The sequence below is a fragment of the Clytia hemisphaerica genome, unplaced genomic scaffold, assembly GCF_902728285.1.
Source record: "Clytia hemisphaerica strain Z4C2 unplaced genomic scaffold, Clytia hemisphaerica genome assembly, whole genome shotgun sequence".
NCBI classification, from domain to species: domain Eukaryota; kingdom Metazoa; phylum Cnidaria; class Hydrozoa; order Leptothecata; family Clytiidae; genus Clytia; species Clytia hemisphaerica.
Window position 1 is genome coordinate 315,580 of NW_027103260.1, and position 70,001 is coordinate 385,580.

A 70,001-nucleotide genomic window follows, 5' to 3' on the forward strand; every position below is an offset into this window, starting at 1 on the left:
TCATTCTGAGCTGAAAGTTCTTCGAAAACAACACTGATAGTAAGAATACTTTAATGAGTAAACTACTTGGATGAAATACAAATGATTTTGTTTTCAGTAAATCGATTACAAGATAATATTTGCAAAACAACAAAAACTCGCCACGAAAAAAAACTTGATGCGTTAATTATTAATAAACGCGTCTTTGATGGTATCGCCCCTAATCCCAATAGTCTTATCACAAACTTGACAGACTTTGAGCTTAATGAAAAGGAAATCGAAGTTTTACGACTTGGTTTGAAACATGGCATTTTGTTGCGTCCAAATGAATCCGAGATGATCGTAATTGCAGAAGACATTTGGAACCAAATCAACAGTAAGAATGCTTTACAAGATAAACACTTTACTAAACATCGCGTGCAAACAGCCCTCAAATCGTTTACTTACAATTACCTTGATCTTGACACAAAACAGTTTCGATCCGATCAAAATCTTATCAAAGTTGTTCGCGAATTGAGAAAGAAATGTCTTATCCTGAAACCAGACAAAGGCCAAGGAATTGTGCTTATAAAGAACAGTGATTATTATAGCTCGTTAAATGGCATATTTAATGACACTTCAAAGTTCAAATCAATTGATAATGACCCTATCTTTAGTAATCTACAAACCGTTCAACGCTACTTAAATACCCTTCTCTCCAGAGGCGAAATCTATGAAGATGAAAAGACATTAATGAGACCGAAATCCGCTCGGCTTGGACGTGCACATGGGTTACCGAAAATACATAAACAATACCTCAACTTACCTAAGTTTCGACCGATTGTTGACACCACTGGGACACCTCATTATGGTATTGGTAAATATCTTTCTTCTATTCTTAACCCACTTACTCTAACCTGATAACAGATGTTCATAATTTTCTTACGCGCACGGTAAACCTCTAAAGGCGCTTGAAAATTATACATCTGAGGAAAATAGTCCTCCCGCGGAAAATTCTACAACAAGAATTGATGGTGTTTCTATGGGCTCGTCTCTTGGTCCTGTTCTAGCTAATATTATCATGACCGAATTCGAAAAAGATGTGATTGATGATCTTATCAAAAACGATTTTGTCAAACATTACATGAGATTTGTTGATGATACCTTGATGCTTATGAAGCCTGAAAACATACCTTTTGTTCTCAATAAATTCAATTCTTTCAATAACAACCTACAGTTTACAGTAGACACTTTTGATAATGAAGATGTCCACTTCCTAGACATAAAAATTGATGGTACAACAACTGATATATATTACAAACCTACTCACACAGGCCAATACAGTGATTTTTCTAGTCAAACCCCATGGAACTTCAAAATTTCTTGGGTTAAATCTTTGATTAATCGTGCTCATAAAATTTGTTCGAATCAATCACTCTTCAAACAACAAATCAAAATTGTTAGACAGTACCTTTCTTGGAATGGCTACCCATCACATATTACTGTATAATTAAACGTCAAACAGAGAAATTAAATCTCCCTCTCGTAACTGATGATGAGAATAGTGACGATGATATCACCAAAATCTTCGTTAACGTTCCTTATCTTGGTCTCGATGGTGAACGCTTAGTTAAATCACTTATTCGTAAATTGGGAAGATACGTTAAACCCGATGTAAAATTTATTACGCGCTATCAATCAAAAAAGTTAGCCATGTTCTGCCCAACTAAAGACAAAGTTTTAACAGAACACAAAGCTAAGATTATTTACGAAATTGTTTGCCCTGGTTGCGGTGAAAGGTATGTTGGAAAGACCGACCGTTGTTTCAAAACCCGCATGATTGAACATGGGAAACGAGTGGACCAACCCATGAGTCATCATTTAAATAACTGTAGTAGTTTTCACGATTTGACTGACATGTTTAATCTCGCACAATTGTTTGGAGAATCACAAGGGATTAACCATAAAGAACACATTTTGAACGCTGTTTTGAATAATTGTAAAATCTTAGATTCGAATGATAATTGATCGCCATTGGCCTTTTTAGAAGCATTTTACATTAAAAAACTAAGGCCAAAGATTAATGACGGGTTGAAAGCTTCAAAAGAACTTCAATTGTTTGGATAGGCCCCTGACAATTGACACTCTTTTGTTCTTTTCATTCAGTCATTTTTTAGCTTATATCAATTTTATTTCCCTTGTACATTTTATAACTCATTAACGTTTTTAATTATCATTTTACTGCTGTACAGATTTTTAGAATAAAAGTAGATTTTTGAAATGTATTTAGTTTATGGTTGAAAATGATGAGATAGAGTCATCGAAATATTCCGCATTATGAATACTTTCTTGTTGTTTTTTATTTAAAAACTAAGAAGGATGCTGATCTTCGGGTTATGTTTTTTCTTGTATTTTTTGAAATTGTCTGGTACTGTTGGATTTAAGACTTTGAATTCAAAACAATATGACAACAGGGCTTAAATTTCGGACCTACAATCATTGACAAAACCTAAAGGCACAAAGGCCGAAAATGGGGGCTAAAGACCGGCTAAGCAATATTTCTTTCCCAGCAACATTGTTCAGAGGGGAGGGGGAGGTTATTGCCCTGTATCTAAATTTGACCGCTGGAAATGTGCCATAATATATTGGCAACGATTGTACCTGATAGACAATGAAAGAGAAACGTTAATAGTTCGGTAACTCCGATTACTATTAACTCTAGCCCGAAAAATTGACTTAGTTCACTGACCTATATTTTAAACTCTGGACAAAATAATATTCATCATATTCATCATAAGAACCAGCAAGTTCTGTGTGAGGGTGGACTGTTCTTAATTTTTTACAATTTTCAGGCTTAAAGGTTCTTGGAATGTTCTTAAAAATGAGTTTAAAATCTACTAAAAGCTGTTAAAATCAGTATTGTCTTCTGAAAACTGAGGTTCAGATTGTTGTTAATTTGTTTTTAAGTTTCGGTTAATTTTCAGCCTCTAGTTCTTAAAAAAAAAGCATGTACCCCCGAGTCGAGAGCACTCGATTTACATATCGTTGGATATTTGTGATGTAGCACCGGTACAGGTAGCCTTTCTTCCAAAAGAGTTTCGGTAAGCTCAAAGTGAAAAAGAAACCGTCTTTAAGGTAAAATCAAAGTCAGTGGCCTAATTGACCTAATTGAAATAAACAAAACAATTGAAATCATTTCGAATATCAGAATTTTAATTGACGTCAAATATATAATAGTGAAAGATTTCAACAAATTTAAGCTTGAATGTTTACAAAGCAGAAGTAAGTGAAACAAGTCATCATGGCAGCACAGAATATCACATAGTCAAAAAATATAAAAAGCAAGGTGGTAGTGCTAGCGATTGATCTAGACTCTCAAACAGAAGTTCTATGATATCTGAAAGAACCAAACTTATCGTATTGAAACAAGAATAGGTAAACTTAAATTTTTATAATAGGTCGACAGAGAACCTACTGCCGTGGCTTGCTTTCCCGGGGGGGGGAGGGGGGCAGTCAGGCAAATTGACCGACGGGTATGTGCGGCGGTTAAGGGTATGTTTTTCAAAATATCAGAAATGCACTGTAAGGGTGGACTTTTGATAAATGCACTGTATGGGTGAAAATTTCAGCAAGTCTGGGAAAAATTGCTCGAAAATCTTGATTTTTTTTGCTCTGAAAGAGTTAAAATTTGAAAAAATGCACTGTAAGGGTACGAATTTCACCGATTTTTTTCTGCACTGTAAGGGTGCGATTCTAAAAGCCAATTATTTTGCCGCACATACCGTCAGCTGGTAAACCCACTTGCTTTGCTTGAACCATTCTAGAGTAAGGATTTTTTCCATTTTAGTAGATCTAATGGAAAGAATTAGATAAATGACCAATCAAAATTTACGTTTATTATTCCTCTTACTAATGAAAAGGTTTGATTCTTTAACAGACTTTTATGGGTAATATTACACATATGAGCTTTTGATAAGGGTTTTTTTTTGTTACAATTCTGCGAATGATCTATCGATCTACCGGTCATTGCTTTAAATAAGTTGGGAAAAGCCCATGTTTTGGACTCAATCGCTAGATTGTGATGATTGCCCTTCTCTTGTATTGATGATTGATCGTATCGAAACGCTGGCAGATTTGACGTTCTTTAATTCGACGTTATTTGTGATAACCTCCCGTTTTTGATCAAATTAAAAATCAATAAAAGGTAACTTTTTGCTAAGAGATTTAAGCCGAGATTTTCATAAACAAAGAGCCTGTAAATGTGTATATTGTATAGTCGTGAAAAAGGGTTTGACTGATGGTGATAGATTTTGTAGAAAGATCTTATTTGTGTTTGATTAAAAGGAAGCTTTTCTTACTTTCTTTACATATATCCAGGAGTTTTGATTTTTTTTTCGTGCCTTGGACCGGCAAAATTCGCCTTTCGCCTGGCCTAAATAAGAACCCTGCACATTACTTTGGTAGACAGCTAAAGAAAGGAGAGCCTCCTCCAGCCTATTGTCTCGGGTTTTCGGGGATAGGAAAATGACGTCCTTTAGACGACTTGTAGATATCGCTGATGACTTCAAATCGATCTATCCCAAGGGACCATCTCGAGGCATACTAGACATACTACTACTACTGGTTGTGTAAAAAGTATTTCTGAAATGTAAATTTACTCGTATAGTTCCCAAAAAAATTATAAAATGGTATTGAGATGATAATCGGTGAAAATAACTACACGTAAAAGCCCAAAATTTAGTTTATCAGCTGAATGGCAAGTTTCGTTTTAAAGTTGCAAGACAGCATCAGTAAAATTAAAGCTTCAAATTAAAGTGACGTCATTAGTTTAATTGACGTCAAATATTTTCTTAAAGAGTGCATGAAAGAAAATCAAACACTGAAATAAAACAAATGTAAAATAATGGATAACGGATTTCACACGGACATAAGGTTGTTCTTCTGAAAGAAAGGGGTGAGTGAATACAAAGGAATAGAATGAAACAAAAGAAAATTGAGGGAAGGTAACAATAAAAAAAGGTAACATACAAAGACAAGTAATTGATAAAAAAAACGTAATAGCAAGAATACAAACGAAAAGAAAAACGAAAATGGATGGTCTATGAAGTCGGTAGCTGATGGAGACTGGTCTATGAAGTCAGTAGCTGACGGAGACTGGTCTATGAAATCGGTAGCTGATGGAGACTGGATTATGAAGTCGGTAGCTGATGGAGACTGGATTATGAAGTCGGTAGCTGGTGGAGACTGGTTTATGAAGTCGGTAGCTGGTGGAGACTGGTCTATGAAGTCGGTAGCTGACGGAGACTGGATTATGAAGTCGGTAGCTGGTGGAGACTGGTTTATGAAGTCGGTAGCTGGTGGAGACTGGTTTATGAAGTCGGTAGCTGGTGGAGACTGGTCTATGAAGTCGGTAGCTGACGGAGACTGGTCTATGAAGTCGGTAGCTGACGGAGACTGGTCTATGAAGTCGGTAGCTGACAGAGACTGGTCTATGAAGTTGGTAGCTGACGGAGACTGGTCTATGAAGTCAGTGGCTGATGGAGACTGGTCTATGAAGTCAGTAGCTGACAGAGACTGGTCTATGAAGTTGGTAGCTGACGGAGACTGGTCTATGAAGTCGGTAGCTGACGGAGACTGGTCTATGAAGTCAGTAGCTGACGAAGACTGGTCTATGAAGTCGGTAGCTGACGGAGACTGGTCTATGAAGTCAGTAGCTGACAGAGACTGGTCTATGAAGTTGGTAGCTGACGGAGACTGGTCTATGAAGTCGGTAGCTGGTGGAGACTGGTCTATGAAGTCGGTAGCTGACGGAGACTGGTCTATGAAGTCGGTAGCTGACGGAGACTGGTCTATGAAGTCAGTAGCTGACAGAGACTGGTCTATGAAGTTGGTAGCTGACGGAGACTGGTCTATGAAGTCGGTAGCTGAAGGAGACTGGTCTATGAAGTCAGTAGCTGACGGAGACTGGTCTATGAAGTTGGTAGCTGACGGAGACTGGTCTATGAAGTCGGTAGCTGACGGAGACTGGTCTATGAAGTCGGTAGCTGACGAAGACTGGTCTATGAAGTCGGTAGCTGATGGAGACTGGTCTATGAAGTCGGTAGCTGACGAAGACTGGTCTATGAAGTCGGTAGCTGATGGAGACTGGTCTATGAAGTCGGTAGCTGACGGAGAATGGTCTGTAAAGTCAGTAGCTGGCGGAAACTTGTCTATGAAGTCGGTAACTGACGGAGACTAGTCTGTAAAGTCAGTAAATGGCGGAAACTTGTCTGTGAAGTCGGTAACTGACTGAGACTGGTATGTAAAGACAGTAGCTGGCGGAGACTTGTTTATGAAGTCGGTAGCTGACTGATAATTGGCCTGTGAAGTCGGTAACTGACTGAGACTGGTCTACGAGGTCGTTAGCTAACGAAGACTGGTCTACGAGGTCGGTAGCTGGCGAAGACGAAGGATAGGAGGAAACGGAAACAAAGGATAGAAGGAAACGAAAACGAAGGATAAAAGGAAACAGAACCGATGGATATGAGGGAACGAAAACGAAGGATAAGGGAAAGATAACAATAAAGGGAACAAAAACAATGGATAGGATAAAAAGCAAAAGTTGGATGAAAGCAAACGAAAACAAAGGATAGGAGGAAAAGAAAACAAAGGATAGGAGGAAACGAAAACGAAGGAAAAAAGGAAGCATAATCGATAGATAGGAAGAAGCAAAAACGATGGATAAGAGGGAACGAAAACGATGGATAGGAGGAAACGAAAACGGTGGATAAGAGGGAACAAAACGATGGATAGGAGGAAACGAAAACGGTGGATAAGAGGGAACAAAACGATGGATAGGTGGGAACGAAAACGAAGGATATGAGGAAACGAAAACGAAAGATAGGAGGAAACGGAAACAAAGGATAGGAGGGAACAAAACGAAGGATAGGAGGGAACGAAAAGGAAGGATAGGAGGTAACGAAAACGAAAAATAGGAGGAAACGGAAACGAAGGATAGGAGGGAACAAAACGAAGGATAGGAGGAAACGAAAACGATGGATAAGAGGGAACGAAAACGATGGATAGGAGGAAACGAAAACGGTGGATAAGAGGGAACGAAACGATAGATTGGAGGAAACGAAAACGATGGATAGGCGGAAACGAAAACGAGAGATGGGAGGAAACGGAAACAAAGGATAGGAGGGAACAAAACGATGGATAAGAGGGAACGAAAACGATGGATGAGAGGAAATGGAAACAAAGGATAGGAGGAAACGAAAACGGTGGATAAGAGGAAACGAAAACGATTGATAAGAGGGAACGAAAACGATGGATAAGAGGAAACGAAAACGAAGGATAGGAGGGAACGAAAACGATGGATAGGAGGAAACGAAAACGATGGATAGGAGGAAACGAAAACGATGGATAAGAGGGAACGAAAACGATGGATATGAGGGAATAAAACGAAGGATAAGGGAAAGAAAACAATAAAGGGAACAAAAACAATGGATAGGATATAAAGCAAAAGTTGGATGAAAGGAAACGAAAACAAAGGATAGGAGGAAAAGAAAACAAAGGATAGGAGGAAACGAAAACGAAGGATAAGAGGGAACAAAACGATCGATAGGAGGGAACAAAAACGAAGGACAGGAAGAAACGAAAACGATGGATAGGCGGAAACGAAAACGAAAGATAGGAGGAAACGGAAACAAAGGATAGGAGGGAACAAAACAATGGATAAAAGGGAACGAAAACGAAGGATAGGAGGAAACGAAAACGAAGGATAAGAGGGAACGAAAACGATGGATAGGAGGAAACGGAAACAAAGGATAGGAGGGAACGAAAACGATGGATAGGAGGGAACAAAAACAATGGATAGGAGGAAACGGAAACGAAGGATAGGAGGAAACGAAAACGAAGGATAGGAGGAAACGGAAACAAAGGATAAAAGGAAGCATAACCGATGGATATGAGGGAACGAAAACAAAGGATAAGGGAAAGAAAACAATAAAGGGAACGAAAAAAATGGATAGGATAAAAAGCAAAAGTTGGATGAAAGGAAACGAAAACAAAGGATAGGAGGAAAAGAAAACAAAGGATAGGAGGAAAAGAAAACAAAGGATAGGAGGAAAAGAAAACAAAGGATAGGAGGAAAAGAAAACAAAGGATAGGAGGAAACGGAAGCAAAAGATAGGAAGAAACAAAAACGATGGATAAGAGGGAACGAAAACGATGGATAGGAGGGAACGAAAACGAAGGATAAAAGGAAACAGAACCGATGGATATGAGGGAACAAAAACGAAGGATAAGGGAAAAAAAACGATGGATAGGAGGAAACGGAAACGAAAACGAAAGATAGGAGGGAACGAAAACGATGGATAGGAGGAAACGGAAACGAAGGATAGGAGGAAACGAAAACGAAGGATAGGAGGAAACGAAAACGAAGGATCAAAGGAAACAGAACAGATGGATATGAGGGAACGAAAACGAAGGATAAGGGAAAGAAAACAATAAAGAGAACAAAAACAATGGATAGGATAAAAAGCAAAAGTTGGATGAAAGCAAACGAAAACAAAGGATAGGAAGAAAAGAAAACAAAGGATAGGAGGAAACGAAAACGAAGGATAGGAGGAAACGAAAACGAAGGATCAAAGGAAACAGAACAGATGGATATGAGGGAACGAAAACGAAGGATAAGGGAAAGAAAACAATAAAGGGAACGAAAACAATGGATAGGATAAAAAGCAAAAGTTGGATGAAAGGAAACGAAAACAAAGGATAGGAGGAAACGAAAACGAAGGATAAAAGGAAGCATAACCGATAGATAAGAAGAAAAAAAAAACGATGGATAGGAGGAAACGAAAATGGTGGATAAAAGGGAACGAAAACGATGGATAAAAGGGAACAAAACGAATGATAGGAGGAAACGAAAACGATGGATAAGAGGGAACGAAAACTATGGATAGGAGGAAACGAAAACGATGGATAAGATGGAACGAAAACGATGGATAGGAGGAAACGAAAACGGTGGATAAAAGGGAACAAAAACGATGGATAAGATGGAACGAAAACGATGGATAGGAGGAAACGAAAACGGTGGACAGGAGGAAACGAAAACGATAGATAGGAGGAAGCTGAAAGGAAGGATAGGAAAAAACGAAAACGATGGATAGGAGGAAACGAAAACGATGGATAGGAGGAATCGAAAACGATGGATAAAAGGGAACGAAAACGATGGATAGGAGGAAACGAAAACGATGGATAAAAGGGAACGAAAACGATGGATAGGAGGAAACGAAAACGATGGATAAAAGGGAACGAAAACGATGGATAGGAGGAAACGAAAACGATGGATAGGAGGAAACGAAAACGGTGGATAAGATGGAACGAAAACGATGGATAGGAGGAAACAAAAACGGTGGATAAGATGGAACGAAAACGATGGATAGGAGGAAACGATAAAAGGGAACGAAAACGATGGATAGGAGGAAACGAAAACGGTGGATAAGATGGAACGCAAACGATGGATAGGAGGAAACGAAAACGGTGGATAGGAGGAAACGAAAACGATGGATAGGAGGAAGCTGAAAGGAAGGATAGGAAAAAATGAAAACGATGGATAGGAGGAAACGAAAATGATGGATATGAGGAAACGAAAACGATGGATAAAAGGGAACGAAAACGATGGATAGGAGGAAACGAAAACGTCGCATAGGAGGAAACGAAAACAATGGGTAGGAGGAAGCTGAAAGGAAGGATAGGAAAAAACGAAAACGATGGATAGGAGGAAACGAAAACGATGGATAAAAGGGAACGAAAACGATGGATAGGAGGAAACGAAAACGGTGGATAGGAAAAAACGAAAACGATGGATAGGAGGAAACGAAAACGATGGATAGGAGGAAGCTGATAGGAAGGATAGGAGGAAACGAAAACGATGGATAGGAGGAAAAGAAAACAAAGGATAAGAGGAAACGGAAACAAAGGATAAAAGGAAACAGAACCGATGGATACCAGGGAACAAAAACGAAGGATAAGGGAAAGAAAACGATGGATAGGAGGAAGCGGAAACGAAGGATAGGAGGAAACGAAAACGAAAGATAGGAGGGAACGAAAACGATGGATAGGAGGAAACGGAAACGAAGGATAGGAGGAAACGAAAACGAAGGATAGGAGGAAACGAAAATAAAGGATAAAAGGAAACAGAACCGATGGATATGAGGGAACGAAAACGAAGGATAAGGGAAAGAAAACAATAAAGGGAACGAAAACAATGGATAGGATAACAAGCAACATGCTGAATGGACCTACCTAATGATTAACATCAGATGAAAATAAGAAAAAAGTGACAATAATTGTACAAAAATTCAGAATGGAAAAATAAAGCTTGTGTGTTGAATAATGTAAAATGGTAAAAAGGAATTTCCCCAAATACGAAAATCACTTAAACCATTCAGGCCCAAAAAACCTTTTAAGCTGTTTTTGGCCCAAATTTGCCCAAATATACTTTTTTTCGAAAATCGGGCTCCGTCACATTTTAGGCATTGCCATTTGCATCATTGTGCAAAAAATCAGAAAAAAATAATGAGTCAACTTTGAGAAAAGCTATATTTTCTTATTTGGCTAAAGGGAATTTTCCCAAAATACGAAAATCCGTTTTTTAAGGCGAATAAGAATTTTCCGGGAAAAGCCACTTCAGCCATTCTTTAGAGAATCTTGCCCTCCATATTTGCACAAAAAGTCAGAAAAAAAGTAATGACAGGATTTTGCACAAAGTCCGAAAAACCCTATTTTTAGGTAGTTTTTGGCCCAAATTTGCCCAAATAAATTTTTTCTCAAAAATCGGGATCCGTCACGTTCTGGGCATTGCCATTTTGCATCATTGTGCAAAAAATCAGAAAAAACTAATGAGCCAATCCTGAGAAAAGCTGGTAACAGACGGACGGACGGACGGACGAACGAACGGACATGAGTTACTTTATAGAACCTCCACCGGGGTACCCGGAGGTAGGTCCAAAAAGCAAAAGTTGGATGAAAGGAAACGAAAACAAAGGATAGGAGGAAAAGAAAACAAAGGATAAGGAGGAAACGAAAACGAAGGATAAAAGGAAGCATAACCGATAGATAAGAAGAAACAAAAACGATGGATAGGAGGAAACGAAAACGGTGGATAAAAGGAAACGAAAACGATGGATAAAAGGGAACAAAACGATGGATAGGAGGAAACGAAAACGATGGATAGGAGGAAACGAAAACGATGGATAAGAGGGAACGAAAACGATGGATAGGAGGAAACGAAAACGGTGGATAAGATGGAACGAAAACGATGGATAGGAGGAAACGAAAACGGTGGACAGGAGGAAACGAAAACGATGGATAAGAGGGAACGAAAACGATGGATAGGAGGAAACGAAAACGATGGATAAAAGGGAACGAAAACGATGGATAAAAGGGAACGAAAACGATTCGTCACAAAATTTCAGTGTTTTATCACAAAATTTTTAGTTTCATCACAATATTTTTAGTTTCGTCACAAAATTTTCAGTTTTGTCACATCAAATTTTTAGTTTCGTCACAAAATTTTTAGTTTTGTCAAATGAAATTTTTAGTTTCATCACAGAATTTGAGTGTTTCGTCACAACTTTCCAGGACTTTTCAGTGTTATATCACGAAACTTTCGGTGTTTCATTATTAATATATTTCTTTATGAAACTAAAAATAAAATTTTCTTTCTTGCTTTTAAATACAGGCTTCATGCCTCATGATCCATATTTCAAAAGACGATATTTTTGCCACCAGTGATTAAGGGTGTTGATGAAAACGTGATTAGTATTTTCCCACTGCGATACTCTTCGATACTCATTTCCTGAGATATTGAAAAATATTTCAGGCCTCCTTTTCAAAACGTAGTTACCAAGATAAGTCAAAATTCCATGGTACATGGTTTTGAGCTTTTCGACTCGGTTTTCAAATTTATAATTCTCTTAATCTGATGCCTCTTAGGTGTAGTAGTGTCCACCACCCTTTACTTGTTTGAATTATATTTTATAGAGTGTTCACAATTAAAAAATTTACTTAAGAGAAAGATTTCATGCAGCTAATTTAGAAAGCCTCCTTGCTATAGCCTAATATTCCCTACTTAAATGTCAGAAAATTTTGCGTCTAGAAAATTTTGCGAATGACCCCTTAATTCGCGAAATTAAATGGCGAGAAAAAAATCTTTTGGTTGACAAGAGAGATGTGCTGATTCCTGAAAACTAATTTTTTTCGTATTTCTTTTTCGCAAAATAATATGAAAACAGGATCTTGCGCCTGATCCAGTTTTCGCCTGATCCTACCGCCACAAGAAAAAAAGTTTTTTTTAGTTTCATAAAAAAATATATTAATAATGAAACACTGAAAAGTCCTGTAAATTTGTGACGAAACACTAAAAATCTGTGACGAAACACTGAAAAATTGTGATGAAACTAAAAATTTTTGTGATGAAACTAAAAATTTTTGTTATGAAACTAAGAATTTTTGTGACGAAACTAAAAATTTTGTGATTAAACCAAGAATTTTTGTGATGAAACCAAAAAAATTTGTGATGAAACTAAGAATTTTTGTGACAAAACAGTGACATCTCCGGGCCATCGTAGGATAACAAGTGATACTTTTATGGACCTACCTAGTTATGCATTTAACACATATATAATTGATATCTACGTGACAATGAACGTTAAACAATCATTCAGAACACAAATAGTGACGATTTATTAAAATTAGTCGTTTGTTTCTTATAAAAAAAACGTTTAGAAACCAAAATTTCATACTCTTGAAATATCTTGAAAAAATCTGCTTGACCCATCTTATACCTACTTTCATGCAAAAAATCAGAAAAAAACAACGATCCAATATTTCACAAAGTCCAAAAAAACCTTTTTTTAGCCGTTTTTTGGCCCAAATTTGCCCATAAACATTTTTTTTCGAAAATTGGGCTCAGTCACATTCGAGGGTTTTTAGTTATGCATCTTTGTCTAAAAATCATAAAGAATGAAAGAGCCACTCTCGAGAAAAGCTAATACCTAGGTAATTGATAATGTGCTTATAAAAAAATATCGAATTTGGCCAGTTTTTCTATAAAAACACGCCAAGCAACCAAAATTTCATGTCTAAACACACATATGCCCTCGTGAGCAAAAAAACATCTATCTCATAAAAAAATTGAGTAATTTGACTAAGAACATTAATGTATGCTTATTAATAGTGATTCTTATAGATAAACATGCGTTTTTTGAGCCAACAAATCTTTTTGCAAAAATCTCCCTGAGCCATCTTTTACCTATGATGGTACCCCACTTCCATGCAAAAAATCAGAAAAAATCAATGATCCAATTTTTCACAAAGTCCAAAAAACCCACTTTTTAGCCGTTTTTTGGCTCAAATTTGCCCTAAAACATTTTTTTTTCTCGAAAATTGGGCTCCGTCACATTCGAGGGTTTATAGTTATGCATCTTTGTGCAAAAAGTCTTAAAGAATGAAAGAGCCAATCTTATAAAAAAATATTGAACTTGGCCAGTTTTTCTATAAAAACACGCCAAGCAACCAAAATTTCATGTCTAAACACACATATTCTTCAAAAGTAAGCCCTCATGAGCAAAAAAAACTTCTATCTCATAAAGAAATTGAGTAATTTGACTAAGAAAATTGATGTATGCTTATTAATAGTGATTCTTATAGATAAACATGCGTTTTTTGAGCCAACAAAATTTTTTTGCAAAAATCTGCTTTAGCCATCTTTTACCTATGATGGTACCCTACTTTCATGCAAAAAATCAAAAAAATTTAATGATCCAATTTTTCACAAAGTCCAAAAAACCCGTTTTTTAGCCGTTTTTTGGCCCAAATTTGCCCCAAAATTTTTTTTTTACAAAATCGGGCTCCGTCACATTTTGGCCACCACCGTTTTGCACCTTTGTACCAAAAATCAAATGATTCCTATGATTTAATCTCGAGAAAAGCTGGTAACGAACGAACGAGCGGACGGACGGACGGACGGACGGACAGAGGTGAATTTATAGGACCTTCACCCCACCGGGGTAGGTCCAATAACATGAAAATCCGTCTTATTCTCCACTGTTGTTTAGGCTCTGCTGTGTTGTTTAGGCTCTGCTGTGTTGTTTCGCATACAAAGAAAAAAATTACGATTTGCCCGTCATAACAGAAATCTTGACTATATAATCAATCTACCTGATAATCGGTCGAACTATAAAGATTTTAAAGAAAGAATGACAATTTAAAAGGGCTAGACAGCAAGAAAACATGAATGGCTTGAATTCAGAGCATAAAGTTTATTAAATCTTGAAAGAGAAAATATTTTATAAATCTTTTTTCTTATAAGAAAAAACTATATAAGAACATGAGAACAAGTCTTTGTGGACCTTGAAACAATGTTGCAGCCGACGCTAATAACCAAAATTCAATCCAATTTTCAATCCAATTTTAGTACGTTGCGTTTTTGAAAATCAAAATATAAAGTGATTCATTCAACCAGGTTCGTCTCTTATAGGAACTTCTTGTATTTGAGGGATCGGTACTCTCTGTTCAGCCTCGATCTGAGACCGATGTCTGAATATAAACGAGCTTAATCTTCTGTAATATTGTCTCAATAATCGCCGACATTGACGGTTTTTGGCTAGAAATGCCACCGCATTGAAAATACCGTTAATATTGAGGAGTAATAGGGACCCAAACATATGTATACTAGCAAACCATAGTTCATCCGATTTGAGTAGTACCATTTTCTTCAAAATATGAGACGCAACTAATAAGGGGATGTTGGTGAAAAGATAGATAGCGATGTAAATTGAAGCCATTCGAGTGAGTTTCCGTGTGCCCCTAAAGACATTATTGTTCCTTTGAGCCATTCGTAATTTGTAGATAGATATTAAGTAGAAGACTGTGGTTAAAACGTAAATGAAAGAATTGATTGGGTTGGTCATAGATAAAGCTTTGTCAGGGTATTTTACCGATAATCCAAAAATCCATATTATTGTTATGACTAAGACTATTGTTGATTGAATAACCAATGCTATTTTGAACCTGTTTGCGTTGAATTTTGTGGAATATTCTTGTATCCATAGAACGCGCATCAATCGGTCAAAAGCGATAACAGTGATTAAGGTAAACTGGCTTGAAACCAAAAATATATTCATTATTAATATAACTCCTTTTGCTATACACGGGAGATTCTCACTTTGTCCGATATATAAGGCATGTCCGGTATTTGCGATCACAGAATGAAACAAATCGTAAAAAGACAGGATAAAGATCAGTCTAGTGGATTGGTTTGAGAGTTGACGGGTTTTGGTGACCAACCAAATAACCAAGGTGTTTGAAAGAACACCGATCACACCAAGAAGGATGAAAGGAATGGTCAAAAAGATGCGAACTTTTCTCGGAGCTTCTTCAATATCATCCATAACTTGAACACAATACATTCGCTGTGTGATATTCATTGTCGTCGTTGAATTCGTTTCGGTTACGTTGGAAACCATGACAAAAAGTCAAATAGTTTGGAAAATCGAATGTTTTGGAAATTCAATTATGTTTTGGAGAATCGAATATTCTGGAAATCAAGTGATTTGGAAAACAATGGTTCCGCTATCCACGGTTAAACTCGGCTGGGTTGCTGGCGATCTCTCTAAGATTAGTTTCTTAGTAATAGGTCTTTTACATGCAACTACCTAAAGTTCAAGATCCCATTTCACTTAAGAAACAACTGTCCAAAAAAAAAAAACTTGTAAAGCATTGATGTTAGCGAATTCTCTTTGTCTAGTCTGTTCTTTAACATCTGTGTATGCAACCGTAAAAGTAGAAATTGATTATTCTTTTTATGAATATTTTCAATCTTTTTGGTTCACAATATAAAGAGGAGTACACGACTCCAGGAGGTCTAGGCGACAGAGGAAAAAGCTAGATGAGATAAAGCTTTACATGAAAAAATCGTTCTGTTTAGAAGCAATGAAATATAGGACAAAAGCACTTGTCGCGAACAAAAATATGAATTGAGATTTATTAACGCATCAAAAACTTGCAAAACAATAGATCCAATAATGCGAGCTTTTATTTTGTTTTATATGTTTGGATTCTGGAACCTGTTTTGATTGAATTGCCGCTCCATACTGCTTAGACAAGTACTTTTCGAGTTTACAATAGAAAAGAAGATCACCTTGAACACACAAATATAACACACGATGATTTTCCCAAATTAATAGGAAAATTCACGATGAAATGGGAAAAAAACCATTGCTATAGGTCAATGGAGATCATGAAGATAACGGAAGGGCAAGTTAAGGTTCTATCAGATAGTTCAACTATTTTAATTTACCTAGACCACAAACAAATCATTTTCTAAAGCGGCTGTCAAAATAAGTTGAAGATAATTAGAAATCATAGATACTGTATAGCAAACAGTGGTCAAAGCATAATTTTTTGTCTGTGACCGTAGCGCAGTGGTAGAGCATCCGGCTACGATGCGCAAGGTTGTGGGTTCAACCCCCAGCCGGGTCATACCAAAGATTTCCAAAATGGTACTTGATGCCTCTCTGCTTGATGCTCAGCAATTAAGAGAAGGATCAAAGGTAAGTGGAGCAATCAAGGGAGAAAGAGTGGCGCCCTCCCTTACCTTCCGGTAGATAGCTATCTAAAGAGGAGCCTTCGGGTCGCCTCCGACTGCGGTCGCAGACTTACTTACATTTCGTCTGGGTCGGAAAATGGATTTAAGACAGTAAATATTTAGCACATATTCTTTAAACTCTGGTGAACTATGCAAAACTTTGACACGGAAAATCCTTATATCACTTGGACGGAAATTCGTCTGAGAGGAAAGGACTTTTAAAATGGGGATTTACGAGGTACGTACAGTGTAGGAGACAAGAGAGTGTAAATTTTCACCCATACTTCCGAAGGAGCTATTTTCGATCTAAAGTTACGGGTGAGCAATTTCTGCAAAGAGTGAGTAAATTTCTACCCATACCGCAAGAAGATTCTTTGTTCGATCTAAAGTTCCTTTTCTTAGTCCGGCGGCGATCCAGGATCACCCTTACAATTAGTAAATATGGTTTTTTATTTTATTTTCCCATCATATGGTCCCTTGGGACCCCAAAACCAGTTTTTGCCAAGCTGGCAAAGCTGGGGAAAATTTTTTATGGGGGCTTGAAGGAGGTAGAGAAAAAAACTCAGCGTTTTTCAACGTTTTTTGCCCTTTTCTGCTGAGTCAGCAAAATTTCAAACTCTAATATCTCATGATCTAGCCTAGGAAACCCTATAAATGACCCCTCTAAACGATAGTACTCTTCGAGAAGCATCTGTTAAAACTGGTATCTTTCGCTGAAAATTTTCTCAAAAATGCTGACGTCAGCACAAAATATTGCAATTTTGAAGACGTATCGGCCAATTCCGAGGGACTAAGTCCACTAAATGAGACAAATGACCCCATTTTGGAGATCTACTCTTCAAGCTCTATCTGATGGTACAATCAGTTTTAGCTAAAATGAGAACTTCAAAAATCAACTTTCTAAGGACCGCCAGGCTAAAATGACCCTACCCCCTTCAAGCCCTCATAAAAAATTTTCCCCAGCTTTGCCAGCTTGGCAAAAACTGGTTTTGGGGTCCCGAGGGACCATATAATGAGAAAATAAAATAAAAACCCATATTTACTACTTGTAAGGGTTGATGCAAAAAAGCCCTTTTCGCCGCCGAACTATCTCAACGGTAACCCCCTAGATTCTAATATTCGAAAACTAAAACGCCCCATCCCTGTATTTTATCTCCTTATCATCATAGTAACCCTGTATAACACCTCCCCATCATGGGTACTGTACTGACCTTTATATATCCCTGGGCCAAGCTATATCTGCCATCTTTGATTGCCGAGATAAACTTGGTCCAGGGTATATAAAGGTCAGTGATCGTGGGGAGTGTGAAAAATTTCTGGTATAGCCTCTGGTTGTCAAATAATGTGACAGAACAGACAACAACTTTCTATAGAAATGAAAAAACAACTTCGGTTGTGAAAACTAGTCCAAATACCTTTTACCTTTTTACCTTTTTTAGTACTTTTTATCAATAAATGCATTCATCGAGTATATTGTATGGCTTTATACAAAATTCACAGTTGGAAAGGCGAAAGGTTCCCAATTGGCTATTGGACTTAAATTATTTTTGTTGTTCGAGAGTTCTTAAAATACTTCCTATTATTGTAAATTCAATGAAATTTATTGACATCAATTTCCAGATTTGAAGCTTTTCTTAAGGCAAAGAACATGAAGTTGATTTTGTGAAAAACAAACAGGCCCTCGATATAGATCGAAGCTGTATTTTCTTTTGGAATAATTTGAATTGATGGGGCTATCAGCTTTGAAATAAGTTTATGGGCATGTAATGTAGAAAGTGTTTATATATCGAGGATTTTCCATGGAACAATAGACCTGTGATAAACTTTTTTCAAAAAAAAATGAGACCTAAAACAAAAATATAAGACCAATATATAGACAAAGCAAAGCCATTTAAGGCAAATACTTGATCATAAGAGTACCTGTTTGGGAAAATTGTCCTAAAATATTCTTACGGTATTTTGATTGTAAACAAGTGATACTTTTATGGACCTACCTGGTTAAGCATTTAACACATATATACTTTGTATCTACTTGAGCGTGACCATTAAACAATCATTCAGAAAACAAATAGTGACGATCTATTAAAATTCGTCGTTGTTTCTTAAAAAAACTTTTAGAAACCAAAATTTCATGCTCTATAAATATTCTTTCATATTCGAGACTTCGTGAGCAAAAAAAACATCGATCTCATCAAAATATTGAGTAATTTGGCTAAGAACATTGATGTATGCTTATTAATAGTGATTCTTATAGATAAAGATGCGTTTTTTGAGCTGAAAAATTCGTTTTTTACAAAAATCTGCTTGAGCCATCTTTTACCTATTTTCATTCAAAAAAATTAGAAAAAATTAATGATCCAATTTTTTAAAGTCCAAAAAACCCGTTTTTAGCCGTTTTTTGGCCCAAATTTGCCCAAAAACATTTTTTTTCGAAAATTGGGCTCCGTCATATTCGAGGGTTTATAGTTACGCATCTTTGTGCAAAAAATAATAAAGAATGAAACAGGCAATCTCGAGAAAAGCTAATGCCTAAGTAATTGATAATGTGCTTATAAAAAAATATCGAATTTGGCCAGTTTTTCTACAAAAACACGCCAAGTAACCAAAGGTTCATGTCTAAACACATATATTCTTTAAAAGTAAGCCCTCGTGAGAAAAAAAACATCTAACTCATAAAAAAATGTAGTAATTTGACTAAGAACATTGATTTATGCTTATTAATATTGATTCTTATAGTTAAACATGCGTTTTTTAAGCCAACAACATTTTTTTTTTGCGAAAATTTGCTTGAGCCATCTTTTACCTATGTTGGTACCCTACTTTCATACAAAAAATCAGAAAAAATTAATGATCCAATCTTTCACAAAGTCCAAAAAACCCGTTTTTTAGCCGTTTTTTGGCCCAAATTTGCCTAAAAAATTTTTTTTTCGAAAATCGGGCTCCATCACATTCGAGGGTTTATACTTATGCATCTTTGTGCAAAAAATCAGAAAAAACTAATGAGCCAATCTCGAGAAAAGCTGGTAACGAACGAACGAACGAACGAACATACAACGGTTAATTCTCAAAAATCTATGAAATCTCAGTATTTTTTACTAAAATAAGCTCACCAAAACCAACTCAATCACACCATCAAAATAACCAAAATGGAAGAGGACACGCTGAGTGACATCTCCTCGATCGATTTATCAGAATCAGTCACCGTACCAAGCTGTTCACCGACAAACTGTCTCATCACCGAAGAAACCAATACTCTACAATGCTCCGTCGTAAAATGCTCTCGCCATGTGCACTTCAAGTGCTCGCAACTCCCTGCGTACCAAGTGCAAGCTCATCTAAATAGCCAGAGAAATAAAACAACTCGCTCCACAGCAAAGTCTACTTTCATCTGTTTCAACTGTGTGGAAGTATCCAAAGATATAGTCTTACTATGCCAGGGAAAAGAAGAAGAACTGAAGAAATCTATTGAACAGAAAGATAAAGAGTTAAATCATTGGAAAGTTAAATATAACACACAAAGAACAAACAAAGTCGAAGAACACACCGTCAAAGCTCTTGACAAGAAGATTCAAGAGCAATTTAAAAATTTTGGGGAGACAATTAAATCTTCAATTCTAGAAGAACTCCAGTCATCCTTGACCAAGGTTGAGGATCAAGTAACCAAAGCCAACACGTCCTACGCTGACGCAACTAAAATTACGTCTCAAGTAACAACAAGCGGTTTAAAGTCCATTATAAAAGAGGCTCGCTACGAAGAGATAAAAGAAAAAAAAGACCATGACCAGCGGCAAAGAAATGTCGTCATCCATGGAGTTGCTGAATGGACTGGTGAAGATAAAAACGACTGTGATAAAAGGTATATTGAAAGCCTCATCAAGACGGTAAAAATTCCACCTCCAACTATAAAGAACGTATCGAGAATCGGTACCGAGGAAACCAACAAAAAGAGACCAATAAAACTTGTCCTTGGTTCAGAAAAAGAAAAGTTGTCCCTCCTTCACAGCCTATCAGCCCTCAAAGGAAATGACGACTATAAAGGAATAAGCATTACGGAAGACCTAACTCGAACTGAAAGAGCAGTTCTAAAGGAATGGCTGGATAAAGCAAATAATCTGAACCTAGACGATACTGAATGGGTACATCGCGTTCGGGGAAACTCAAAAAACGGTTACGGCCTCAGGAAGTTTCGTCGAAGAGAAAACCAACATTAACACCCTACACAACGAACCTTAAAGAAATACCAAGAAAAAACACAAACATAAAAATCACCAGCAAAACCAATGAAAACGACAAAAACAGTACAGACAACGATGAATCCAACAACAAAGAAAAAGGTGACAGTGAAAGGTATGTAGATGGTCCCCCATTGCTTGACAAACCAACGGAAAAGTCTTATGAATTCGAAGAAAAGGCTCTGAGAAAAATCCGTATTAATAACGTCGCAAACGTCATCATAGGACATCTTAATATCAACTCGATAAGATACAAATTTGAAGGTCTCAAATTAGTTATCAAAGATAACGTAGACATTTTTTTGGTATCTGAAACTAAGATTGACGAATCATTCCCTGAAAATCATTTCATTATTGAAAACTACTCGCGTCCATATCGCTTGGACAGGGACAAACAGGGAGGAGGTCTTCTACTCTACGTACGTCAGGGCATTCCTTCTAAACTCGTATTAAAAGACAAGAATTATGAAGCTATATTCATCGAGGTCAATCTGAAGAAGCAAAAATGGCTACTGGGTTGCTCTTATAATCCGCATGTAGACAATATAAATTCACATTTAGAGCTTTTACAAAATAGCCTTGATTCTATAGGAGATCATGACCGACTTTTACTACTGGGGGATTTCAATTGTGAAATCGACAAACATAAAATGCCTGAGTTTCTTGCTAGCAGGGAGCTTTCTAGCTTGATAAATGAACCTACGTGCTTCAAAAACGCAGAAAATCCGAAATGCATTGATCTGATGCTAACAAATTACCAAAGAAGTTTTCAGGGCTCTTCCTCTGTATCTAATAGCCTATCGGACTTTCACAACATCACAATAAGCGTCTTAAAAACCACTTTTGAAAAGTGTCCACCTAAAGCCATTAAATATAGATGCTACAAAAATCTTAACGAAGATCTTTTCAAAAATCATTTAACACAAGTACTAGAGTCGAATCGCAACTTTGAACATAAAATGAAAAGTGTAGTAAATCTTCTAAACGCTGAAGCACCGATAAAAACTAAAATACTAAGAGGTAATGATAAACCTTTCATGACAAAATCACTACGAAAGGCCATGATGCATCGATCTCGACTTAATAACATTAAACGAAAAGACCCCTCTAACATCAACAAATATAATTACAACCAACAGCGAAACCGATGCTTATATCTCCTGAGAAACACTAAAAGAAGATTTTATGAATCTCTGGATGAAAAGCAAATCACTGACAATAAAAGATTTTGGAAAACTGTGCGCCCTTTTTTCTCTAATAAAGGACCAATAAGTGAGAAAATAACCTTAGTCGAAAATGATGAACTGATTAAAGATGATAAAGAAATTGGAAAAATGTTTAATGAGTTCTTCATAAATATCACTGAAAAATTAGATCTCAATCAACCACCAACAGAACCAGTGCCTCTCAATGAACTTTCTGATAATATTCTTCAAAATGAAATAATGCTTTTTAGAAACCACCCTAGTATACTCAAAATAAAAGAAAAGGTATCAAACAATGAAAACTCCTTCAAGTTTAGAAACACCACCGAAGACGAAGTAGAGAAGATAATTAGTAACCTTAAGACAAATAAGTCTCAAGCGGAAAATGATATACCAGCGAAAATAATTAAAAAATACTCTCACTTATTTGCAAGCTGCTTCTCTATAAGCATAAATGACTCCTTCAGCTCAGGTATTTTTCCCAACATTTCCAAGTTCGCGACAGTCACCCCAGTCTACAAGAAAAATTCTAAAAACGATAAAAGTAACTATAGACCAATAAGTATACTGCCGGTAATATCCAAAATTTACGAAAGAGTATATCACAATCAAATATCAGAATACTTTGAGCACTACTTTGATGAACAACAATGTGGTTTCAGGAAAGGATATTCCACTCAAACCTCTCTTCTCCCAATGGAAGAGCTCTGGAAGCTAGCCAATGACAAAAAAGATGTTTTTGGGGCACTGCTCATCGACCTTTCTAAGGCCTTTGACTGCATGTGCCACAAATTACTTGTAGCAAAGATCAGTGCATACGGGTTCGATGACCTTTCCACTGGGTTAGTCAAGAGTTATCTAGAAAATAGGCAACAAAGGACAAAAGTAGGCAACGAACTGAGTAACTGGATCAAGATCAAGGATGGTGTTCCCCAGGGATCAATCCTTGGCCCTCTGTTTTTCAATATTTATATCTGTGACCTCTTTTTCATCATTGAGGATACTAAGGTTGCGAATTATGCGGACGATACGACACCCTATGTTAGTGCTCCTACCTGGATTGAAGTAAGTGGTAAACTAAGCTCTGTAGCAGAAAAAATCTTCACATGGCTTTCGATTAATCAAATGGTTGGTAATGCTGACAAATGTCAGCTAATAGTTAACATCATTGACGACTCGCTCTATCTAAATATTAGAGAAGAAACTGTTTTCAATACCAAAACGTCAAAGATTCTTGGAGTAACCTTCGATAATCTTTTGACGTTTGAATCGCATATAGAAAATCTTTGCAAGAAAGCTAGTTTGAAAATAACCGCCTTAGCCAGAATGAGCACATATCTCACTTTAGAAAAAAAGAAACGCTTGATGAATGCTTTCATTAAATGCCACTTCAATTACTGTCCTCTCATATGGATGTTTCATAGCAGAGCTCTAGAGGATAAAATCAACAATCTACATAAAAGATGCTTGAGAATCGTTTACTCAGACTACAACTCATCATTCGATGATCTGTTGAAACTTGACAACGGTTCCACCTTCCATCAACGAGCAATTCAATCCTTATCCACAGAGCTATTTAAATCAAAACTCAATGAATCAGAAAGTAAAATATTTCTCAAAAACCAATGTAAGATCAAAACGAGAAAAAGGAATTCCTTTCGTAGTAGAGTAGTTGAAAGTGAAATGAATGGAAAATCGTCTTTAGCTTTCCTGGGACCTAAAATCTGGGCTACCCTTCCCGATGACTTTAAAAAACTTAAAAACCTAGATGAATTTAAAAAAGAAATCAAGCAATGGAGGCCCACTACTTGTCCTTGCCGAAACTGTCGCACTTTTATCCATGGCGTTGGTTTCATTGATTGAATTTAATTAATTTGTAAATAATAGTTGATCTTGAGTATCAACCTTCTAGATAGATTTGTAATTAATAGTTGATATTGATTAGCCTCGAGCTAAGTACACATTGTACTACTTTGCATCAACTTTAAAGAAAAGAAACATAAACATAAACATAAACATAATTTATAGGACCTCCACCGGGGTAGGTCCAAAAGGGAACGAAAACGATGGATAGGAGGAAACGAAAACGATGGATAAAAGGGAAAGAAAACGATGGATAGGAGGAAACGAAAACGATGGATAGGAGGAAACGAAAACGATGGATAAGAGGGAACGAAAACGATGGATAAGAGGAAACGAAAACGGTGGATAAGATGGAACGAAAACGATGGATAGGAGGAAACGAAAACGGTGGATAGGAGGAAACGAAAACGATGGATAGGAGGAAGCTGAAAGGAAGGATAGAAAAAACGAAAACGATGGATAGGAGGAAACGAAAACGATGGATAGGAGGAAACGAAAACGATGGATAAAAGGGAACGAAAACGATGGATAGGAGGAAACGAAAACGGTAGATAGGAGGAAACGAAAACGATGGATAGGAGGAAGCTGAAAGGAAGGATAGGAAAAAACGAAAACGATGGATAGGAGGAAACGAAAACGATGGATAGGAGGAAACAAAAACGATGGATAAAAGGGAACGAAAACGATGGATAGGAGGAAACGAAAACGGTGGATAGGAAAAACGGAAACGATTGATAGGAGGAAACGAAAACGATGGATAGGAGGAAACGAAAACGATGGATAAAAGGGAACGAAAACGATGGATAGGAAGAAGCTGAAAGGAAGGATAGGAAAAAACGAAAACGATGGATAGGAGGAAACGAAAACGATGGATAGGAGGAAACAAAAACGATGGATAAAAGGGAACGAAAACGATGGATAGGAGGAAACGAAAACGGTGGATAGGAGGAAACGAAAACGGTGGATAGGAAAAAACGGAAACGATTGATAGGAGGAAACGAAAACGATGGATAGGAGGAAACGAAAACGATGGATAAAAGGGAACGAAAACGATGGATAGGAAGAAGCTGAAAGGAAGGATAGGAAAAAACGGAAACGATTGATAGGAGGAAACGAAAACGATGGATAGGAGGAAACGAAAACGAAGGATAAAAGGGAACGAAAACGATGGATAGGAGGAAACGAAAACGGTGGATAGGAGGAAACGAAAACGATGGATAGGAGGAAGCGGAAAGGAAGGATAGGAGGAAAAGAAAACGATGGATAGGAGGAAACGAAAACGATGGATAAGAGGAAACAAAACGATGGATAGGCGGAAACGAAAACGATGGATAGGAGGAAACGAAAACGATGGATAAAAGGGAACGAAAACGATGGATAGGATGAAGCGGAAACGAAGGATAGGAGGAAACGAAAACGATGGATAGGAGGAAACGAAAACGATGGATAAGAGGGAACAAAACGATGGATAGGCGGAAACGAAGACGATGGATAGGAGGAAGCGGAAACGATGGATAGGAGGAAACGAAAACGATGGATAGGAGGAAACGAAAACGGTGGATAAGATGGAACGAAAACGATGGATAGGAGGGAACGAAAACGATGGATATGCGGAAACGAAAACGATGGATAGGAGGAAGCGGAAACGGTGGATAAGAGGGAACAAAACGATGGATAGTAGAGAACGAAAACGATGGATAGGAGGAAGCTGAAAGGAAGGATAGGAGTAAAAAGAATGAAATGATATTAAGACTAAAAAAAAACGAAAATGACAGGATAGAGTAAGTAAAAAAAAAGTGAAAGGGATCGAAAAGAAAAGGATACGAGGAAAGAAAGCAGCTGCTGGAAGATGCAATTTTGATTTTTAAAAGTCTTTTTATACGGTACATTTCCGAAAAAAATCCACCCCAGCTTTCTTTATTAAAAAAAGAAAGAAAAAGTATCCACAAAAATCACACGTGTAAACATACCTCAGAGTAATGTGGGATATACCAAAGATTCAATAAACGTTTCCCGTCTAATGAAAGAAATCTTTTTGGACGTTGTTTGAAGCGCCTAAAAATAATTATACCTTGTTGTAAAAAGTTTTCCTATAGTTCAACATTATCTCTGTTGAAGTTTTAAGCATCCAAACAGTGGAATGAAGGTTCCAAACTAAGTTTCGAATGTTGGTGAATGTGAAAACTCTTCATAGCTAAAGTATCAAAAGGTACAACGCTACACCTTTTCGACCATAGCTACCAATTGCCGCGCAGACATCTTTTTCGTCTGCTTTATCCCACTAAAACTCAGTCCTTTTTTCGCACATATAGACAATAGAAAAAGGTATCAAAAAGGATTGGATCGAGTTTAGGGGGATGATTAAATAATTAAGCTGCACGCATCTGACCGCGCGACTAAGGTCGAAAAGGTGTATCACTTTTAAGGAAAAACAAGTCAACCTTGAAAATAAACGTTGAAGGTTAATTAATTTTTATTAGCCTTCTTTGGAATTTTTAGAAGGGGTGAGACAGGGGGAGGGCTCGGTACTAAAATCCTGGACACATACGAGTACTAAAAGGATTTTCGAGAAATTCTTGCATACCACCACTCCATTTTAGAGAAGTGGTATTTTAGTACCCGTGCACTAAAATTTTAAGGGACATTTTGACACACAGACCACCCAAAAAAATTGATACTTTTAAACAATGCTTTATGAATAGCGCACAGCGCTGAATCTAAAAATAGATTTTATTTTTGACATAATCATTACTCTCGATGTGTTTGTACGAGTTCCAATTCCATCAAACTTTGCGTTAATGTCTTTTGTACGCCAATTGCATCATTTGACAAAAGATATAATAACAACTTGCGCGTATCTTTAATTGAGCCGCATTGAATTGTGGGATTGCAACTCGTACAAATGTCAAAAAAGTGAAAAGTAATAATTATGACGTAAGCGTTGCGGAGCGCTAATTGAGCAAACATTAAAGACATTTGACTGGATGCAAAAATAATTGAACTTGGGAAATTTTCTTTAAATGAGAAAATTCTGAATTATGAAAAATTACTAATTTTAGTACCAATTTACAAAAAAAATTCTCAAATTTTAGTCTGGATACCACTTTTTCCTTATGGTACTAAAAGGATTTTTAAGCTTTTTGGGTATACCACCAACAACAACATGATGTCTAAGATTTTAGTATCGCCCCCCCCCCCCGCCCGGGTAAAATTGTCAGTTAAAAGTTTCCAGCCCACGGTAAATAAAAACATACGTTGGATCTTTGACAATTTCGTCCTCGATGACCTCCTTTTTCTTTTCTTCGTCATCTTTTCCCGTTTCTTCTTCTTGGTCGTGGCCACACATGAAATGTACGTCACGTGTCACAGGGAAACTCTTCAAAAGTGTTTTCATACTGTAGAAATATGAGATGAGCTGACCACGACATAAGTGTTGTGAGAAGCGTGTTTGTAATGATGCACAATATTCTTGGATGAAATTCCTAGTTGAAAAGTAGAAAAACTATATGACAGCTTGAGTAGGAATAGTTTGCCAAATGAAACTATAGTTTAAGAATATCGCTATAGCCACAATACGAAGATCTTTGGATTTTCGTGATTTTCTAGACCAATTCTTTCTCAAATCTTGGAGGTATTTTCGTGTTTTTATTACAATAGTTTCATAAACTTGGCTGGGATTATAAAATATATTTCATTGGTTTGGTGTTTTTTTTTAATTTTGAAAACGAAAGTGTATACCCTAGTCTACTTGACTGGTCTGAACGTCATAAAAAATCTTCAGAAAGCAAAGTTCATTCAGACTCTAGTCTAGTTAGTACATTGGCAGCAATAATGGACATACAATTTCATGCGTACAATCTCATCCATCGTCTTTGGTTGTTTCTTTTCTTTCATTTTGACAAATCCATTCAACATTCGGTCACGGTAAAAAGACTTTTCAGCTTGCAAGGATAAGAAAGATCGCTTGAGTTTATCGTTGATAAGATTTTCGTGGAACATTTGTTGTGACTGGGTCATTGGTATCACTAAAATAAGTAAGCAAGTAATTTTCTGGATACATAATGAATGGAATGTTGAAAATACGGTAATCAGAAAGACGTATTGTAGAGATCTTTAAGCTAAAGCTGCGTTGTTGAGTTTTACAGGCGACTTCCACCTGCGATTTTTTGTAGTGCAGCCACCATCAAAAAATTTACAATCAAAACAGATAAAAAGACCTTCAATAACAAACAAATTTGCTTGGAACGAAATCAGTTTGAATTGGTTTTGTAATTTTTTTTGCAATATTTTCATCGCGTTGTAGAGTGATTTCAGGAAAATATACAACGTAATGTATATTGCGTTGCAGCAGACTGTAAAGTGTTATCAGTGTATCCTTAGCTTTATCGATTAGATGCAAGGCCTAAGACCGAAAACACCTTTATTTCTCATCATGGCGACTTTAATGCGGTGACTGGTTTGAGAAAAAGGATCGTTTTAAACAGAGTGACTGTACTACAGTGTATGTTATATTATATTGACCGTTTTCGTAATATAAAAAATCTTGCTATTGATAGAAATTCGTAAAGTTATTGAATAAAAGAAATTTCCGAGCTTACTGAGCTGTGATGGCAAGCTTGTTTTAATCAAAGATTGACTCGAACTCCTCGATGATCCAATCAAAAAACTACTCTGTTCCATTTTCAACCTCTGCTTTTCTTCACTTCGAATCTCATTATAGCTCCCATTCACCTGCTGTACTGCTGACATCAGTAGAAATTTCTGACAAATTTGGGCGGATAATGCTGCGCGTACTTTTTCTGATGAATTGGATGTTGACACTAAATTGATAAGCCCTTCACGATTTCGAAAGTTGAACACGGAAACATGCTTTTCGTCAAGCTCAGAAATTCCTAGACTGGAATTGTTAGGTATGTATCTAGAAAAAAGAGAATTTTGGGATGAATAACAAGGATATTTAGTCTAAAATTTTCCAAAGAAGGTGACACATTTTGGCAAAGTGACATGATTTTTTCCCAGCTAATTTTGAGCAAGATTTCAGGTTTAGCCCATTTACATTTTATTTTTTTGTAAAGTGATGCTCAACGCTCCTACAGCCCACTGGGAACTAAAAGCAAGTTTATGTATTCGAGATAAATCGAGCGGGACGGTATCAAGCAAAATTTACATGTCTCCAAAATCACCGTCCACGCTGCTCGACGACGGTAAAAACACCAAAATACTGTCGTCTCGTTTAGGCGAGAAAAGGCGTACATCAACTATCGACTTTGTTTTGTATCATTTCTCTTACCGTCGCCCTCGATATCCTCCGATACATAAACTCGGTAAAAATTAGCAAAGTACTCTCAATTTGTGTTGGACAAAGCACCGCTATCTCTTTTAGTAGGGGTAAAATGTGATTAAAGTGCGTTGAAGAGTGTGATTGCGTTCATATGCTTACCTGTCGACTCGGCTCTCATCATCCAATAGTTCTTTCAAAGAGAGCGGTTTCGTTTTAGCGTTAGTTTTTGCTTGTGCGTACTCAAACGAAACTGGTCTTAGGTGTAAATGACACTCATCCACACCAATCTTTCGGGAGTTAAAAATGTAAGCATTATGGAGAATATCAGTTTCGTTGATATTCTCCAAAAGACGATGTCTGTTCGTGATTATCTCCAGAAGTTTAGACCACGTGTTCAACATCTTTTTGATTTCTTCTTTACGTTTGTTATGTGTCCCTGGAAAAAAGGTTTTGGAAATTGAACGTTCTAAAACATGTCAGTTCGATACCTAAACGATTAAATCCGTCGTTAGAAAGGAATCCTGTCATTTGATTAGTTTTTTTTAGAATTTGGAAAAATTTGAGGAGAATATGGGATATATTAGTCTGGCAATGAATTTTTACGAGCATTATAAAATGCTTTGACGATATACCAAAAAGATATTGAGAGGACTGTATTTAAAAACTACAGATTTCTGTAAAGCCCGAACGGCCAGATGGAGTGCTTTTCTAAGATGAACAAGTGATACTTTTATGGACCTACCTGGTTATGCATTTAACACATTTATAATTGATATCTACGTGACGTGACCATTAAACAATCATTCAGAACACAAATAGTGACGATCTATTGAAATTAGTCGTTTGTTTCTTATAAAAAAAACGTTTAGAAACCAAAATTTCATGCTCTTGAAATATTCTTTCATATTCAAGACTTTGTGAGCAAAAACAAACATCTATCTCATTAAAAAATTGAGTAATTTGGCTAAGAACATTGATGTATGCTTATTAATAGTGATTCTTATAGATAAAGATGCGTTTTTTGAGCTGAAAAATTCTTCTTTTACAAAAATCTGCTTCAGCCATCTTTTACCTACTTTCATGCAAAAAATCAGAAAAAATTAATGATCCAATTTTTCACAAAGTCCAAAAAACCCTTTTTTTAGCCGTTTTTTGGCCCAAATTTGCCCAAAAACATTTTCTTTCGAAAATCGGGCTCCGTCACATTCGAGGGTTTATAGTTATGCATGTTTGTGCAATAAATCATAAAGAATGAAAGAGCCAATCTCGAGAAAAGCTAATACCTAAGTAATTGATAATGTGCTTATAAAAACATATCGAATTTGGCCAGTTTTTTTATAAAAACACGCCAAGCAACCCAAATTTCCTGTCTAAACACACATATTCTTCAACAGTAAGGCCTCATGAGCAAAAAAAACATCTTTCTCATATAAAAATTGAGTAATTTGACTAAGAACATTGATGTATGCTTATTAAAAGTGGTTCTTATAGATAAACATGCGTTTTTTGAGCCAACAATTTTTTTTTGCAAAAATCTGCTTCAGCCATCTTTTATCTATGATGGTACCCTACTTTCATGCGAAAAATCAGAAAAAATTAATGATCCAATTTTTCACAAAGTCCAAAAAACCCCGTTTTTTAGCCGTTTTTTGGCCCAAATTTGCCCCAAAAATTTTTTTTTAGAAAATCGGGTTCCGTCACATTTTGCCCACCACCATTTTGCATCTTTGTACCAAAAATCAAAAGATTCCTATGATTCAATCCCGAGAAAAGTTGGTAACAGACGGACGGACGGACGGACGGACGGACGGACGGACGGACGGACGGACGGACGGACGGACGGACGGACGGACGGACGGACGGACGGACGGACGGACGAACACAGGTTAATTTATAGGACCTCCAGGTAGGTCCAAAAAGTTGAATATCGCAAAAAATATTGTTGCTTTTGTTTTCGAAAATCCGTGAAGCTTCTGATTGGTCAAGCGCTTAAATTCTATTGTAATGTCACGTGGCTTTAGTAGGATTTCCTACCGAAATACGACACACTTTTCAGCCAGAACACGCCATCTAGCCCTTCGGGCTTTAAAAATCTGTGATAAAAACACCATACCTCTGCTATCATGTTGAGCTGTTAGAGAATCACCTATTTCACAAACAAACATTGGGTCTTCGATAAAGATTTCCGAGAAAACATCTTTCCTTGTCTGTGCTGAATAACTATTCCCAAAGGAATCTTTCGTTGTCCATTCTTTTGATATCTCTGACACTAGACTGAGTTCCAGATTCACTTCGTCAGTAATGGATTCAGGCTGAAACATGTGTATTAGTTCGCGGTGTGATTTCAAGATGGCAGATGGTACAGCGGCGATGGTGCTTATGGTCGGATGAAATTCCAACATGAAGATGTCTTTTAAAACCGGGCGGCTTGTATTCACGGAGATGGCTTGTACCGGAATCATTGGGCCGGGCATACCGTAATACCGTTTCTCGTCACGGTTGATTGTTTGTGTGTAATGTCTTTGTTCTTGTATATGATCGTCTAATATGAGTTTAATGATTTTGCATTTTTCTTCTAAGAGTTTACACTCCTGTTGGTAGCTTTCAATGAAATAACCATGAGTGAAATTGAACCTTGGTCTCTGATACATAATATTAACGAGGACCTTGAAAGAAAAAAAAACAAAAGTGATGAGAAAATCAAATCAAGGTACACTCGCTTTATGCATACCTTAAGCGGATAAAATTTTGCCAGTAGAAATTTAAGCGAGATAATTCTTTTCAAAAATATTTTAATTTTCGCGAAATTTCTTTGTGAATCAGCCTCTTTTTCAATTAATTTCTTTAATTTTACTAGGGGTTTTGGCAAAATAATTCTCGCAAAAATTAGTCCACTTAATCACCAGGCCTTATTTGGCAAAATGTCTCAAAAAAACAAATATACTTTAGAAATTATTGTTACGGATTCGATTTTACAGATTTGGCCAAAAAACGAAAAATTTAACTTGTTGATTCAAGTTGCGTAAGGATTTCAATTGATAAATGATTTGAGAGGTTTGTATATGGTCGTTTTCATTGTATTTTTATTCCCCAAAAAAGGTAACTGGGTGCGTTGATCCAGGAAACGACAATTTTAGGAAATGATTTATAAATTACATAATGCTATAGTAAATTGAGCAAATTATTCTAGAGGTCTATGATTTACAAAAACATTGTCAAATTTGAGAATCTTGTCCCTGAATTCCACTCAACAGGACATCAGGGCGTTGAATAATAATAATACAAAATTAAGATATTTCAAGCATCTAATGAATGGTATTTTTGTCTCGATCCTCCGTCAAATGTAAGGTATTTATTCATTTTATTTTTAATTACCAATGATTTTATAATTAAATCTTAACAAGAATATGATTTTTTGAATATTTTTTTGCCGGTCTAATTGTCTTTTGATACCCAACAAACAATAGCCATTTTATCAGCACCGTAAAACCACTCTCTTGAAATATCACTAAATTTCCAGTAATCATAAGTTCCGGAACGACCGCTTCTTTGTGTTCGAAGAGATTGCCATGCGTCTTTCGGGTGAAGCAATACAAATGTTCCTTTATTAAGAGCGTGCGTGTCCAAACCTTCCGCTTGAAAGTCCGTGTCATTTTCGACGCGCGCTTTGCCACTGTGGAGGTTCACAAAGAAAAGATTATTTTTGAAACAACCAAAGATTTTACGAATGTACAAAAAGCGTTCATTTTTGTACAGTTTTTTGTTTTCCATTGCATTGATAATATGTTTATACCATTCTTGATACTTTTCATTCGAAATGATATTTGTGCCCCATTCTAGCTGTTCCATCAAAGGTAACTCAAATAGATTAACTGCTTCTTCTTTCTTTACAACAATTTCATTTGGGTTACCCATTTCCTTCGGTAGCTCCTCGAATTTATTTTTTTGCATTTCGATCTCGTTGCATAAAGACTCGATGGTCTTTTCCATTTCGTTCTTCATCTTAATCATTTCGACTTTGTGCATATTTTCTTGCTTAAGAAGCTCCTTTTCCTTTTCAGTGATTTCTTCGTCCTTTACCTTTACTAGGTCTCGAAACTCGAGTTCCTTGGCAGCCATTTGTCTTTCTAAATTTGAATCCACCAAAAGTTTGTTGGATTGTAGCTCATGAGCACTCTTTACTTTCATTAACTCATTTTCATACTTAAGCGATTGATTTTCGTTTTGCAACTCTAAAATCTTTGTTTTGTTGTCATTTTCTTGTTTCGACATTTTGTTGTCCAATTCCAAAAGTTGAATTTTTTGTTCCAACTTCAATGTTTGGATTTGTCTTTCATATTCTCCTTTGAGTTTTGTTACATCATGGTTGGCAGCTTGCTGAGGGTGGCTTATTGCTGTAGCAGCACAATGAGCCAAATTTCTTTCATCTGAGTGAACTGAACTCATCTTTGAAGCGATACAAGTATGAGTGACTCAAATATAGTTCAATGATATGACTAAACTATCACTTTTAAAAATACATCTAAAATCTCTTTTACGATCACATACAAATTTCTTACGTATTTGAAAAGAATCAGATTACAGACGATTTTATTTTTGTAAGGCGTTTTGCTTTTTATAAGCACCCTGAGGATAAAAGTCATTTCAGGGCTCAATAGATTCTGCTTTCTAATGGTCCAATAGCTTTATTGAGTAAATTTCTAATTCACAATAAACACTACTAATTAAATTATCAAAATCATCTATGATATTCTGCTATGTTAAGATCAAGAAGGCGTCCCTAGGATTTTAAGCATGTTTTTCGCACTGATCTTGCTGTAAAAGAGAACACTCCAATAATGAAATATGATAATAGAGAAAAAATGCATTAAAAGCTTGTATCCTTAAAACTAGGGAACAGTGCCATACTGTTTTTGTTTTTGGGTTGTCTTGAAATCATAAAACAGAATTCAAATTAAATTGTTAAAATATTTACATACCTGGCACATTTTTTTCGCTTCTTTCTCATTAGTAATATGATGATAGGCTTCCAAAAAGCAATCCAATAATTGTCTTTTCTTCTCTTGAAATTTCATCTCCCATTGCCACAAATCATATAGGACAGCAAATCGATCGACATTTCGCAGACCGTAGTAGTCTAGATTGATAGCTTCTCTTTTGTGACTACTACGTGGTCTACTTTGAGCATCTTCGTTGTCTTGACAAGCAGCCTCCAAATAATGTGTTGCTATCAACATCATTTCGCTTTCCAATTCACTGAGAAGGAAGTATTTTTACGATTAAAAGGTGGGACCAATATAGGCCTTTTAATAAATAACATCGTGAACCTCGTACCCCGTTTTCGAGGGTCAAGCTGGGGTTTTTACAAGTTCTTTGATGACTCTGTTGGTCGTTAAATGTTGAGACAAACGATTTTATTACTTTTTCTAACGAACGCGTCACCCCTATTGTTTAAAAATAACCAATCAGTTAAGCATCTTGTAAAAAATCCAAGGCATCTCGTTTTCGAAGTCATACTATAACAACTTACTCCCAACGAAAATGTCCTATTTTGCCTTTTTGTTGTTTTTATAACTCTTATTTGAGTAATAACGTACTATAGCAACTCAAGACACAAGCAAGAATAGTCATTAGAAGATTGAAATTAAATCTTGTATGATTTAGACTCCTGTCAGAATTTTGAACCTTAAATGGACTTTGGGCTAAACACAAACGTATAGATTGGCAGAAAGAGCGACGTAAGATACTTTCTCAATTGTACACCTACCCAAAATCTTTCAAAGCTGCATCATACATAATAAGCCATCCTTTTTGATCTTGCACATGAACCAAATTATCTTCTATACTATAAAAATCATCATAATTTTCCACATCCAAATCTTGGAGGGTGTTAAATTGATGCTTAATGTAATCAACGGGCGTGTTATGGGTGTATTGGTGATCTCCAATCCCGCCCGACACTCCTTCGTGGTGTGGTTTGTAACTTGACGAATGGATTTTACTCTCCTTCGCAGAGAAACCGACATCATTGATGGTGAGTGTTCGTTCTATTGATCGGAAATAGTTTAACGTGTTCAAAACCTGAAAACAAAAAAGTATTATATTCAAAATGAGATATCTGATTGGAATTACGATAGCGTGTTTTCGGCAGCTGGGGACCAAAATCTAAAGAAGAGTACGGGCAAATATCCAAACCTTGTTCACCTTAAAAAATTTCCAGCCTTTTCATGAGTTGCTTGCCCGTTTTCCGACCCTAAAAGAGACTGATTTTAAAATCTCTGATTTTTCCGACCTTAGAGAGACTTTGAAATGTGAAAAACCGACTCTTAAGAAACGTACATACCCAGCACCCATTTTTGCCTAAGTACCCCCCCCCCCACGGGTTACTTGACGGCTAATCAAATGAGAAAGTGAAACATTAAAATGTCACACATTCCGAAATGCTACAGGAAATGATGTAAAGATATTCTATGATATAAAAACGAGCCACGTCCTCTTTAGCAGATAATACAGAATAGACCAGAATCGACATTATAATTTCTAAATGCGGGAGGGGAGAGTTGTTCTATTTTGCTGTGTAAGACTGTAAGCAAATGGTAATGGTAGGAGAAACGCTAAATCATGTCCTTTAAGAGAAAACTAAGAAAATGTAAAATCCAGTTCACCTAACAGCCGTATAGCGTGTTGTTTGGACGCTGGTTGGTCACATTTTATAAAACAGTGCTACAAAAATCTCCAAAAATGAAACCAAAGGAAAACTACATACGGTTCTACGGTGATCTTTAATCTTGAGATGTCTTAAAAGCATTAGCGATAACAAAGCACCATTTACATTGAACGAATGTGTTTTTGTACTGTCATCATCTTCCAAGCCTAGTTTATGCACAGCTTCGGTTATATCAAACTCTCCACCACCACCACCACCACCACCACCGCCATTTTCACCGCTGCCTGATGATTTATCGAAAGTTTCACTTCCTTTGGACGATAAGTTTTCTTCATACCCACCGCTATTATTCCCACCGCGCGCGCTTTGTGGTCTACTGAAATATAAAGAGTTTCAAAAAATATAGGATCGAACAAATGGTCACAATTTAACCTAAATAGTATAGTCTGTTTACTATTATTTGGATATACAACAAGTGGAGAAAGTGGAAAGTCTAAGTCTAAGTAAAAAGTCGTCAATAATTTTAGTCCAGATGGTAGTTACAGTTGACACTCTCTAATTCAAAGTTCTACTATTCGATAGCCTCCCTTATTCGATGAAATTTAAAGTCCTTGTCAACAAGAAACCCTCATAAACGACGCTCCCTCATTCGATAAGATCCCTTATTCGATAAAAATCCAATTCCCCTTGAAGATAGAATTAGAGAGCGTCAATTGTATTTCATAAACTATGTCCAATAAAAAGAGAATTCTTTTCACCATTAGTTACTGTCAAGAAAATCTCATGAAATGAGGGGTATAATTGTGAGTTTCGATTTTCGAAAGAATCATTTAATCAATTATCCTGTGAATTCTTATTTTAAATTGACATACCTTTTGAAGTTGAAAACGTTGGACCAAACATCTTTGGTATTTCTTCTCAACAAACTGGTCGATGAAGAGGTTTTCAAATCACTTCCGATTTGTTTGGCGTGTTCTTTCAGCAAGTATAATACCTGATATAAAGATAGATAAGACATACAGAGCGTTACGAACCCTTTACTAACTGTTTATGTTGATCTGCACAGGATTGCGTTTTGTTTATATCGAGTATCACCTTCTCACTCGAGTAATAAAGAAGAATATATTCCATTAGCGAAGTTAAAAACAAATCGAAATTATGACTTAGACAAAGCAATCCCAGATAGATTTTTCCGCAATTATTCCCCGAAAATTAAGAAATCCGTTGTCCCGAGATTAATATGAACCGGAGAGTAGATATCCAGGAGATGAAAAGCTTGGTTAAGCATACTTATAAGAGTTGTACCATTAATGATATTCATTCCGTCAAGTTTCCGAAAAAGTCAACTCTGTCAAGACGTTACATCGAGTTACGGTAACGTATCGTACCGGTAATGGTTCTTTTACAAGAAGGAAGTGTTCATAATTCTTTTCAGGACGTCTCGGAGCAGTTCCGTTCCAATGAAAACAGTTTAATAAGACCTGTTCGATTCGCTTTAAAAATCTTATTTTTTGACGTTTCAAACTTTTTGTATTTACACAATATTTCAGAACTGTTTCACTCCAGAACGATGTGAAGCCGTAATGTTATAAGCAAGCAGTGGGGTACAAAACTATATTTTCACTTTTATTACTTTCTTATGGAGGATCCTAGTAGATCAGCCTTAATAAAAGTCTTGAAAATAGACCTTTTCATAAATTATTTTGAGAGCAGTGACTGCCTCGTTCTGAAACCATTATCAAGGTGATTGAATCCATCACTTTCATAATAGAGTCAACTTCTTATGAACTCCTTTTGGGAATCAATTACCATAGCAATATTTAAAACGAGGTAAGCGTTGCCTGTGACGTAATTTATTAAAAGGTCTATAAAAATTAAAACAAACCTTATCAGAAGATTTGACACTTAATATTTTGGATTGAACAAACATCAATTGATCCATTGCGTCTTGCTCCTTCAGTTTGGTTAAAGCTGCTTTCTGAGTGTTGTAGACATCAGGTAGAATTTGTATGAAAGGTAACCAATTACTTTCTTTCTTGTACGTCATGTGACCTTTTTCTTTCGTTTCCTAGCAGAGAGTGTTAAAGTCTGATTAAATTCGCTTTTCTTCCTCATTTCAGAGGTTTTTTCATATTTTGTTAATTTATGTAATTTCCGCCATTATGGAAGCAAACGTTCGATTTGTGTAAAGGATCGCATCTAAAGATTCGAAAATTTGCTTCCGTAATGGCGGATGTTACGCAACTTTATAAAGGTGAAAAACCTCTATTTAGCAATTTAATTTAAGTCAGAACTTCTGTTAAAAGGGATTGGCCATGTCGCAGCTCAATTGAAATCCTAACAATATTATAAAAATCAAATATAACCTTCATTTGCTAACAGAAGAATCCAAAAGAGCAGGCATATCGAACAGGACGGTTTTTTAAATTTCTCCGCCTTATAAATACCAAACAGTCTCTAAAGGACTGCATTAAAAGTAGACATTTTGCAACAATTTCGAACAATTACCTTTGAATTCTCGAGTGTCTCTGAATCATAGATTGGAAATAAACGATTTTGTTCTTGAATGAAATGATGTTGTTTGAATTTGCGGATGACTAGATTGTACATATCCATGCCGTCAGATTGATTCTCAACTTGATGGCAACGCTGGAGAAAAATAAACAACGAAGTTTATTATCATACATAAATAACAGAGGACAATACAATAAAGTACAGTACTAATTTTATAAAACTCAACCCTATTTATAAATTTATTAGCCGATCTTAAAAGATATTCCATATAATAAATTTTAGCTACAAAAATCTTTATTCACCTAGTTTTCAGTTGTAGCGTCGACTTGAACAGGGAGCCGCGAGTGCCATTATAGAGTATGACGTCATTCAGGTAAGGGCAAAAATAGACTCAGTTAGCAAAGGTTGGATGACGCAGCTCTTGTCAAAATGCAATTTGACCTGTGCTAAATCCACAAGTTATGAACGAACAGAAACAGACATTTTTCGACAATAAAAATGCCTAAAACCACGTGAAAAAGAATACAAACCATTTTGATGTCGTAATTCGCTAAAAGCACATCCAATTGCTTGGAGAAATCTTCAATCTCAGTACTGAATGAGGGCAAAGGATTGATATCTTTACTCGTTTCTGACACAGGAGTTGGTTTTTCATCTCTCTTCCAAAAGGATCGTGGACTCAAAAACCTTGGAGAAACTAAGCCATTACTTTCATCACGAGACGTAAACTTTTTGTTTGAATTAGATACTGTTTTCTTTTCTTCCAATTTATCATGCTTTTTGGATAGTAAAAATTTTGTTTGCGGTAACCATTCTATGACCTGTAATAAAGAAAGAAATTAGGGCCACTTTATAAATCAAAGCAATTTTAAAAAACCTACAGTATGGGAGAGGATGAGATATCGTGATTAGCTAGACTTGTAAGCTTATTTCGTAAAATTTGGTCTCATCATGAACTTTCAAGTCAAGCATTATTCGTACCCTCTCTATATCTATCCCAACACGCATTTTTTTGCCATTCTTTTAGAACGGCGTCGAGTAAAAAGCCGTTGTCGTCTGGTACAGGGTACAAAATTCGTAACAAATGGTGAGTATTAGTTCAACGGAAATTGCCAAAAATAGTGGCATAATATGAAAGTGCATTTGAACTGCACTAAATTTCCCCCCTAATTTATGCTAACTTACCTTTATAAAATGAGTAATCTTTTTGATGGAGTGCAAATAATAAACAAACCAACGCGTGTAGATTGCAAGATCTTCACTTTTGACCATGGAGATAGGTATAGGTTGACTGGTGATCAACGGTTCACAGCAGACTGACAAACGAGACGCTCTGTCGTAAGCATCTTGGCATTCTAACAGTATATCACTAAAATAAGTAAAAAACAGTATGTATTTGAAACTGATGTCCATTCACTTTGAGTGAGCTTTTTTTTGCCTCCATTGATGTGAAAAAACCCTTTCAGCGTGATTAGAAAAAATACCTTGAGAGTGGGTTCAACATGGTGGCAAAATAGAGTGCACACTTAACGCGAATTGACTTAAAGACTTGGATCTTATTTCAAAAAAGAGATGCAAACAGCACACTTTTGTTGTGAAAAAAACAATAAAAACTTACAATGCGCTGGTAGACTTAAGAACATATTTAATGGTGACTATTACACTGGAATCTGCTTATAATTCAGCAGGCCATAATCTAAAATTCGTTGCAGTCAATTTTAAGCCTAGAAAAATTAACCCAAAACCATTTTGATAGTAGACATTAAAAATTGTCAGTAATGTCCTGTATAACGTTATTTGTCTGTAAAAATACTAATATAAAGGTTTTTCGCAAGCGCTCAAATCCATGGAGGCGATAGACCTTTTTATAAATTACGTCACAAACATCACTTGCCTCGTATTTAAACAAAATAATAAATGATTTTTTATGAATAAAAAGTAGTTTTAATAAAACCTGCTGGGAGTTAATTACCTTGGCAATAATTTCAAAACGAGGCAAGTGATGTTCGTGACTCCCGTAAATAGAACTTTTGCTTCGATAATGGCGGGAGTTACGTAACTTAACAAATCATGTAAGACCGCTATTGCGTAATTTAACGGGAGAAAGACCAACTTTCAAAATTTGAGAGATTATAGTTTCCATTACTTTCTTAGTACTTGTAGAAATTTACAGTAATTGATATGTTGAGATTCTACTGGTAATGGTACGCCAGAATTATACAGTATACAATTACAGAATACCATGATTATTGATTTTACAGACTTTAAATGAAACAAATATAAAAGCCTTACTCCATGCTCTTTTTGTATTGCGGATAAACCGTCTCCCTTTCTTTCGTATAATGACAAAACCTCGTCCATCTCTTCATGTGTAAAATCTTCAATTGTGATAATTCTTTCACTCGTTCAACAAAAAACTAAAATTAAGTAAAATTCAATCATTTTATTTGTGAGAGATTCATTTATTTTTTTTTGTAAATTCCAAACAAAACAACAACAATATCAAATTGAATGCGCTCTACCTGGGAGAGGAGAAAGAACAGGGGGGGTCCATGTACAAAATGGGATGGGTGGGTGGGTGTTTTCAAAAAAAATTTGCTGTTTAGTACTTGTGTACTATACATGGGGGTGTCAGGGTCAAATTTCTGATTTGCTGTTTAGTATACGTGTACTATACAGGGGGTGTCAGGGTCAAATTTCGGATTTTCTGCTTAGTATTGTGTACTAAAAAGCCAAAATCAAATCAAATTGTGATTTATTTTAGATTTTTGTCGAAATTTTTTTTTAATTCTCAATTGTTTTTGTCAATTTTCGAGAAAATTTTTTGAAAAACTTTATATGGGAAGAATAAAAAGCTTGCCCCAAAGTTTCAAGTTTTTTGGCTTAAAATTTTTATTTTATGAAGGGGTTTAGGGGTATATTTGGTAGTTTTCTGGATAGTATATTGTACTATGTAAGGGGGTGTTGGGGTATATTTGGCAGTTTGCTTGATAGTATATTGTATTATACAGGGGGTGTCAGGGTGTATTTGGGAGTTTGCTGGATAGTACTGGATAGTATATTGTAAAATATAGGGGGTGTTGGGGTGTTTTTGGGAGTTTGCTAGATAGTATTTTGTACATTTTGTACTATAGGGGTGGGTGGGTGTTTAAAATCGAAATTTGCTACAAAGTACTGATACATGCCGCTGTTTTGTACATGGACCCCCCCCCTGGAAAGAATGAGAAAAATACAAAAAATATATATATTATATACTATTTACGTTATGTTGACAAATTGATTGGAAGAGTCAAGGGATGTTATACACAAGAAGTTCAAAAATCCATACCTGATGTAACAGTACAGGGATTGATTCATTTGTGTATTCACTCTTCAGACAAGAATCAACCTCTTCTTTCATCAGTTCGCTTTGCAACAACAATGGTTTAGCTTCTCGAACCTATTGATTTTTAATGAAATATCATGATTAGTATTCTTAAATCATACAAGCCTATTCCTGGAAGAATAGTATAACATGAATATCACTCACAAACTTTTCATTCTATTTCTTTCCCATTAGGCTTGAATATTTCCTAACCTTAAAGATATTCTAAACAAAAGAATTTCTAAAAAATTGAGAGAAAGTTGTTCTTTCTTTTGTCTAAAAATGCTGTGTAAGTAATTGAAGATGGATTAAATGATGTCCTTTTAAGCAAACTCGTCTAATTATTTCAACCAAACTTTATTTCATAGCACAAACGAATGAAGCACATTAACCTTTAAACAGTTTTTAACAGCAATCTTTCGTTGTTTTCTGAAGAATTTAGCATCATTAGGAATTGGGACAGAGCTGAAAAAGAATGGAATTTAAATCAATTTATTTGAAAATAATCGAGGTTTGTTTGCTGTATAAAAAAAACAACATTTGCTAAAGTTGAAGAAAAAACAAAATAGTTCAAGATTCATAAAGGTATAGTCGTCCTAATGAAGAAATGTAATATGATAATAATGATAATAAATTTGGAACACTGAGAAAGGTTAAATATTATTATTATATTAAGCAAAGACATACCTAAAACTTTGATGTTCTGTTTTCCCGATGACTCCACCAGCTTCGATTTCATTTTGCAAATCCTTCAGTTCCTTCTCAAGCTCTTTCTCCAGATTAAGAACTTTTTCTGAAGATGAACAATTGTAGATTCCTTCCATACCAGGTAAAATTATCAAAATTTCATGTTATTATTAAATCTGTCGACACTTCTATTTTCATAATTATCTACAGGAAGAATTTTAAATGAAGAATTTCTCACTGATAATATTTAACCATTACATACGTTAGGTTGTGCGCATCCCAAAAGTCAATTTTAATATAGGGGATGTGAATCGTGTATAAAATCACCATCCAGGAGTCACCCTCATCTTTGTGATTTGGTATAATTTACCGAACAGTATGAATGAGCATTAGGCTTTCTGTGTGTCTTTACGCAAAAGAGACTTATAAGAAAGAAACCTTCAATTTTTTCAAAATAAAAATATAGAGATTCATATAGGTTTTTACCTAAATCTGGAAATTTTCTGAGGAGAAATTATTATTTGCAAAGAGATGAGCTTTGAGGTAAGAACCAGAACAAATCAGAAAACATTACTGTACCATATTAAGAGCTAACTTTCTAAGAATAGGGAGTTGAAGATAGCACTGTAAGTTGGTGCTATTTTGAGTATCCTCACCCTTTTTTGTCAATAGATCTGCAAAAGGAAAAAACAAACACTAAATGAATTTTTTAGAAAATATGTTTTGGAATTTAAATCTAACATATCAGACACCTGACATACATTGAGCATAGGAAAGTCTGAATCCCGGCAAGACTGTCAGGTGACTCGGCAGAGTTATACAAATATTAACTTACAATTTGTTTTGATGTTTCTAATCAGATTTTAGAGTTTTACAATTTGATTAAAACATAGAATGTTTTCCAAATCCCCTACAATATTTCAATTAAACCAATAAAAAATGAAACTTTTCCATGTTTCACTTTTTTACACCAATTCTTCAAAATGAAAATATTAAAAAATTAAAAATCTTCTTTTATTCAATGATTTTTTACGGCAATTTGTTGACAATCTAACTCTCGCATTTAACTCTCGCATCAAATTCCCACTTTCTTCAGTAAATTGAAGATGAGAAAAAACCTAAGCCTTAGGATCACAGATTGAAATATAAATAAAGGGTGGGATTTTACAGCCGCCCACCATGCAAGGCACTGAGAGGCAACGGGTGCCAAAAAGAAGGGCTGTTTGAAATTCAGCATCCTCATTGGTGGAAATTTGATAAACAGCTGCAAAAGAGCGCCAGGAAGCAATTAGTAGAAGAGACCACTTTCGTTTTTGTTGCAGGTTTCGAAATAAAACTTCTCTCAGTCAGCGATATTACTTGTCAATGTGTTGTGTCAACTTGTCAGCATTGTATTGTTGTAAAGGGAAATGTAAAAGAGGTAAGACTAGCCTAGTTTCTAATCCTGATATATAGGAGTTTAAGTTTAGACTGTCTAGCTTGCTCTCAATTAATTTAGTTTGATGACTTAGCTGGTATGAACAGAAGTTTTCCAAATTTTAAATTGATTTTCATGATAGCTATGCCCTGACAAAGTTTCATTTTTCGGGCAGGAATCCCTTTCCAATCACTATTTTGCAGATCCGGTGTCGAAATAACAAGATCTATATGTCGAGGTTAGACAAATCTACGATAGCAATCAGCAATTCCAACCTTTTATTATTCCCAGGCTGACTAATTTAATTACTCCACATACATTACTTTCCCTCATCAAATAAAAACATGATAAATCATCTTGTCTCTAGGTAACTGGCTGTGGAGCAACTAGTTATTCAAAAGACCGTCGCGTTCACCAAAACAACTACCGTATTACTTCGAATAAACTCCCGGGGCGTTTATTAAATTTTTTCGATTTTAGGAGGGGCGTTTATTCGAGGGGGGCGTTTAAAAGAAGGAGGGCGTTTATTCGAAGTAATACGGTATTAGACCAGACGTCCGCGCTCGATAGGATCGAGCATCGGAACAGCTCGATGACGGATCGATATGTCATCGATGGATTACTTAACGATCCGGATAGGAGATCGATAGAGGATCGATACTCAAGATTTGTTTAAGCTTATGATTAGTTATCGATTATTTATCGATCTACCATCGATCTAATCGACCCTATCGACTCCATACTCGATTTACGATCGATAACAAATCGATTAACGATCGATGACGAATCGGTATACTCGATTGAAATACTAGCTCGATAATGGATCAACGAAGGATCGATACTCAAGACTTTTTAATGGCTGAATCTTCCATCGATCTCCTATCCGGATCGTTAAGTAATCCATTGATCACATATCGATCCTATCGAGCGCGGACGTCTGGTATTAGATATGGTGGAAGGACCAACTTACGGTAGTACTTTATCCCAGAACTCTCCCACTCGATAGACCTTTTTTCAAAGAGGACGTCCTGTTGAATAATTATGTAGTCCAGCCATAAAAACAATGATAGATCCATGCATAATTACTGTATCATGCATATTGTAATAATTTTGCATGGTTTTATCATTGTTTTTCTGCTGGACTACATAATTGTTCAACAGGGTGGCCTCTTTGAAAAAAGGTCTATACAATCAGTTACAATCAAAATAACTTTTTCCAATTGTTGACTAATCAATAACCAAGCGATTCATCGGATATCGATTGATTCTAATAATTATTGGGTAATCGCACATATTCTAAAACCTTATGAGTATCAATGGGCCATTCCAGAAAAAAAACATTACCCCTTAATGGATGACATCAATTTTTGAAATAAATTTTGGCACGGAATTCCAGGCAAATTTTAAAGAGAAAGTATTGGAATTCCATGAAATTTACTTAATTTTGCATTAAAGTATTGGAATTCCATGATTTTTTTAGGTTACAGTAACGGAATTCCACAGTTTTGATAGGTATTTTGTAAATTTGTTACGGAAATTCCGGACTTTCTTGAAAGCAATTTGCTACGGAAATTCCATGTCGCCCATTGGGGGTTAACGAATAAAAACTGGAATGGCCCAATGTATCAATTGATCATCAATTGTTTTTTTCATCAAATGTCAAAAAGAAATGCCATGCGTTTTTGCAATTAATCCTGATGCAAACTGCAATGATAACTAACCATTATATATTTTCCACATCTTGATATGTCAAATAAAGAGCGTAAATAAAAAATTCCTAGATTTCTAAAACTTCAAAAGACTAAAACTCAACTCTTGTTCCAGGGTACCAGGTACCATCATTTTGGCCATGTGGGTTTGTTGTTTTTGTGGATATGGCGCTCTCTGATCTTTCGAAAGCGTCCTTAGTTTTTGCATCCTAATCATTTCAGCTCGTAAATTATTCTTCAAAGGAATAATTTTTTATATCCTGACTGTTTCAATCACATCCTAGCAGGCGTCACAGCGGGCGTTCATTTATAAGTCTCCGGGCGGCCCGCTCTATTATGGCGTCTTTGTAACAAAAGCCAAAAGTATGTGGACACTTTACTTTTTTGACAAAATATTCTTGAAAACTTTTTCATGGACAACTGGATCAAGCTGCAAAGGCTCCTTCCAAATCGGATCCTCTCCAAAGGACCGACAGAACTTGTAAAACTGCTGAAATTAAAAATCACATCAAAAGAAGAATGGAGCTTTAGTAGTTTAGAAATAGAAAGATGGTAACATTACAAGCTTGATAGCTGAAAGAGGGGAAAAGTATACTGTGGTGTCTTCAACAGTTAAAGTCAATCGAATGGTGATGTGACGAAAACGTTCACAAAGCTGAAAGGAAAGGTTCAGTCAGCTATACAACTTCTATCAAAATCTTCAAAAGGATAGTGGTACAATGCTACTCATCTACGATGGCATCAACTCCGAGCTACTGCGGGAGCTTCGAAAGTTAAAAGTGACGTAAAAAAAAAACCCGGACTCCAAACATTTGAAAAAGTTGCAAAGCAGAATTTAATGTTGATGGCGTAGAAAAACGCGGGTGACGTCTAGTATAGGCTACATACCGAGTACCGAGCACCTCACCAAATCTTTTCGGGATTTTTTCATTCTGTTTCTTGGTGAAAATTTTTGAAAAATAGAAGCTTTTAAAGTGGTTTGACGCAAGTTTGAATTTTTTTTAGCCGCGAAAACCTGGGCTCCAAACATTCAAAAAAAGTCGCAAAGTGGAATAGACGTAATATTAATTGCGTAGAAATTGAATTTGACTAAGGGTCACATGGTCCCTCGAATCTTGATGCTGATGCTTGAAGACGAAATGAATGCTGTCACTTGAATCAGGCCCCAAGCGCTTTGCATGAGTTGGTGAATGGGCTTTTTCACTTGCATGAATGCGTAAAAAAAAAAATTTAAAAATTTCGTGAATGTGTGAACTGGAAAACATTGCGTGAACAAAAATTGCGTGATTTGCGGGGAAAAAAAACATTGCATGAATGCGTGAATTTAGAGAAAAATAGCGTGGATTTCTCGTATATTGTCAAACAAGACGGATTTAATTAAGACTGATAGATACTAAGAACTGCTGGAGTCGAGGTTGCAGTTCACGCCATCAAAGAGTCCTTTGAGGAAGATGAAACAGAGGCGTTTATTCAAGTCGATACAAAGACAATACAAGTCGATACAAGTCGCCTTTAATTCGCTAAACCACAAAGCTACGCTTCACAACATCAAGATACCCCAAATTGGTAACTTATATCCATAACTCCTATTCAAAACTGACACGCTTATTCATCAATGGTGGGGGAGAGATTTTCTCCAAAGAAGTAACCACGAGAAGAGACCCGGTTGCCATGTCTATGTGTACGCACTTGGTCTGACACCGCTTTTAACAACACTTGAAACCAACAAGATCTTACAGTTGGCATTAACAGATGACATCTCAGGGGTAGGCAAGTTGAGAATACTGATAATTTGGTAGGATGCAATAATAAAGCATGGTTCCCACCTTGGATATTTCGTTAATAACTTAATAGCTAAGAGCCACTTAAATCAGAGTCTTCAGACTGCACACAAGAAGAGCGAAAACGAAAAAGGGAGGTGTTACAACGAAATAATTCAATCGGTGGAAAGAGGCTCGTTCACACCGCTGGTTCTCACCTGTTTTAGAAGAAAGAGTCGTGAATGCGATCGTTTCTTTTCACACGTGACAACACGAATCTCGGAGAAAACATTACATTCCGACGTCTTTGCTGATCAACTGTATCCGTTCAAAGATGAACTTCTCTTTATTACGTTCCTGACTTTTATGCATACGAGAAACACGAAGAAACCGAACACTCCATCGAGATGGCTGATATTGATTTCGCCAAAATGGCAAATAATTAAAAAATCGGAACATTATTTAATGCAAAATCTTAATATTTTCTATACGAATAATCCGTGATTTTTTTAGCCTGGAGTGATCAAAAGGTCGCGCTACAGCCCCTGGGGTTGGTTTTCGTTTTGTTTTATTTTGTGTTTCCTGCCTCGTCTGTCATTATTCTCGCTTTTTTACAGTAACTTCTTCAAATCTTAAAAGTTTATTGCATATTTTCTTATCTTTTAATATGACAGGCAGTCACGATGGTAACAAAACCCCAACAAAACAGCATTTAACAAACAAAAAAACAAAAACAAGACAACAATTTCAACAAAGATTTTTTCTGCTGTCTTAAAAATCATGATATTAGGTTGTTTAGAATATTTCACCTTGTTGATTTTCCGTATCTTTACAGCACTGTGAAATGCGTCATTTTGCTATTTTTGGTCATTTATGGCCGTTTTAGGCCTACTTCATGGATTTCTTTTGGAGGAATTTCATTCACTGGACTAATATACCACGCCCCAAACGTCCTACTTAAAAGGAAAATGTTTGTGTTTATTGACGTTGATTGTTTTCCTTCAGATTTTTCTCAGCCAATCGTCACGCTTAAATTCTTATTACATATTCATCCAAAATATGGATGAAAATCATCAAAGCGGGCAGCCAACTTGAGCAGATCCTCTTATACACCCCCTTTCTCACAGACCTGGTAGAATTTTTTCAGTCAGTGGGGATAAAAATAAAGGACTGAAACTCGATGGGGATGAGACATTCCCATATTTTTTATGGCTTGGGATTTCAATTCTTTTATTTTCAAGTCAGAAAAATCGGTGGGGATAGGAAAAATAAAATAAAATTTTACAGTGAGGATTGGTTGGACAACAATTGGATGACAATTTTGCGCCGGGGACGATAATTTTTCCAGTGGGAAGGGGTCCCAGTGGGTTTGTGAGAAGGGGGTGTTCTTATGAAGCCGTGGCCTTTAGATCGAACAGATGCGTGCGCTGAGTAATCATAATCTTTTCGGAGATTATGAGTAACTGGGACCTAGCCTATACTAGACGTTACAACATAACATCTACTGTTATTTGGTTGTTAGTGAGGTATCGCTTCTGAAACCAGAGATGTAGAGAAGGGAATTGAAATTTTTCGATATTGATCTTGAATTTTAAAAAATTATCCTTTCTCCATGATAAATTAAATGAATGCTGAATGTTTCTACTGAATAATAAATAATCATAATTTACAATAACAGAGGGGGAGAAAGATGCGAAGTAAACACTTTCTCTATGTGAATATACTCAATTATCTTTTCTGTCTGTCACGGGGTCACGACTCATCTTATATTTATGTACATATAAATGAAATATTATTTTGGTGAATTTATGAATGATGAATTTATATCATTTGCATTTAGAATTTTAAAGCTTTAAAGCTTGTTGCCATGCTAACTGAATTATTTTCTAAATTTTGTTTCTATGCTAGACAAACACAACAAAGTTATCCTGAGCTGAATGACTCAAAAGTTTTAAAATTCTGAATATGAAATTCAATATTGTTTCATTTAATTCGGCAATATATTGATGATGGACAAGATTGTGACAGACTTGAGATATTGAATCGGTCACGAAAATCCAATATGAAATGGCGAGAAAATTTTTTTAACATTCTCTGATCGATAAAGAAAAATTTTCAGTTTTATTTTGGTTATCCATAAATATAAAGATGACATTCAAGAAAAGCTTCAGGTAAATGATTTCGAACATTTTCTCTCGTTAAGGTGGGAGATAACGATAAGTATGTTAACACAGTTACTTTAAAAACTTTCCCATGAAATATGAAACCATTGTAACCATTTTTGCCAGTGCACTTTAATCCATTGTCTGTATTCAATTCAAGCTACACGTTTTTTTTTTATAAGGAACCTTAACTTTGCTCTGAGCCTGGAGTTCCTTATTTTTACAGAGAATTTCAGCCTCAAAGTTCCTTATCGAGTTCCTTATTTACATAGCTGCTAAGTTTGGATTCGCAAAAATTGGATTCCTTAAAACTGGTTTTCTTATTCTCAGCCTGAGCAGTTCCTTAACAATTCCTTATTTTATGGACCATTTTCAGCCTCGAGTTCCTTATAAACGTGGTCCTTATAAAAAAAAAACGTGTATAGTGAAGTCTCAATAACTCAAACCTCTATTATTCAAATATCTCCTTAACTCGAACAAGTTTGTTGGTCCCTTCAGTTAACAAGCCCTTGTGAACAGTTCTCTATAACTCAAAATTTCTATAACTCGAAAAAATCTGCGTTCCCCGTGCGTGTTCAAGTGATGGAGACTCTGCTGTACCTGGGAGTCCAGAAAATATATTAATCGCCGGCAGGCGCTACTTCAGAATTGGTGAATCTCTTTTAAAAAGAAGATGAATGTAGGAAATTTTTAAAGTATATCGATGAGAAAAGAGAAACTTATAATATGGACCAGTTACATATATTTTTCAAACATAATTTTACTCCATTTTCCACCACATTATAGCGCCTTCATTGTATTAGCAATATTCAATTTTGTTACAAACCAAGTGTTAAAATTCAAAACGGACTCATGCTCAACTAAAATCCAAGCTAAGCTACGTGTCCAAAGCATATTAATAGCTAAGAAGATATCAGCTCACGAGAAGAACATACAAACATTGAGGGAGTGTTTCACAAGATGTACAACCAATTGTGGAAGTTTCGCTTATCACGAATCAAAGAAAACATGTTTAATTTTCACGGAAGTTTTGGCGAAAGAAGTAATATCTCGATTCATATCTGAAGGTTGGCAGTATGGGAAAGTCAATAGCAAGAATAAGGTGAGCAGTCTTTCTAATTCAGTATATAACTTGTCTGTACACACAAACCCAGTATCTACGGCTAATTTCAAAATTTATTGCCGTAGAGGGTCTGTTGTCATGTCTTTTCTCATTTGAGATTTTTCAAACCGACCGCTGCGATGGAGCGTTGATGAGAGAGGGTAGACGATGAGAGAAGTGTTGCTATTTATAAATCATACTTCATCGCAGAGGTCTCCGTAGGGGACAATGCGCACAGAGTGTACTACGAAGCGGTAAACGTGAGATACACTCTGGTACAGAGTAGTACATATAACCAATGCATAAAATTTTACCTTGTTCTCGGCTTTTTTATGCTTCTTAATCACAGGAAAAAATTTTCGATTTCCAAGGTTGGAAATTTCAAGTTTTCTTAGTTGGAAAAAAGATAAAATCCAATGGAAAATCCAACCTGAAAATGTGGGACATTCTCCAAGGTTGAAAATTTTGCATTTTCCATGGCTTGGAATTTTCGTAAATCCAGGTTGAAAAAAGCCAAAATCCAAATTTAACAAGGTTGGAATTTTCGTAAATCCAGGTTGAAAAAAGCCAAAATCCAAATTTAACAAGGTTGGAATTTTTTAAAATTCAGTTGGAAAAAAGCCAAAATCCAAGCTTAAACGAGGTTGGAATTTTCGAAAATCGGGGTTGAAAAAGCCAAAATCCAAGTTTAACAAGGTTGGAATTTTTTTAAATTCAGGTTGAAAAAAGCCAAAATCCAAATTTAACAAGGTTGGAATTTTCGTAAATCCAGGTTGAAAAAAGTCAAAATCCAAATTTAACAAGGTTGGAATTTTTTAAAATTCAGTTGGAAAAAAGCCAAAATCCAAGCTTAAACAAGGTTGGAATTTTTTAAAATTCAAAAAGTGATGGCAGAGATGTGGAAAAGAGATCTTAAACAAGGTTTTTGTTTTTGTGAACAGTCAATCGCTAGCCTAGGCTCGATGGCTCCCGGTCAATCTCTCGTTATTGTTCGCACAGATACGTGGTTGATCTTAGATCACTCACACAGCTCAGCAGGGCGCTATTTGAAACTATGACACAAGTACCCTATGTGCTTCACTGTGCGAACTCACTGCGATTGACCGAGGCCGCTCCGAAGAGACGCCTCACCTGACGGAAACTTACAGCTTGACTGCTCACATTATAACCTAATATCTAGGTTAGCTATATATCAAAACAGTTTTGAGCGAAAAATCGCTTGTGGTTTTCCCAAGGACATGCGCAGAAAATGGTTAGAAAAACGTAATTTCCACATGGATTTTTAACGTTTTCCAAACTGTTTAGAAAAACACAAATTTCCAACCCAAAAAGTCTATTTTTCCAATCGAAAGAGTTTCAATTTCACAAAAATGTATTTTCCACATGGATTTTTTAACGTTTTCCAAACTGTTTGGAAAAACACAAATTTCCAACCCAAAAAGTCTAGTTTTCCAATCGAAAGAGTTTCAATTTCACAAAATGTAATTTCCACATGGATTTTTAACGTTTTCCAAACTGTTTGGAGAAACACAAATTTCCAACCCAAAAAGTCTAGTTTTCCAAGAAAGGGTCTCAATCTTAGAAAAATGTAATTTTCAGATGGATTTTTAACGATTTCCAAACTGTTTGAGAGAAACACAAATTTCCGACCCAAAAAGTCTAGTTTTTCAACTTGAGGTATCAAATTTACTAAAATACTAGCCGTCCCGGCGTCGTCCGAGACGACTCTTTAACATGATTATTACGCTCGCTTCGCTCGCTTTCACTTTAGAAATTACACATATTTTGTTTACTTATGCGAAATATGTTTTAGTAATGTAAAAGGAAAATTTCTACGAACAGTTAGTTATGTTTTCCAAGGAAACATAGTTAAGACATATTTCTTGTATTTTCCAAGGAAAATCACCGAGTACGATTTATTGTATTTTCCAAGGAAAATACATCTTATATACAGTTTTTTGTATTTCCCAAGGAAAATACCCTGTTACGATTTCTTGTATTTCCCAAGGAAAATCATCTTATGTACAGTTTCTTGTATTTTTCAAGGAAAATTACCTAAAAAAATATGTTGAATTTTCCAAGGAAAACTAATTGAAGTAATTTCTTGTACTTTGCAAGGAAAAGGAAAACATCTATTGTCAAATCACTTAATATAATTTCTTGTATTTTCGGAGGAGAATTACATCAGACATTTTTTTTTATGTTCAAAGAAAATTAAAACTATTTTGATACTACTTTCATCAAGTTGGTTTTTGAAAAGAAAACTTTAAAATGATAGAGTAAATTGAATGCAAATTAAATGAAAACTGCCTGGGAAGAAATGAATATCTTGCATTGCTAGAAATTACCACAATGAAAAATATCTTGTAAATATATTCTTTCGTTTAAGTCCTTTAGCCATCGTGGCTAGCCATCGTGGGTAGACATTCGAGGGTGACTTTGAAAGACTTTGAATAGCTTTGAAAATTTGAAAATTTGAAACTTAAATATTTCAAAATGAAAAAGAAAAAGAAGAGTCTTCAATTTCAAAGTGCTCCTGAAAATATTCAAAAGAGAAGATAAGAAAAAGAGAGAAAAGATTAAATGTTTTTCGCGGCTTTCATTTTAAAGCTGAAATTTTACTAATGTAAAAACCAACACAGAAAAGGCGCGAAAAAGAATTGCCGTCTGCTTAAAAATCGCTAGCGAAAAAGCTTCATGCGAGAATTGGAGAGTTCCGATTTTAGCGTATTATAATATAGATATAGAGGTTGAAGAAATGAGAAGACAAAAGTGAAAGTTCTAAAGAGCATTGAGTTCAATGTATAGCTTGAATGCACAGTAATTGCATCGTCGAGTTAACTCAGTTGGTTAAGGCGTTTGGTTAACATGCAAGCGTCAAGGGTTCGACCCCCCAGATGGAAGCTTTGAAAATTTGAAACTTAAATATTTCAAAATGAAAAAGAAAAAGAAGAGTCTTCAATTTCAAAGTGCTCCTGAAAATATTCAAAAGAGAAGATAAGAAAAAGAGAGAAAAGATTAAATGTTTTTCGCGGCTTTCATTTTAAAGCTGAAATTTTACTAATGTAAAAACCAACACAGAAAAGGCGCGAAAAAGAATTGCCGTCTGCTTAAAAATCGCTAGCGAAAAAGCTTCATGCGAGAATTGGAGAGTTCCGATTTTAGCGTATTATAATATAGATATAGAGGTTGAAGAAATGAGAAGACAAAAGTGAAAGTTCTAAAGAGCATTGAGTTCAATGTATAGCTTGAATGCACAGTAATTGCATCGTCGAGTTAACTCAGTTGGTTAAGGCGTTTGGTTAACATGCAAGCGTCAGGGTTCGACCCCCCAGATGGAAGCTTTGAAAATTTGAAACTTAAATATTTCAAAATGAAAAAGAAAAAGAAGAGTCTTCAATTTCAAAGTGCTCCTGAAAATATTCAAAACGAGAAGATAAGAAAAAGAGAGAAAGATTAAATGTTTTTCGCGGCTTTCATTTTAAAGCTGAAATTTTACTAATGTAAAAACCAACACAGAAAAGGCGCGAAAAAGAATTGCCGTCTGCTTAAAAATCGCTAGCGAAAAAGCTTCATGCGAGAATTGGAGAGTTCCGATTTTAGCGTATTATAATATAGATATAGAGGTTGAAGAAATGAGAAGACAAAAGTGAAAGTTCTAAAGAGCATTGAGTTCAATGTATAGCTTGAATGCACAGTAATTGCATCGTCGAGTTAACTCAGTTGGTTAAGGCGTTTGGTTAACATGCAAGCGATCAAGGGTTCGACCCCCCAGATGGAAGCTTTGAAAATTTGAAACTTAAATATTTCAAAATGAAAAAGAAAAAGAAGAGTCTTCAATTTCAAAGTGCTCCTGAAAATATTCAAAAGAGAAGATAAGAAAAAGAGAGAAAAGATTAAATGTTTTTCGCGGCTTTCATTTTAAAGCTGAAATTTTACTAATGTAAAAACCAACACAGAAAAGGCGCGAAAAAGAATTGCCGTCTGCTTAAAAATCGCTAGCGAAAAAGCTTCATGCGAGAATTGGAGAGTTCCGATTTTAGCGTATTATAATATAGATATAGAGGTTGAAGAAATGAGAAGACAAAAGTGAAAAGTTCTAACGAGCATTGAGTTCAATGTATAGCTTGAATGCACAGTAATTGCATCGTCGAGTTAACTCAGTTGGTTAAGGCGTTTGGTTAACATGCAAGCGATCAAGGGTTCGACCCCCCAGATGGAAGCTTTGAAATTTGAAACTTAAATATTTCAAAATGAAAAAGAAAAAAGAAGAGTCTTCAATTTCAAAGTGCTCCTGAAAATATTCAAAAGAGAAGATAAGAAAAAGAGAGAAAAGATTAAATGTTTTTCGCGGCTTTCATTTTAAAGCTGAAATTTTACTAATGTAAAAACCAACACAGAAAAGGCGCGAAAAAGAATTGCCGTCTGCTTAAAAATCGCTAGCGAAAAAGCTTCATGCGAGAATTGGAGAGTTCCGATTTTAGCGTATTATAATATAGATGTATTTTCACATCGATTTTTGACCTTTTTTTCGATTCCCAAACTGTTTGGAAAATAAAAATTTCCCACCCAAAAAGTCATGTTTTCCAACCAGCCTTGGAAAATTGTCATTTCTACATGGGTTTTTTTCACTTGATTTTTCAAGGGCATTGATTTATTCTACAAAACCTATGGGTAATTTACGTTTTCCAAATCAGCTTAAGGTAATCGCTCAAATTTTCAACCTTCAATTATAAAACCAAAATTTCCAACCCAAAAATATTGAATTTCCAACCTTGGAAATCGAAAATTTTTTCCTGTGAATAGCATCAAATAATTAATACGCACGCGTTCATCACTAATAGTTCTATTCATACTGAGACAATTAATTTGTCTGAGACGAGCAACCTAGAAAATGAGCATTATAGAGGAGTGTACTTTCCATTCATGTTTCAATAAATAGGATCTCCTCCACAAATCATATATTTACAAACTACTTGTCTCGGCAATTTTTCCGTCTCAGTATAAATGGAACTAATGTGAATAAAGCCTAATATAAACAGGGACGAGGTTGGCACTTTGTTCCATAAGATAAAGATAAATCTAGAAGATTTCACGAACTTTTTGGCTTCTGAAATTAAAATCTCGCAAAAATCAATCCGATATGAGTAATCAAGAATGTAAAAAATTTGCATGAACATGCTTGTTTCTCGTTATAAAAATTTCGCTTGGGAAGAAAAAAGTGTATCTGTTCGCTAACTGGGGCTACAACTATGGCCATAATATTTAGTACAGTAGTTTTTAAGTGCCTTAACTTAGGCTTGTAAAATAGAGTTTTAACTTTGAGTTTTAACATGAGACTTAAAAATTAGGATAGGATCTGAGGTAGTCTAGCAAGCTAGACGACTAATTCAGATATAGTAGAAATAAAACAAAAAGTATTAATGGAGGGAACAAATTTTAGTCGTCTAGAAACCTTTGTGCAAGCCAAAAGCTTCATATTAATATTGGTTTGCAATTGTTAATGAAAAAAAAAATCTAGGGGGCTTGTTCGGAAAAAAACATTTTGTTTTGATTTCGTAAATCGATTTGATTGGTTTAGAAAAAACAATCGAGACGCACACCGTTGGTCGAAACACATAAAAAGGAGAAATCAGAACACACAACAATTTTCTCTCTCGAAAAATTTTTCTCGTTTGTTTTCAACTAACTCCAAACAAAAGAAAAGTGTCATGTTTATGGTGGCATGTCAATATTGCAATTATAAATTTTTTTCCGCTCAAAAAAAACTTTTCTTGAAAAAAAAATGTGTGTTCATTTGTTGTGTAATAAAATTTTTTTTTTCGTCTTTCATTTTGTTTTGAGAGTTTGTTGTTGCTTGATCAAAAATTAATTTCTCCTTACCTTTCGCGCGCCAAATTCTTACGGAAGCACCCCCGTCCGAGAAAAGCTTTCTTTTGTTTTCAGAAAAAACCCTTTGTTTTCAGAAAAAACCCTTTGTTTTCAGAAAAAACCCTTTGTTTTCTCGCTACGCAAGTTTCTGCGTAGCTATCCGGGGATTCTATAAGGCCGGAACACCGGATTCTTCCAGTCGTTTATACAAACTAATATTATCCCGTAACAATTATCGTATTATGATATAACACCTATACTACTGTATTACACGCATTATAAACGACTCCAGTCTAGATCTGAGGATATAAAAGCTTGTGAATTGTCCGACTAGCCTAAGAAAATTGCCTGGAAAGTCATTATACCCCTCCCAAATTGAAATATCCGATTATATAAAGAAGGAAAAAATACCCAGAAATACCAACTCTATCCAATCTTTGATCTCCATATTATAGATTATACTTTACGTCAAGTCTATTGGTACATGTAATGAAGAATATTGTCAAGGTGATTCATGTTTGTTCGATGTCAAAGAAACATGCACACCTTCAATATATTCACTCCCTGACTGTGAGCAATACAATGGTAAGTGAACTCGTACCTAGTCCCCTATGTTCTCTTTGTACGCGACTTTATACGACTTATACTTTAAAACATTCTCTAATTCGACGTTCTACTATTCGATACGCTCTATTATTCGATAATATTGAAATTCCCTGTCAACAAGACACTCTTATAAACGACACTCTACTATTCGATACGCTCCTTTATTCGATGAAAACCAGATTCCCTTGAAAATCGAATTAGAGAGCGTCAACTGTACTAGATCTATCAGTAAAATATCGGTAAAATCAAAGAGTATTGCAAGTTACTTTAGATACGACATTTCGAGATGAAAATTGTATACATCCAAATACAGAAGTTCAGTTTAAAGGGACATAACAGTACTTGCGAAATTTGTAAACAAACTGTATGCAGCGGATACAAAATCAAAACAAATGTCACATGTCAAAATAAAAAATCAAACCAAATATGGCTAATTTTGATTGTTCAATTGTTTTACAAGTTTGTTTTGGACACGTGATTTTAATTGTTCTCTTTAATGACACGTGGTTCGCGCAATGTTTACATTTTACTACTTTTATGTCCCTTTAAAGTGCAATTTCCAACAAACCTTACAAATTTGTAAGAAAGACATGGCTGGGGAAGAAAAGGATTTTCTCAAGCCACTTTGAAATAAATGAAGTAGACCTTTTGGCATTTCAAAAACATTTCATTAAAAAAAAACATGTATTTTAGGTGTGCTGACAGGATGTGACCATGCACGGAGCGTACACACCGACACTCCACCGTTAGCAATGACCGAAGATAACACCCCTTTTGATCCAACCCAACCAATCGCAATGTCTATTGATGGAATTTATGTACATTGGCCTTGTCCTGAGGATGTTGGTAGGTTATACTTCCTTTTTTTTGGTTTAATTGAATGTTTTTTTTCTATAAGCATTACACTTATAAGCATATCTAGGTTTAGATATGATAAAAATTTAAACATGTACTAAGCATGTGAGCCCTGATCCTACGAAAAATGTATTTTCCTGATTTTGGCTGGGAAAATTCCCTGTTGTATTTTAGCAAACTCCCGCCACCTTTATTTTCCCACCTTCTGACATGATCAACTAACACACCAGTTTGCTATTTATTAAATGTACCCGAAAGTAAGAGAATTAGATTTACAAAATTTTGCCTTATCGCGCAAAGGGATCGTAGAAAGAGGTCTGGTGCCAAAAGTCTTATTATGTTACTCTTGGCGCAATAACTGCAAATAATTACGTGAAAATGAAGCCCTTCTTCTCGACACATAATAGGATAGCTCCACTTTCTCTACAATGCGATATTGGTCAGCTGCTTCAGAGTTTTTGCTGTAAACTGATATTTTGATCACAGTGAACTCTTTCTATAATTCGAACCTCTATTACTCGAATTTTTCTATAATTAGAACTCAATTATTGCCCCCCCCCCTTCAACTTGGAAGTATGGGAAGTTCTCTCTGTAATTCTAATCTTTCTCTAACACAAATAAAATTTTTGGTACCTTGAAGATCGAATTAGAGAGAGAGAGTCAACTATGTGTCTCCATATTTAGTGCGGGGGCTTAGTGGATTATAAATCGAACGTTAAGTGTTGTGTTGTTGGTGGAGCTTTGTTGTTGCTTCTCAGAATTTAGCCAAAACCCTAAGGAAAATGAAATAAAGAAAGAGGCTGATTCGTGGACTTTAATCCACGCAAAATATTTCGATTCTAAATTACCACAAAAAAAGGTCGACACAAAAATTAATCCACAGTTTTTAAATGTTATTATTTGATAAAAACACAATTTAATGGGTTATATTTTAAATCTCATTTTTTTCCACAGAACATACAAAAATATTAATAGAGAATGGAAGACAATGCCTACATACATCCACAATGTTGAACCAGGGTTGGCATCGGCGATGGGAAGAGTGGTGTATCAAGCAATGGCATGTTCATTCTTACAATAGGGTAACAGGTGAAATGTATGAAAGATATGATGGCCGGTGGTTTATGTAAGTTCTCTTGATTTGAGGGTTGAAACCCCCGGGGGGGTCCCTCTTACTGAGGGACGGGGGTAAACTGCTGAGGTCCGAAAAATGGACCCAACGTCGAACTCATTTTTTTGAAAATTAGGGACTGAATTTCCAAAATGTTCTCAAAGTTTCTCTTTTTTTTTACTCTACCTGGGACTCGTGGAGGTGAAAAAAGGTACCCTGACCAGCGGCACATCCTGCACCGAAAATCTAATTCCAATTCTAATTTTATTTTAAATATTTTTCGAACTCGATGTTTTAAACATAAAAACCCAGGAAAAAGTCTAAATCACATTTTACTCATTTCATCAATGTTTCTAAAAGTTATAATAAAGAATTGAAGAATGCATTTTGGTTCCTCTATCAAAAGATCGGCATTTTATAAAGAAAAAACTATAAAACATATTTGTTGCAATATTTGGCCACCGTAGAAAACTTTTTCCTAGCATGCTACTGTTTATTCATAGAGGTATAAAGAAAGACAGGAGATGAATTTGTCGGTAATTGGTCGTTAAAGTCTTTTGATTTCTTTTATGTAATAAATCAAAAGAAATTCTAGGCTCGCCCGATGAAATACGACTTTTTAGTAGAAAGTTTGAAAGAAGTTTGCTCTGGATATTCTTTCTATCAGCATCGAAGATTTCTAGCCTTCTAATATACGAGAATAAAATAAAATTTAGCTCCACGAAATGATTTTGCGTTCAATTTTGTCATCCATTAAATTTTTTTTTGAAAAGATATTTTCTCCAGCCAGAAAATAAAAAGTTCTTTATAAGCACACACAATTTCAGACCCAATTTGTAGACAAAAAGTCGCTGGAGAATTTTGGAGGAAAGTATCAAGCAATAGAGTTCACCTTAAAGAAAACATTGATCGAAAAATCTTGTCATTGATGAAGGATTGCAAAGTTTACAGGCCTTTTTTAATCAAATATTTTCTTACACCAATGTCAGAAACAATGAATCTCGTCTCATCTTATTTCCAACACTTAAGTTAGCCAATAAAATTTCACCTATCAACAAAAGAGCTCATTAAAAATGCACGATGTATGAGATTATGAGCATGCATACCTCGTAATTTTTTTAATCGTAGGGCGAGCATGGTTACAATAGCATACTTCTCCTGTTTTTTTATACCTCCATGGTTTATTTAACGAATCAAAATCAAAATCATTTTCAAGGATTTTATGGACTTTTTTAAACACCCCTGTCTCACAGCCCCAGTGGAACTTTTTTCCTAGGTGGGGATAAAAATTCCTATTGAAATACCAATGGGGATGGTTTTGGAGTACAATTTTAAAACATTGAATTTCGAGTTGGAATGAAATCAAAGTCAATTTCCCAGTGAGGTTGACATTCCAAGGTATTTTCTCGCCGGGGACGAAAGTGGGGCTGGTGTTCCAGCGGGTCTGTGACACAGGGGTGTTTTTAATATAGTAGATAACTCGATTAAATTTTTGAAGATTGTTTACGGGTTTACTTGAGGGACTTAAAGATCTTACCCTAAATTCCTCTGAAGTAGATTTATGTATTTAAACAATAATACTGGAAATGAAATGATGGTTAAAAGGCAGACTTTTAATAGTTAATGTGAAAGTTATGTACGATCCAAAAAAACAAATATTGACCCTTCATCAAAAGTTAAGCATCCCGGACTGGAAATCACAAGAAAGTGATGTTTGGTGGTGGTTTGTTCTAACCATGTTTTGGCTTTCTAAAATCTACTATTGGTATCAAGACGACTAGAAGCTATTTTCAAAAATTTTGTATTCTTTATTTACCAGGATTGAATTCAACCCCGTCTTTAATATGCATCGGTTTATCTCAATGGATGATCCTGCACGAAAGCTGAATTTCATCCGTACTGGGTGTAAGTAGAGCCTCTAAACTCGAACTCAGTCCCTTAGTTCGCGCTTTCATGATTCTGATAGTTTATCGCATTATAACCAAATAGCGGTCCAAGTTACTCTAAGCACAAAATGGTGTAGGTATAATCTTGAAACAACAAATATTGACCTCTTGCAAATTTTGTGCAGATTTAAATTATTTCTATCTTGATTGTCAGTTGTAACTCGTTTTTTCAAGCAAAGTATCTTGTTCATACAGTTCACGCTCTCTAAATCGACGTTCTATCATTCGATAGGTTCTCCTAATCGATGAAATTTAGTCCCTGTCAACAAGAAACTCTGTCAATTTCATTTTCATATACAGCTGACGCTCTCTTAATTAGTTCTACTTTTCGATGCTCTCCATTACTCGATAATATTGAAAAAGCCACCGTCAACGAAAAACTCTCATAAACAACGCTCTACCATCCGATACGCTCCTTTATTCCGTGAAAATCCAATTCCCCTTGAAGATCGAATTAGAGAGCGCCAACTGAACGTTTGAAATATTATCTTCGAGAAATCAAAACAGTAATTTTTCTCGTATGTATCATACGGTAAAGTTAGCTATCATAACTTTAGATTTCTTTTTATTAGAGCAAAGAGTTAAAGACTTTTTATATGATATAGAAAGAAGGGCGTCTCTATGCTGACAAAACAGAATAAACAAAAATAAATTCTAAAAAATTGAACTTGTACGGCACCGAAAGGGGAGAAAGTAATGGAGGCGCTCTCCACTGTAGAACAATAGAAAAATTATGGGCTTTTCCAGAAAAAATTTGAACATGGGGGGTGGAGAATATAACAATTTTCAGTGATTTACTCCCGGACAAAGTGACCTTTGGCCCCCCCCCGGACAACGGGTTTTATACCCTGGACAAACATAAGTTGACCCCCGGACAACCCAAATTACTCCCAGACATAGCAAATATACCCCCCGGACAAGGCAAATTTTGATGATTTTTCGCTACCCCCTGGACAATATATCCTCCACCCCCCCATGTGCGGACATTTTCTGGAAGAGCTTTTTTGACATTTTATTCTTTTTATTTCAGTTGGAACTTTCGATGTTGGAAACGGATTTTATTTAGGGAAAAAAATCGTTTTCCATAATGTGGGATATTTTGTCGGGCCGCAAACTCAACATTTACCAATAGATGCTTACAACTACATAAACTTCACAAACATCCGTAAGTCAGTTGATGAGTATTGCGAGTTTTTAGAAGGTGTCTCGTAAAAAGTACTGTGTTAGACCACTTCCACTTCAAATGTATTTGCCGACTTTTCATATCCCTTTTCGATCACAAGTCATAGCCCTTTGAAATAGGTCTATTTCGACCCGTTTTTATCAATTTATCGCCTTTTTTTGGACATATTAAGAGGGCTGTGGAGATGAAAAGTCATCCAGAAAAATCTGAATACACTTGTGAAACCAGCATTGTTCAAAGTTTCAAAAAAATGAAAAAACAAAATTTTTAGTCAATTTTATAAAAAAACTTCATTTTAAATTTTCCAGTTTCGCGAGGCAGGAAAATTACGAATTCAATGTAAAAATCTTTTTCGCGAGCATATATATTGGTAATTCTAGAATTGCTTTTTGTTTGGTAGAGAGTACACCGATCTAATATCGTTGGATCCGTGGTAATTCAGGTCGGATAGGGGGCCCCCAAAAAATAACGCATAGGATAGCTAAACTTTCTCGTTTCCGGCAAAACTTACTTATTACCACTTTACAACGGTAAAAGACCAAGAGCTACGCATTTGTACGCAATAAATTTTGTCGGTTTTTTTGTCAAAAAGATCCAAAAATACTTCAGGAATGTTTCCCGGGAATGAAGAAAGTTAAGATATCCTACGGTATGCTTGGGTATTTGACCAAATAAATTATCTCTTATTTTCAGCTGGCGCTGTTAAAGCATCGGCTTGGACATTTAACCAAATAGATCTTGAAGCTGTTCGTACGTTAGGACCTCCACATTTCCAAGGAAGATATGATAATTTCCAAAGCTATAACTTTGATGGTAGATGGAATGATTATTCAATGATGTTGCAGTCGTTCTTTGTGCCACCAACCAATGGATTATACCAATTTATCTTGGTATCGGATGATAACGCCAAACTTTACATATCAAATGACCATCAAGAAAGTGGCAGATACGAGATCATTCATAATACTGAATGGGGCCCCATTGATGACTATAGGTACGTTTGTTAACTATGACGTCATATTGCTCACTTTCTGCATCAATAACTCTTTTTCACTTGGTTTTTACCCTATGAGATAAACCCTTTTTGAAATCTTTTTCCGATCGATTTCCGATCCAACGATGCACCAAGGTATAATATGACCATATTTGTAAAGGTTGAAATTTCACCTTAGCTTGACCAGTCTGACGTCTGATGACGTCACAAAAATCTCAAAAAGGTCTGGAAACGAGAAAAGGGAGGGAATAGCCAGTAAAACTTTTCTGAATAATTTCATGTCATAAAACAAGTTCCAAAAGATTTTGGATTCTTCACACTAAGATTTCAAGTGGTCCAGCAACCTGACTATAAGGTTAACGGTTTAATACTAGGTTATCTTAAAAAGTTTTTTCGACTTTATAAACCCGAGAGTGACTTCAAACTCGTATACAGTCGATAGCCGATTGGTAGTGTGAAGGTTTCGAACACAGACTTACACTGCAATGGACTGTGTTCGAATCCCAAGCACCTTCAGGCAGGATGTTAAGGAATTATGGTAATAGACTCTCTACCTTAACTCATATATCATTTTCTCTCAACCCGGCCGATAATCGAAGTATCGTTTGACGTCAAATGAGCTTAGTAAAGCTCAAATTGCAGATGTAGAACGATAAACTCGGTAAACATCGTAAACAGTCCTTAGCTTTCTTTTTTGAAGACTCTGGGTACGAGATATTAGAGTGACGTGTATATACCTTCAAAATTACTAACTTAAGGCTATAACTCCTGACCACTTGATTTAAAGGGACAAGTTTGAGCTCATCCCGATTTAAAAGGGCACAAACAAGATGCCTAAGGAAAATGGAGGTTTTGGCACTTTTTCAGGAAAATTTAAAAAAGATGGGGGGGGGGGTCATTATAAAACGTTATTTGAGTGATTTTTGCAAAGTAATCCCGATACAATTAAGCACAAAAGAGTGTCTTTCAAATAGTACCAGAACTATTGTCTAACTCTCAAGTTAAAAGCTTAAATGTCAGTTTGAAAATTTTTCACATTTTCAAAAAAAGTTTTGCCATATGCTGTATGGAAGGAAACAGTGGATTTGAAATAGGAAATTATAAACGTTTGATTCCATTATGGCCGATTTTCTTTAAGTAATATAACCACTTAGGCAAAACCTTGAAATACCTCGATCAAAAGGGCTGTGATATTCGTTCATCGATTTCTTTCTGTATCGGGGAAAATTTGACTGACGATACTCTCGAAGACCTTGAACGCACTTCCTCCGATACGACTGTATGTAATTTTGCGGCAAAACATATTTTTGTAGGGTTCATACGATAGATTTATAAAGCCCGAAGGGGCTAGATGTCGTACGTTTGCTGAAAAGTGTGCCGTGGTTAGGTAGGAAATCCTACCTTGGTCACGTGACATTACAATAGAATTTCAGCGCTTGACTAATCAGGTCAAGCTTCTCGGATTTTCGAAAACAATCCCCCCGCGGGGTGTAAGAACAGATCTGTAAAGCCCGAAGGGCTAGATTTGCGGCTTCTATCGAAAAGTGAAGCCTAGTTTTGGAAGGATTTCCTACCAAAATCACGTGACTAAAATATGCAATTTCACCGGTTTGAGAGATGTGAAATAGCGTTTGCCGCCTACTTTTTTTGATCTCGTGCTCCGAAAACAATTAAAATGCTAGATCCTATCCATCGAAACGAAATTTAAAAAGTCAAATTTTTGCTTCACTTTTTTTTGCTGGAGAAAGCTTAAAGTTGCCTATCTAGCCCTTCGGGCTTTACAGATATCCGTGGGTGTAAGTAGGTGGTTTCTGAATTTCTTTTTCCATTCTAGCCATCGATCAAGTCAAATCGAACTGGTGGCTGGTAAAGAATACTATTTGGAAATCATCGGTCACGACAATAGTAACGATGAATATTTTATTGCTGGTGTTATTCTACCAAGTGGTGAAGTGATCGTACCTATAACATATAAATATCTAAAGCCATATTGGTGAAGTAATGTCGACCCGTCTATCTGTGTCACCAACTTACGCCGACTTTTCCGACACAAAACGTTGTGTCAACGTTCATCTAACATTTATGAACCTTAGCTCTAGACCTTTAGACGGTCGACTTTATGTCCTGTCTATCAAAATTGTTAGAGTAGTCAAAAAAGTGGGCAGAAATTTGACAGCTAAAGATTTTAATTGATGAAAAAGATTAAGTCATTATATTAACGTCTAAAGAGGGCAATATATTGAATTAAGATAACCAAATTTCTGCCCACATGATTAGGTTCGACAGAACGAAAAGTGGGCCGTCTAAACTAGGACTTATGAACATTAAATGGACATCACTGCGAAGAAAGATAATGGTCAAAAGAACAATAATGTGGAAAAGCCCACACATACTTTCTAACCATCTTATTTGAGAATAAAAGTATGTCCAGAAAGGTGGGAAGCGGAACAGATCCGAATCCGAAAAAAATATTTCAAAACTTCCACGTTGGAAAGATTATTAACGACTTTCTGGTTCAGAGTAAACTTAGCGTAGATTGCTGTGGTTTCTACGATATCCCTTTTCGTACAAACACGCACAAAAGCTTCATTGATACTGACGAGGCTATTGAAATTAAACACCCCTGTCTCACAGCCCCGGGGGAACTTTTTTCCTCAGTGGGTATAACAATTTCTAGTGAAATTCCAATGACAGTTGGGGATAGAAATTCTATTGTTATAAGGTTAAAAATTTCAGTGGGGATGGTTTTGGAGTGCCAATTTTAAACATTGAATTTCGAATTGGGATGAAATCAAAGTCTATTTCCCAGTGGGGCTAAAATTCAAGGTATTTTTCAACCAGGAACGAAATTTTAGCCAAATTTTGGGGCTGGGGTCTCAGCGGGTCTGTGACACAGGGGTGTAATTGACATGGAACGTTAAGAACAAAGAACAAAATAACAATCGGATTAGCATTAAAACGATTAAATAATTCTACGAGTAAAAGTAAATAATGAATATTTAGTGCTGATGAGAACCAACATCAAAATTTTACCGAGAACTTTTTTTATAAAATATCACATCATCCAGTATTATCCAACCAGGATTATTCCCGGTAAGATAAAGTTGATATGACATTGGCAATCGTTATCCTAAAAAAGCTATAAATTTGTAATATCAGTGGGCGAAATTGATGGACCCCTCAAAGTATTCGAAATTATGTTAAAGGTTGTTTTTTTATGTTGTGTTGTTTTGAAGTTTGTTTATAATATGTTTCAGAGTTACATTAAGGAGGATAATTCGTTGTAAATAAAGTATTTTATAAAGTAAAACATTTCATTTTAGTCGGCTTTTGGAAGAATCCCTAGTTTGATTCGCAAACCTCTATAGATATATCTCCTATAAGAAACTTTTTTCGGTAGAGGATGAGCAGAATCCTAAAGAATCACAAGACCCAGAAAGTTAAAAGTGTAAATTTGTTGAGTCTGTGTGAAAAAATTAAGAATCGAGATAAGAATTGAGATGGAGACACCTCCATCATGGGGATGTCTGGAGACAGGTGCGGATCCTGGAGTAAAAACAATAAATATTTAGTGGTGATAAGAACCAACATCAAAATTTTCTCTTAAAGGTTTTATTTTTACATAAGTGTTCCCGTTTCATATCAGAAATATGTTTCATATCAGGACAGTGTCTGCCTATTGTTATGTGTGCTGATATAAGCAAAATATGCTCCACATCCATGGCTGGAACCCCCTGGCCTGAGGGGGGTCTAGAAGGTCAAGCAGCAATTGGTAACTGATTTTAGCCTGTGGCTAGGGGGGACTAACCATGTTAGGGGTCACCTAAATTTTTTCAGATGGACCTGGGGGCTAGATTCTATGTTTGGTGATTTTTTTCTGAACTTGTTTTTCTTTCATCATAAACTTCACTATAGAATGTCTTCTGTCTAAAAAAAGTGTGTTTCTGAGAAAACTGTGTGTGCGCTGAGCTATTCCTAAAAGTTTGACGTGTCATTGGCTTAGAGAACCAGGGGTTAACTAAATCTTAGGGGTCACCTGAATTCTTAAGGGGCACCTAAGACCTGCTGCCAAGCCATGACATCCATGTCAATGCAATATTAAAAAGCTTGAATTGATATCACTCTTATTTAAAAACAGAACCTTTAACGGTTTTTCGTTTCCCGTCTACCGTATGACATCTATCAGTCCAAAATTGGAAGGAAAAAAAGGGACGAGTTGGAGTTTTTACAAGCTCTTCTTTGATTTGATTGGTCGTCAACCTGTAATAAAACAGTTTTGTTACTTTTCTTTAAAGAACGGGTCATCTCTATTACCTTAAATGACCAATCAATGAAGTATCTTATAAAAACTTCAGCTCATCTCGAAAAAAAAACAGGAAAACTGTACATAGAAATATGGACTGTATGGATATACATGTTTTTTTTATAAGAATAACTTCCATAAAAAGGGTGAGAATTTGGAGTTAGAACAATAGTCCTATTGTTTAGTGTTTAGAACAATAGAAAATGAGAATAATGCTTACCCTCAGCCAAAAAAAAAACTATTCTTATAAAATAAAGCGTATGACAGCACAATCCAGTCATAATTACGATGGCCCTGAGATGTCACTGTTTCGTCACAAAATTTCAGTGTTTTATCACAAAATTTTTAGTTTCATCACAATATTTTTAGTTTCGTCACATAAAATTTTTAGTTTCATCACAGAAGTTCTTAGTTTCGTCACAAAGTTTTTAGTTTGTCACATGAAATTTTTAGTTTCATCACAGAATTTCAGTGTTTCGTCACAACTTTCCAGGACTTTTCAGTGTTTCATTACGAAACTTTCAGTGTTTCATTATTAATATATTTCTTTATGAAACTAAAAATAAATTTTTCTTTCTTGCTTTTAATACAGGCATGAAGGATCCATATTTCAAAAGACGATATTTTTGCCACCAGTGATTAAGGGTGTTGATGAAAACGTGATTAGTATTTTCCCACTTCTTCGATACTCATTTCTTGAGATATTGAAAAATATTTCAGGCCTCCTTTTCAAAACGCAGTTACCAAGATAAGTCAAAATCCCATGGTACATGGTTTTGAGCTTTTCGACTCGATTTTCAAATTTATAATTCTCTTAATCTGATGCAAACGAATTTATTCGTTCTCTTAGGTGTAGTAGTGTCCACCACCCTTTTCTTGTTTGAATTATTTTTTATAAAGTGTTCAAAATTAAAAAATTTACTTAAGAGAAAGATTTCATGCAGCTAATTTAGAAAGCCTCCTTGCTATAGCCTAATATTCCCTACTTCAATGACAGAAAATTTTGCGTCTAGAAAATTTTGCGAATGACCCCTTAATTCGCGAAATTAAATGGCGAGAAAAAATTCTTTTGGCTGACCAGAGAGATGTGCTGATTCCTGAAAACTAATTCCTTTGAAAAACGAGCTTCTCAGTTTTCTTTGTATTTCTTTTTCGCAAAATAATATGAAAACAGGATCTTGCCGGGGGCACTCGATTTCGAAACGACGGTATGTGCCGCGCAAAATTTGCTTTTCAAAATCGTACCCTTACAGTGCAGCTCAATATGCCTGAAAAGGTACCCTTTCAGTGCATTTTATCTTGATTTACCCAACCCTTATAGTGCACTATATTTCTCAGCTGTAAATCCGCGTGAAAGAATTAGCTTGGGAAATTTTCTGTTTCAAAGAAAAACCGGGAAAATTATTCTTGTCAGCTGTAATTATCAGACAATAGAAACTTTTTCAAACAAACGAGAAGTATAAACCTTTCTTTTTAACAATTATTTTGATTTAAAATTGCAGTGCAATCTCACAGAAACACACCCTTTCAGTGCATTTTGGGATGCTGAAAAACCCCACCCTTAAGCACGGCACATGACGAAGGCCAGATCATATGAGTGCCCCATCCCCCCCCCCCCCGGGATCTTGCGCCTGCTGATCAAATTTTCGCCTGATCCTACCGCCACAAGAAAAAAAGTTTTTTTTAGTTTCATAAAAAAATATATTAATAATGAAACACTGAAAAGTCCTGTAAATTTGTGACGAAACACTGAAAATCTGTGATGAAACACTGAAAAATTGTGATGAAACTAAAAGTTTTTGTGATGAAACTAAAAATTTTTGTGATGAAACTAAAAATTTTTGTGATGAAACTAAGGATTTTTGTGACGAAACTAAAAATTTTGTGATGAAACTAAGAATTTTTGTTATGAAACTAAAAAATTCTTTGATGAAACCATGGAGGTATAAAGAAAGACAGGAGAAGTATGCTATTGTAACCAAGCTCGCCCTACGATTAAAAAAGTTACGATGTATGCATGCTCATAATCTCATATATCGTGCATTTTTAATGAGCTCTTTTATCCATAGGTTAAATCTTATTGGCTCATTTAAGCTTTAGAAATTAGATGAGACGAGATTCATTGTTTCTGACATCAGTGTAAGAAAATATTTGGACTAAAAAAAGGCCTGTAAACTTGGCAATCCTTCATCAAATGATAAGATTTTTCGATCAATGTTTTCTTTCAGGTGAACTCTATTGCTTGATACTTTCCTCCAAAATTCTCCAGCGACTTTATGTCTACAAATTGAGTCTGAAATCGTGTGTGCTTATAAAGAACTTTTCATTTTCTGGCTTGAGAAAATATCTTTTCAAAACAAAATTGAACGGATAGCGAAATGGAACATAAATTTGTTTCGTGGACGAAGTTTTATCTAATTTTCGTATATTAAAAGGCTAGAATCTTCAATACTGATTATTAGAATGTTCAGAGCAAACTTGAGTTCTACTAAAAAGTCTTATTTCATCGGGCGAGCTTAGAATTTCTTTTGATACATTTTATAAAAGAAATCAAAAGACTTTAACGACCTATTAC

General features: G+C 35.7%; 3 protein-coding genes across 3 annotated transcripts; 1 reads left to right on the forward strand and 2 right to left on the reverse strand.

Annotated features, from left to right (window-relative positions):
* Positions 1-14,462: 14,462 nt before the first annotated feature.
* Positions 14,463-15,434, reverse strand: LOC136799112 (5-hydroxytryptamine receptor 1D-like). The gene has a single exon (XM_067055800.1). It carries the CDS (start codon positions 15,432-15,434, stop codon positions 14,463-14,465), a length of 972 nt encoding a protein of 323 aa, XP_066911901.1.
* Positions 15,435-25,640: 10,206 nt separating this feature from the next.
* LOC136799123 (uncharacterized) lies at positions 25,641-42,613 on the reverse strand. Its single transcript, XM_067055812.1, has 19 exons — positions 42,408-42,613; positions 42,113-42,185; positions 41,685-41,795; positions 40,649-40,773; positions 39,542-39,725; positions 38,887-39,177; positions 38,351-38,491; positions 37,728-37,910; positions 36,715-36,836; positions 35,942-36,218; positions 34,943-35,256; positions 34,155-34,431; positions 31,289-31,841; positions 29,335-29,611; positions 28,493-28,812; positions 27,736-27,919; positions 27,149-27,376; positions 25,865-25,949; positions 25,641-25,646 (listed from the first exon to the last, which is right to left on the reverse strand). The coding sequence occupies exons 1-19, from the start codon at positions 42,542-42,544 to the stop codon at positions 25,641-25,643; spliced, it is 3,888 nt and encodes a 1,295-aa protein (XP_066911913.1). The 5' UTR covers positions 42,545-42,613.
* A 6,778-nt stretch (positions 42,614-49,391) lies between these two features.
* On the forward strand, positions 49,392-65,323 carry LOC136798949 (uncharacterized). Its single transcript, XM_067055629.1, has 9 exons — positions 49,392-49,464; positions 50,242-50,557; positions 56,884-57,013; positions 57,728-57,880; positions 58,844-59,015; positions 60,820-60,905; positions 61,977-62,111; positions 62,823-63,123; positions 64,958-65,323. The coding sequence occupies exons 1-9, from the start codon at positions 49,442-49,444 to the stop codon at positions 65,118-65,120; spliced, it is 1,479 nt and encodes a 492-aa protein (XP_066911730.1). The 5' UTR covers positions 49,392-49,441; the 3' UTR covers positions 65,121-65,323.
* Positions 65,324-70,001: the final 4,678 nt, after the last annotated feature.

Coding starts and splice junctions, on each gene's coding strand:
- LOC136799123 (XM_067055812.1), bottom strand. CDS start 42,544: ATGGAAGGAATCTACAATTGTTCATCTTCAGAAAAAGTTCTTAATCTG. Junction 39,178..39,541: donor AGATTACTCATTTTATAAAG/GTAAGTTAGCAT, acceptor TCTTTATTACAG/GTCATAGAATGGTTACCGCA. Junction 37,911..38,350: donor AGACACTCGAGAATTCAAAG/GTAATTGTTCGA, acceptor ACTCTCTGCTAG/GAAACGAAAGAAAAAGGTCA.
- LOC136799112 (XM_067055800.1), bottom strand. CDS start 15,434: ATGAATATCACACAGCGAATGTATTGTGTTCAAGTTATGGATGATATT.
- LOC136798949 (XM_067055629.1), top strand. CDS start 49,442: ATGACATTCAAGAAAAGCTTCAG. Junction 50,558..56,883: donor AAGTCAATAGCAAGAATAAG/GTGAGCAGTCTT, acceptor TCCATATTATAG/ATTATACTTTACGTCAAGTC. Junction 59,016..60,819: donor TATGATGGCCGGTGGTTTAT/GTAAGTTCTCTT, acceptor TTTATTTACCAG/GATTGAATTCAACCCCGTCT.